Source organism: Anolis sagrei, chromosome X, assembly GCF_037176765.1.
Source record: "Anolis sagrei isolate rAnoSag1 chromosome X, rAnoSag1.mat, whole genome shotgun sequence".
NCBI lineage: Eukaryota > Metazoa > Chordata > Lepidosauria > Squamata > Dactyloidae > Anolis > Anolis sagrei.
In genome coordinates this window covers 28,752,179-28,823,965 of record NC_090034.1, presented here as the reverse complement: position 1 = coordinate 28,823,965, position 71,787 = coordinate 28,752,179, and the positions used below count along the sequence as shown (strand labels likewise).

At 42.9% G+C, this 71,787-nt stretch overlaps 3 protein-coding genes across 7 annotated transcripts in view; 1 reads left to right on the top strand and 2 right to left on the bottom strand.

Moving 5' to 3' along the window:
- The window catches only part of NMRK2 (nicotinamide riboside kinase 2), a 9,454-nt gene extending 3,304 nt beyond the window's left edge, over positions 1 to 6,150 (bottom strand). The window contains exons 1-4 of one of the 2 annotated variants that reach the window (XM_060786175.2): positions 6,005 to 6,150; positions 2,335 to 2,425; positions 1,152 to 1,200; positions 713 to 887 (exon numbers count right to left, since the gene is read on the bottom strand). In XM_060786175.2, the coding sequence (XP_060642158.1) occupies positions 713 to 887; positions 1,152 to 1,200; positions 2,335 to 2,425; positions 6,005 to 6,030 (341 nt within the window). In that variant the 5' untranslated portion in view covers positions 6,031 to 6,150. Of the gene's footprint in view, positions 1 to 712; positions 888 to 1,151; positions 1,201 to 2,334; positions 2,426 to 4,018; positions 4,096 to 6,004 lie in introns of those variants that run through there. The other variant, XM_060786174.2, reaches the window with a different exon arrangement.
- A 9,788-nt stretch (positions 6,151 to 15,938) lies between these two features.
- ATCAY (ATCAY kinesin light chain interacting caytaxin) lies at positions 15,939 to 36,518 on the bottom strand. Of its 4 annotated transcripts, none has more exons than XM_060786176.2 (13): positions 36,062 to 36,518; positions 32,597 to 32,728; positions 26,352 to 26,407; positions 24,508 to 24,732; positions 22,329 to 22,514; positions 21,931 to 22,033; positions 21,692 to 21,823; positions 20,653 to 20,739; positions 20,258 to 20,356; positions 20,084 to 20,119; positions 19,799 to 19,834; positions 19,653 to 19,720; positions 15,939 to 17,865 (listed from the first exon to the last, which is right to left on the bottom strand). In XM_060786176.2, the coding sequence occupies exons 2-13, from the start codon at positions 32,671 to 32,673 to the stop codon at positions 17,804 to 17,806; spliced, it is 1,167 nt and encodes a 388-aa protein (XP_060642159.2). In that variant the 5' UTR covers positions 32,674 to 32,728; positions 36,062 to 36,518; the 3' UTR covers positions 15,939 to 17,803. The 4 variants fall into 4 exon arrangements, with proteins under 4 accessions (XP_060642159.2, XP_060642160.2, XP_060642162.2 ...); XM_060786177.2 differs by having other exon boundaries at positions 36,187 to 36,518; XM_060786178.2 differs by having other exon boundaries at positions 15,940 to 17,865; positions 19,653 to 19,685; positions 36,062 to 36,515.
- A 6,253-nt stretch (positions 36,519 to 42,771) lies between these two features.
- LOC132781751 (radial spoke head protein 3 homolog B-like) lies at positions 42,772 to 67,392 on the top strand. The gene is made up of 9 exons (XM_060786180.2): positions 42,772 to 42,974; positions 46,517 to 46,604; positions 49,812 to 49,953; positions 50,099 to 50,244; positions 50,480 to 50,683; positions 50,986 to 51,148; positions 51,270 to 51,356; positions 51,484 to 51,897; positions 67,194 to 67,392. The coding sequence occupies exons 1-8, from the start codon at positions 42,838 to 42,840 to the stop codon at positions 51,879 to 51,881; spliced, it is 1,365 nt and encodes a 454-aa protein (XP_060642163.2). The 5' UTR covers positions 42,772 to 42,837; the 3' UTR covers positions 51,882 to 51,897; positions 67,194 to 67,392.
- Positions 67,393 to 71,787: the final 4,395 nt, after the last annotated feature.

The following is a 71,787-nucleotide window of genomic DNA, read 5'->3' as shown; positions in this document are numbered from 1 at the left end:
CTTCTCAGAGCTGGAGAAAGAAGAACTTTTCAGAGCTGGGGAAGGAAGAAAGTAGGCCTTCTTCTCAAACATAAAGAAGGGAGAAAGTAGGTCTGCTCAGAGCTGGAGAAAGAAAACGTTTTCAGACACAGAAGGGAGAAAGTAGGCCTGCTTAGAGCTGGAGAAGAGAGAAAGTAGGCCTTCTTCTCAGACATTGAGAAGGAAGAAAGTAGACCTGCTCAGAGCTGGAGCAAGAATACCTTCTAAGAGCTGGAGAAAGGAGAAAGTAGGCCTTCTACTCAGACATGGTGAAGGGAGAAAGTAGGTGTGCTCAGAGCCAGAGAAAGAAGGCCTTCTTCTGAACTGAAGAAGGGAGAAAGTAAGGTTTCCAGAGCTGGAGAAGAGCAAAAGTAGGCCTTCTTCTCAAACATGGAGAATGAAGAAAACAGGTTTGCTCCGATCCTTCTCAGACATGGGGAAGGCAGAAAATAGGCTGGTGAGATATACAGGGTTAGTCAAAATGCATAGGCCAATAAGCCATTCAATTGAATGGCTTATTGGCCTATGCATTTTGACTAACCCTGTATATATGTATTTGCTAATAGATAAAAAGGCTAATTTGCCCGTCATCTATCTCTGCTGTAAGGCAAAGCATCTCAGGGTGTATTCTGTAGTTCTTGGACAATAACTATTTCAGCAAACCAAAATAATAACAACAAAAAGGTGTATCTACCTGAAGTTGTAAAGCAGAAATCCCTCGACAACCAGGATGTGGATGTCGTCCTCGGAGCGGAGTGGCTGGGAGCTGTGTGACACACTCACCCCATGCGACCGTGCAAATTTCACCGGGTTCTCGGCCCAGGCTCGCACGGTGCTCACCATCGCCTCCATATCCAAGGAATCCAGCACTGGTGAGAAGAAAGAGAAGGGAAATATATATACATACATACAAGAAAAAGGTCAATTGAGAAAAATATATAGATATATATGTGAAAAACAAATTGGATGTGAAGTTGTATTAAATGATAAAAATGTGTGTTTTATGGAATTAACAGAAATGTTAACGTTATTATATAATAAAGAAAAAAAACAAGAGTGATAATAAATTAAAATGAAAAGGAATACTTAGGAAAATATACATTACTGCATCCTACAGCGAACACCGCTCTTACCATCCCATTGCTTAAAGCCGTCTTCCCCGACTTGTATTTGATCTTGTGGCTGAAATATAGTGATCAATAAAACATTGCTGCAAGCGCAGAGGGGGAAGCAGTTTGCCTACGATATTTTTCCGCCATCACAACACACACACACACACGATGGAGGCTTTTATCAAATTGTGTGCATCTAAAGAATCCCCATACTCATATGGCGAGTATGGAAGCAACGAGATAACATCATCAACCCACAATTCCCTGACTTGGAATGTTCAAACAAGTCTCCACTTCGATGGAGGAATAAAACACCAACATTGGAATAATCTAATGCTAACTCTAGTCAGAGTATTAATTTGGGGGGCTTCTTTCAAGAAAAAGGGTTGCATTCAATGCCATTTCCCATTGAAAACAGGGATTTAACAATTGATAGTAAGGGCAGAAGCCAACAGAAAAGGCCAATGGTGGCTTAAGCTACAAACCACAATCGAAACAAACCATGGTTTATTGCAATGTGGGAAACACAGCTTGAAAATAATAATAATAATAATAATAATAATAATAATATGCATATATAATAGCAGAATAATAATAATATATCAAATAATAATAATAATCAGTTCCACCCCAGGAGAAAGGCAGGGTATAAAATCATAATATAATAATAATAGGTCTAACCCCAGGAGGAAGGCAGGGTATAAAAACCATAATATAATAATATGCATATATAATAAAGCAATATAATAATAATAATAATAATAATAATAATAATAATAATAATAGATCTCACCCTGGGAGAAAGTCAGGTTATAACAATAATGTAATAATAATAATAATAATAAGCATATATAATAAAATAATAATAATAATAATAATAGGTCCCACCCAGGGAGAAAGAGTAGGGTATAAATGGCTAAATAAAACAAAAGCCAGGATATATAAACTATATAAGTACGATGAGAAGCAGGAGATAAATTGTAGAAATAAATGTATTTATTTATTGCATCCTATTTTATTCATTGTGTCATTATTTTTTCTCTAAGCAAGACAAAATAAAAACCCAGCATCAAACAACCAACAAAACTTTCCCAAGAGAGGCCTTTATATTAATATATAAAATAATAATAATAATAATAATAATATATCTAATAATTAATATGCATGCTTTTTGCATTCAATAAAAGAGAACAAAGAGACGTACCTTGAAGAAGTCGTCCTGGTGGACGACGCAACAGTTTGGAAGGGCTTTGATCAGCCTATTGGTCAAGGTGGTTTTGCCCCCATTGGTCACCCTAAATAATAATTGAAAAATGAAAGTAAATGGTTAAAAAGATACGGGTGGCTGAGAGAGTGGCACCTTCCGAATACAAACTTTATTCAAAATGACTAAAACTATGGCTTAGAAAATGATTGATGTACCCAAGGTCTAGGCTGGGCTCCCATCTCCAATAGATGGATGCAGATATTCTAATGGTTTTCAACTTGGAATCTGTTTTAATGGTTTTTCACTGGGATATGTTTTTAAATACTGTGTTTACATTTAATCCTGTTTAGATGTTTGCATATTGGTATGGTATGCTGATGCTTTTTATGTTAAGTTGCTTTGAGTCTCCTGCAGGAGAGATAAAGCGGGGTATAAAGAAATATAATAAGAATTAATAATCTATATGTATTAATAAAAATATATAATATTAATATAATATATTAATAATTAATAATTATTGATAATATCAATATAATTATATTAATATTATACACACACATTGTAATACCAATAATGGATATGCAGCCACTTTGAGTCTCCTTCGGGAGAGTCAAAGCGGGATATAAATAAATATAATAGATACATAGCCGCTTTGCGTCTCCTGGAGGGCTAATGCAAGATATAAATAACAACAAAAATAATAAACATTTAATATAATAAAAATAATAAATATAAATATAAGGGCGGGCTTTAGCACAGCAGGTTAACTGCCAGCTGCAGTAAATCTTGCCAATCAAAAGGTTGACAGTTCAAAGCCCGGGTTGGGGTGAGCTCCTGACCTTTAGCCCAGCTTCTGCCTACCTAACAGTTTGAAATCAAAATGTGAGTAGATAAATAGGGACTGCTTTACAGTGGGGAGGTATTTAAGGCACTCATAAGATCACTCTTCGTGATCTCATGGACCAGCCCACGCCAGAGCTCCCTGTCGGCCATCACCACCCCCAGCTCCTTCAGAGTCAAGCCAGTCACTTCAAGGATACCATCCATCCATCTTGCCCTTGATCGGCCCCTCTTTTTCCTTCCATTTTCCCAAGGAAGACAGACAACTGTACATAGAGGTATATATAGGAAAAGCCTCTATGTACAGTTGTCTGTCTTGTCAGTGTATAAGGGCACTGAATGTTTGCTGTATATGTGTTCTGTGATCTGCTGAGTCCCCTTCGGGGTGAGAAGGGCGGAATATAAATACTGTAAATAAATAATGTATATAATAATAATAATAATAATAATAATAATAATAATAATATACATAGCCGCTTTGAGTGTCCTTTGGGATAGATAAAATGAGGTATAAATAAATAAAATAATAATATAAATAATAAATAGATAATAATATAAATAAATATAATAATATTAAATATAATGGGGAGGTGCTTGCAACTCATAGAACTAATTCCAAGATAATAAATACAAGATTAAAGCATAAAAAAATGCAAAAGAGGGACAATCAATACAAAGTAAAAGATAATAAATGCAAAATTAATTATAATAAATACAAAAATGCAAATAAATACAATAAAAACAAAGGATAATAAATACAAAAAGGCCAAACACATGGTAAAGTATAATAAATGCAAAAAAAAAAAAGGATAACAAAAGCAAAGTAAATGATAATAAATACCAAGTATGGGATAATAAATGCTTGCTAGTTTCCCTCCCTGCTGGACTTGCCATAGGATAAGTGTTTGAACAGGGGCGTGGAATAACCAAATGAGTTAGCCTCTGATTGGCTAGCGCGGGGGAGGGGGGAGACATTAACTGAGCAGGCTTCCCATAATAGGAAAATCTTAAAAAAAAAGAAAGAGCGGGGGATATTTTTAAATCGCCCGCCAGGCGGACGCGGCTGTGATTGGCTGAACGGCGGGGTGACGTGTCTTGGCGCGCGCGCGCTAGGCGAGGAGGTAAATAGAGCGGGAAAAGAATACAAAATAGAGCAGAAGAAATCTAAAAAAGGGGAATTGAGACAATGTCAAGGATCCTAAAAACAAAAGAAAGAATAATACATACAAAATTAATTATGATAAACAAGGTTTTGGCAGTTTAATAAAGATTTTCTCAAGGTTATTTAAATGATGGAAACCAATTAGGAAAGGACATTCATCACCCAGGAACAAAAATTGTGTCAGGTATTGTAATAATATAATAATAATAATAATAATAATAATAATAACAGCAATTATTTTGATTGATTGATATCCTGCTTTATCTCTCCATACGGAGACTCAAAGTGACTCACAATCCAAAACATGACAACTTAAAAGATACAATAATAAAACAGTATTTCATTATATATTATTATATATTATCAGTAGTAATTATATTTAATATAGTAGTATTACTATATTACAATATTATCATATATTATCTTGTATTATTATTATTAGTATGATATTGTATTTAATTGTAATATTATTATCAATATATATTTTTTCTCATGTCAGGAGCGATTTGAGAAACTGCAAGTTGCTTCAGGTGTGAGAGAATTGGCCGTCTGCAAGGACATTGCCCAGATGTTTTTTTGATGTTTTACCATCCTTGTGGGAGGCTTCTCTCATGTCCCTGCATGGGGAGCTGGTGCTGACAGAGGGTGCTCATCCACGCTCTTCCCGTATTCAAACCTCCAACCTGTTGGTCTTCAGTCCTGCCAGCACAATGGTTTAACCCATTGCGCTACCGAGGGCTCATTATTAATATTATATGTATATACAATATATTATATGATTAGCATAGCACAATATTAGTATACTATAGTACTACATTGTGCTATACCACTATACTGCAATATCATAATTATAATAATATACTATGTTATGTAATGGCCAGTATCAACTGTTCATTGAGTTGCATCATTGATCGTTTGGTAATTTTGCAACAAAATAATAGTAAATAAATAAATAATATTTTTTATTTATTTACATTTTTATTTTATTTTTACATTTTTTTATATTTGGTAATTTTGCAATAACATTTATTACCATCATTTTGCAATAAAATAACTAACTAAATAATATTTATTTATTTTTGCTACATTTTTATTTTATTTTTACATTTTTATATTTCATAATTTGGCAATAAAATAATAGTAAATAAATAATGTATTAATTAATTTATTTACTACCTTTTACATTTTATTTCCACATTTTTTACATTTGGTAATTTTGGAACAAAATTTGTTGCCATACTTCTGCAATAAAACAATACTAAATAAATAAATAACATTTTTTTTATTTACTACATTTCTTATTTTATTTTTACATTATTTTTACATTTTGTAATTTTGCAATAAAAGTTATCGCAATCATTTTGCAATAAAATAATAGTAAATAAATAAATAGCATTTACTTATATATTTACTACATTTTTTACTTCTCTATCTCCATCCCAAAGGGGATTTAGAGTGGCTTCCAGTTTGGCAATCATTCTATGCCACATTGCAACAAAGAAGCATACAAATACACAACACATTAAGCATGAAAATCAGAAAAATATAGCATATCAATACCATTAAATAATTGTTAAAAACATAGCACCAAATCCCGCGCTCATAGTCCAAGCCAATTCTATGAAATAGTTCTATTAAAGCATGGAGAGTAATGCACTCACTCACCCTCCAATTCCAAGGATGAACTTCATCTTTCTTTAGTCTAAAGCTGGAATGCAAAACGAAAGGCTTTCAATGGGAAATGCAGCCCAAGAGTGCAGCCTGCTGCTTTGGCTCGGCTAGTCTTTCATTCAGGAAAAAGGCGGTCTGGCTTGCCTTATATGCAGCCTGGGGCCCCTTTCTCCCCGCCCCAAAGAGCCGGGTGGAAAAGCACTAGATCTCCCTAGAGCACCAAGGGCAAGGGCCACCTGTCCAAAGGACCCCGTGCGCATAGCCCTTCCCTGGTTATAAATAGCCGCCTTTGGCTGGCTTCCCTTTGCCTAAATTAGTCATGGGGGGAAATGTGGACATGTCACCCACCCTTTGCTTTTTTCCTTTCATGCTTTCTGGCTCACGGCTTCCTTCTCTTGTTTCCTGGAGGCAAAAAGCAGAACATCTATTATTTTCTTGATCTCTGCTTCTATTTATTATTATTATTATTATTATTATTATTATTATTACTAATTGTTATTATTATATCCCACTCTTGGTCTCTGGTGCGGTTTATTTTATATTCTTATTCTTATTATATCCCACTCTTGGTCTCTGCTGTGGTTTAGATGATAATAAAAATAATAATAAAATATATAATCATATCATAATTATAATATAATAATAATAATTATATATTTTCTATAATAATAATAAAATATATAAAATAGAATTAGTATAATATGATTATTATAATTGTATATATTCTATTATTCAATAATAAATAATAAATATAAAATGTTATATGATAATTTTAATTATATGCTATTAATCCATAATAATAACAAAATATAATAATAATATAAATATAATATATATTCTATTATTCAATAATAATAATTTTTTATATAAATGATTATAATATAATAATTATCTATTCTATTTTCTAGAATAATGATATCATATATAATATAATATAATATATAATAATTATATTAACTACTGTTAGTATAGAATAATAGAATATATATAAAATAATTGTATATAATAAGACTTGAGCATCCATGGATTTGGGCATCTAAACTGCAGTGTAGACCAAGAGTGGTATATAATCATAATAATCGTAATAATGTACTCTGTTGTACCCCGCCTCAAGTTAGGAGAAGTGGGTAATAAATAAAAATTATTATTATTATTATTATTATTATTATTATTATTATTATTATACTACTACTACTACTACTACTACTACTGTTATATACAATAACCTTATTGGATCAGGCTCACAACTGTTGAGCTGAACGCTCTACCCATTTGCACACTGCTTTACTAGAATTTCAATCCAACCATAGGGACTAACGGTGCACACCATGTGGAAACACAAGATTTCCAATGGGAAATTCCCGCTGGCCGCTTCCCGGACGCACGTTTTGCATTCCTCTGAAAGCAGCACTTAATCCTTCCATTTGTTCCCTTTCGCTTGGTGCAGGTCATACTTATAACACTGGACGCATCACTGGTCACGTTTCTCACAGTCAAGAGCCATAAAACCAGTGACGTTTCCCCCTCTTAAAGATAGGAAACGGGATTTCAACGCTTGCCGGAATTGTCAAAGCCGGGCCTCCTTGTTCAAAGAAATTCGATTTTACAAAGGCAACAGACTCTCATAGAGTTTCAGTAGAGAGGGAACGTTCATCCACAATTCGTCCTATGAGAAAGTACGGTATCGCATGTCACTTCCATGTGTCACTTTTCTAATTGGTTTTAACTGTTTAATACCATTAATAGTTAATTCTATTTGAATATTTGCCTGTTTTTGGAGATTTAAATTGCATTGTATCATTTTTTTCTGGAAGCCACTTTGAGTCTCTTTTTTGGAGAGAAAATGCGGGGTATAAATAATAATAACAATAATAACATATTTCAGAATGTATTAACAATCAAGCATGACTTGGACCTGGATTTGAGTCCATCAAAATAAACACATCAAAATCCAGAAGGTTATGTTTCTGATTTATTATAGACTTGCTTGGGTTGGGTTGAAAAAGTCAATTTTTTGATTGTACAAAATGCATAAAGGTTGTGGGTGAACTGGAACTCACATCATGCTAGATTAACCCCTTGAAATTCCATCAGTGGTTAAAGTTTGTCATGTTGGGCAAGTTTGCTTGCTCTGGATACATCATCAGTGGATTTCAGTGTGCTCTCTGGCAGCAGGGTAAACTACAATCCCACTATGGTGTGTCAGTCACCTCAAACCTCTTCCAGTAGGTTGAGTTAGTCATTTGTGGGCATCACAGTGGTCTGAGGAAGGCAAATCGAGTGGAGATACTGCAAATCCCATCATCCACGGGCCATCCTCTCCTATGCTGCACCAGGATGTAAAGTGGGCCACCTCGGGTCTGTGTGCCAGGTTTGGTCATTTATGGGTGTCGTAGTGATCTCTCAAAGTGAATGAAGGTACTCCAAATCCTATCCTTCATGGCCCATCCTTACCCAAACTGCACCAGGATGTAAAGTGGGTCATGGGGGTTCTATATGGCAAGTTTGGTCCAGGTCCACCATTCATGGGCGTCAAAGTGGTCTGTGTGAGGTGAATCAGGTGGATGTACTGCAAATCCTATCATCCGTGGTCTGTCCTCCCCCAAACTGCACCAGGACATGAGGCGGGTCAGGGGGTTATGTGTGCCAAGTTTGGTCCAGGTCTGTCATTCGTGGGGTTTGTAGTGGCCCGTGGAAGTGGGAGCCAATCAGAAAGCTGCCACAAACTACATATAGATGTAGATTTACATAGATATAGATAGGGCATATTTGGATTCGGCTTCACTGCGATTTGAATACAAACACAAATGGGATTGTTTTCTTACCTTTTATTGTACTTGCACTTTACCTCCAGCACTTATTTTCCAGTATTGCAATATCTCGTTAATGAATTGATTTATACATCTTCCTCCCTTGTTGATTCTGCAATCGCACTTTTATACTCTAAGTTAGGGGTACTCAAACTTTTTAAACAGAGGGCCAGGTCACAGTCCCTCAAACTGTTGGAGGACTGGATTATAATTTGGAAAAAAAAAACATGTATGAATTCCTATGCACACTGCACATATCTTATTCGTAGTGCAAAAACACTTTAAAACAATACAATAATTAAAATGAAGAACAATTTAAACAAATATAAACTTATTAGCATTTCAGTGGGAAGTGTGGGCCTGCTTTTGGCTGATGAGATAGGATTGTTGTGGCTTTCAAGTCATTTCAGAGTTAGGTTGACCCTGAGTGAGGGCCGTATCCAGCCCCCGGGCCTTAGTTTGAGAACCCCTGCTCTAAGTGAAGGGAGAAATCTGGAAGCGCTTGGAGGTTGTGAGGGTGGGGGGAGGGTAAGTTGGGAACTAGGCTAAAATAATAATAATGCATCATCAGCCAGGTCTTGGGACAGGAGGGGAGGAGGGGCCTTTCTCTGGGGGGGGGGGGCACTTTGACGGGGGAGGGGCCTGTATTGAAGTAGTGATGGGGAAAGGGAGATACAGAAAAGGGAGATTTAAACAACTAATTTGACCCAAAATCCACAACAGAACATTGGACTTCCCAAAACGATCTCCTGACATGGTAAATCTGAGTACCCAGGTTGGCACAGCCTCCAGCTTAAGGGTGGTGCTATTGAATGCCAGGTCTGTAAATGGAAAAACCATCACCATCCAAGATTTAATTCTTGATGAGCAAGCAAACCTGGCGTGTATAACTGAGACCTGGCTAGATGAGGCTGGGGTGTGTGTGTGTGTGTGTGTGTGAATCTCTCCCAGCTTTGCCTGCCAGAATTCTCAGTGCAGCACCAGCCGAGATCTGGAGGTCGGGGAGGGGGGGTTGCAGTAGTCTATAGGGATTCTATCTCCTTGGCCAGGTGTTCCATCCTGCAGTCTTCCATGTTCGAATGTGTCCACCAGAGGATTGGAGGCCAGGACAGAATAGGGATTTTGTTAGTGTACCGTCCACTTCAGTCTCCCTACCTGAGCTAGCTGGGGTGGTCTCGAGCCTGGAGTTGGAGTCTTGTTGGCTCATAGAGCTGGAGGACTTCAATGTCCATGTGGAGTCCACCCTATCAGGAGTGGCTCAGGACTTCATGTCTTCCATGGCGACCATGGGGCTGTCCCACTTATATCAGGCCCCACTCACTGTACTGGAGACACATTGGATCTGGTTTTCTGTCAGGGGTGGGAAGAAGGTGGCGGTGTAGAGGAGTTAACCATCTCCCAGTTGCCATGGACTGACCACTTCCTGATCAAGTTTAGACTTACTGCACCCTTTACCCTCTGCAGGGGTGAGGGACACATTAAGATGGTCCGCCCCAGGAGACTTATGGATCTAGATGGATTCCTGATGGCTCTTGGGGATATTCCTGCCTCCTTGGTTGGTGATCCTGTCGATGCTCTTGTCACCACTGGAATAGTGAAATGGCTAGGGCAATAGACTCGATCGCTCCAGAACGTCCCCTCTCGAGTAGCCGAGCTAAACCATCTCCTTGGTTTACTGAGGAGCTGGCAGCAATGAAGCGAATGAAGAGGAGACTAGAGAGTGTGTGACAGAAAGAGCCTAGCGAGTCAAATCAAGCATGGCTGGATGCCTATTTAAAGGCATATGCTGTAGCAATAGAAGCTGCAAGAAAATCTTTCTTTGCAGCCAATATTGCATCTGCGAAGAACCGTCTGGCAGAGCTGTTCCGAGTGGTCAGAGGGCTGTTAAATCCCATCTGCCAAGAGGGGATCCCTGACAACTCGGCAGCCCGCTGTGAAGCATTTGCTCAGTTCTTCGCAGACAAAGTTGCTTTGATCCGTTCTGACTTTGACCCCATATTAACGGCAATCTCTGAGGATGTAACACGAGCAACTGCTTGTCCAATTTGGATGGATTTGTTTCAATCTGTGCAGCTCGAGGATGTGGACAAGATTCTTGGAGAAGCGAGGCTGACCACATGCATCTTAGACTCCTGCCCATCCTGGCTGATAAAGGAAGCCAGAGGGGCTTTGGCAGGGTGGGTGAAGGTGGTGGTTGATGCCTTCTTAAAGGAGGGCAAGTTTCTAGCAAGCCTAAAAGAGGCTGTTATAAAGCCGCTGTTGAAGAAACCATCACTCAACCCCACCCAATTAGACAACTTTCGGCCAGTTTCCAATCTCCCCTTTTTGGGCAAAGTCCTGGAACGTGTGGTGGCCTCGCAACTCTTGGTAGACACTGATTATCTAGATCCAGCACAGTGTGGCTTTAGGCTGGGACATGGCACTGAAACAGCATTGGTCGCCTTAGTGATCTACGCTGGGAACTAGACAGGGGGAGTGTGTCCCTGTTGGTTCTGCTGGACCTCTCAGCAGCCTTCGATACCATCGACCACGGTATCCTTCTGGGACACCTCAGGGATATGGGACTTGGGTGGGACTGCTTTGAAGTGGCTCCAGTCCTTCCTTGAAGGTTTTTCTCAGAAGGTGTTGCTGGGGGACACCTGCTCGTCCTCACAACCATTGACTTGTGGGGTCCCGCAGGGCTCTATTCTGTCCCCCATGTTGTTTAACATTTACATGAAGCCACTGGGAGAGATCATCCGGAGTTTTGGGGTCAGGTGTCATCTGTACGCGGATGATGTTTAGCTCTATCACTTCTTTCCACCTGTTACTAAGGAGGCTGTGCAGGTCCTGAACTGGTGCTTGGCTGCAGTGTTGGCCTGGATGAGGGCGAACAGATTGAAACTTAATCCAGACAAGACAGAGGTACTCCTGGTCAGTTGAAAGGCCGAACAGGGGATAGGGTTACAGCCTGTGTTAGATGGCGTTACACCCCCCTGAAGGCACAGGTTCGCAGTCTGGGAGTGATCCTGGACTCACCGCTGAGCCTGGAACCCCAGGTCTCAGTGGTGGGCGGGAGAGCTATTGCACGATTAAAACTTGTGTGCCAGCTGCGCCTGTTCTTTAGGAAGTCTGACTTGGCCACGGTGGTCCACGCTCTGGTTACATCCAGAATAGACTACTCCAACGCTCTCTACGTGGGGCTGCCTTTGAAAACTTCTCAGAAGCTGCAATTAGTCCAACGGTCAGCAGCCTGGTTGTTAACTGGAGCAGCGTATAAGGAGCACACTACTCCTTTGTTGCGCCAGCTCCACTGGCTACAGATTGGTTTCTGGGCACAATTCAAAGTCCTGGTTTTAACCTTTAAAGCCCTGAATGGTTCTGGCCCAGATTACTTGTCCGAACTTATCTCCTGCTATGAACCATCATGAAGCTTAAAATCGTCAGGAGAGGCCCTGCTCTCGATCCCACCACTCTTGCAAACGCGGTTGGTGAGGACAAGAGACAGGGCCTTCTCGGCAGTGGCCGCCCCATCTGTGGAACTCCTTCCCTAAGGACATCAGGTTGGCTACTTCCCTGCTGTCCTTTAGAAGACAACTGAAGACCTGGCTCTGTGGCCAGGCGTTTGATTAGATGAAAGTGACAATAGGAAAGGAATTTGGGTTGCGACATTGGATTTCCCAGCTTGATTTTTGGTTTACTGGCATTCTAATATCATTGGTAAATGAATTTATTGGCTGATGTGTACGATGTTTTAAGATGTTTTTACTGTTTTACTGTTTTATTGTATTTATATGATGCATATGTTGTAAGCATCGTTGATGCCTTTGTGAGGCCGCCCTGAGCCCTTGTGGGGAGAAGGGCGGGATAGAAGTGTACGAAATAAATAAATAAATAAATAAATATTGTGTCTCATTTGTGGTATCCATCTCATTGTTGGCAATAATATTCCCTTTCGTAAACTGTGTCTTACATTGAACAATTTGACAGTTAAAATACTAACAAAACACCATGTTTGCATTTGTTTCAGAGTAAAACATTTTCCCAAAAGCTCAGGAAAGCAGCGCATTTACAATTCTAAAAAGAACAGACACATCGAAGGTGTTGAGTATTTTTTAATGTAAATAATACTCACGGATGTTCTCGCAAGAAGAAAAAGAATGACAATCATCATATAGAGTTAATGGCATTTTCCTAGAGTTAAACCATCTAGAATACAAACACAAGAAGAAGTACATTTCCCCACAGCTCTACAATGTATGGTTCAGTCAGAAGGAGTTTAAACACCGGGGAAAATGCAGATTTGGTGCCTTCCTTCGGCGATAAGGAAATTCACTTTTGGAGAGAGAGCAGCATGCTATACTGTCGACAAAGAGGAATATACAAAAGAAGCACATGTATGTACATGATCGCTTCTCTGACATAACATACTACATCCAGAAGTAAAAGTCTCTTTGAGAGGAAGTAGCATTGATATGACGCTAGTGGAATTGTACGATCGGCTTTAAACGGATATGGAATTCTTCATTTTGATAAAAGAGTGACCATTGCGACCAAAGTTGTCACAATATGACAACAGCCAACATTTCATAGGTAGGTTAAATATTCATCGTACAAAATCCTGGACTTTGTAGTTTGGGCATGAGAATTCTCCCTATACTTCAAATCCCTGGATTATGTAATATATATATTACAGAATCCCCAGCTGTGCCAGCTTTAGCACAGCAGGTTAATCACCAGCTGCAGCTGCAGTAAATCTTGCCAACCAAAAAGTTGACAGTTCGAAGCCAGGTCAGGGTGAGCTCCTGCCCTTCAGCCCAGCTCTCCTGCCCACTTAGTGGATTGAATAGGAACCTCATTAAGTGGGGAGGTATTTTAGACATGGTTTTTCAGAGGAAAGTTTATGAACAAAAAAAGCTCTTCGGCAAGGAGATGGAACAACAGAGCCCGCACCCCCGCCCCCTGTGGCCAGAACTGAATACAGCTCCAAAAGAAGCCGAATGATGAGGAAAAAAGCCTAAATATACTTCTATTTGTTATCTGTCTTGTCATTGTATAATCAGCATTGAATGTCTGCCATTATGCGTTCCGTGATCCACCCTGAGTCCCCTTTGGGGTGAAAAAGGCGGAAATATGAAATATGTACTGTCAATTATGTGTGTGTGTGTGTGTGTATGGCGATCGATAAAAAAAATCAAAACTCATGACACAATTAGGTTTCATTTCTACATTATTTCTAAAGTGTCGTTAGTGAAAATTTCATGACTATAATCAGAGCAATGAAATTACGTGACTTTTTAGTTGTCGTAATTGCGCACATGGGGAAACTTCAGGGGCTCCTCCCTCCCTCAATTTTACTGCTATCAGCATGAAACTTGCTGTGATTATAGAACATATTTGCCACTGTTAGCCTACCAAGTTTCAGAACGTTTCACTCATCTACGGAGTTTTGGGGAATTTTCAAATTTTTATAAAAAATATTTTTTTGAAAAAGAAACTACGAGAGCTATCGCCTTGAATTTTATACACAATGACACCAGATAACAGGGGATAATTTTACCCAACTTTCAACAATATTCATACATCTACTGATTTTATGGAATTTTTTTTTAAAAAAACCACAACAGTTATCTCATTGAATGTCTCTCATATTAACCAATAAAATTTCATTTAGGGATTTCTTCCCAGCCTAGCACAGAGATTGACTTACAAGTCACTCCTCCTCTTTGCAGATTCAGCCATTCATTGGAACTCTGGTTGGCTGCAAAGGGACAAATCTCTCTCCTTTCCTGATTGGGGCTTCTTGATGCTGAGCAGAATTCTGGGAAATGTAGTTTAAGGTAGGGCCTTTTGAATTCTCTGCCTTCCCAAAGTAAGGTAAAGGTTTTCCCCTGACATTAAGTCCAGTCGTGTTCGACCCTGGGGGTTGGTGCTCATCTCCATTCCTAAGCCGAAGAGCTGGCAGTGTCTGTAGACACTTCCAAGGTCACGTGGCCGGCATAGTTGCATGGAGTGCTGTTACCTTCTCGCAGAAATGGTACCTATTGATCTACTCACATTTGCATGTTTTCGAACTGCTGGGTTGGCAGAAACTGGGCCTAGCAGCGGGAGCTGATGCCGCTCCCTGGGTTCAAACCTGCGACCTTTTGGCAAGCAAGTTCAGCAGCTCAGCAGTTTAATCCACTGTGCTACCGGGGGCTCCAAACTACATTTCCCATAATCCTGTGGTTTCTCCATCTCTTTCCTAGTTCACTCTGCTTGTCCTGCTCTGTTGCCTCCCTCTTCTCATGGCAAGAGGCCACTCCTTTAAAAAGGAAAGGCTGCTTTTTTGGCTTTTCTTTGCTTCCTTCCACTAAAAATGAAACTGACTTTGGGAGGCTTCCAAGGTTTACAAAATGCAGAAAAAGAATTGGGTGAGTTTCAATTATTTTCGGCGCCCGTGTCGGATATCACATTGTAAGTATGGATTCAGCGAATTTTGATCCAACTTACAATGGCTAATGAAAAATTGCAATAGCCCTATATGTATATATGGGACGAGAATGCTATAATTGTGTGGAGTGAAAGGGCCCTGGTCATTGGGTCATTTCCAATCCTTTCTCTCCTCATGTGGGACGGTTTGCATGATTTCTCAGTCATTAATTCAGGATCAATAGCACAGCTGGAGTCTGCTTCCCAAAACACCCAGCAAACCCCTTGCTGTTTTGATATATTCCTTGCCCGAAAGAGGAGGGAATAATAGGGAGAATATGAACATTCGGTGGCAAGATCTACATTTTCAAGACATTTGGTGATGATATCTGAATGCCCTGCTGTGATCTCACAATCACAGGATCCACTGGTTAAACCTGGGGTGATGATTTGTGGATCAACACGAATCTTTAGTTCCCCTTGGTTTCACAAGCAAAGTCACCCTAATTTGGGAGGGTGAAGCTAAGCAAGTACGAGTATGCGAAATGGCATAAATCTAGGTTCTTGTAGGTTTTTTCGGGCTATAGGGCCATGTTCTAGAGGCATTTCTCCTGACGTTTCGCCTGCATCTATGGCAAGCATCCTCAGAGGTAATGAGGTCTCCTCCTTCTTCAGGAGACCTCACTACCTCTGAGGATGCTTGCCATAGATGCAGGCGAAACGTCAGGAGAAATGCCTCTAGAACATGGCCCTATAGCCCCCCAAAAACCTACAAGAACCTAGTGATTCCAGCCATGAAAGCCTTCGACAATACATTGGCATAAATCTGTTCTGTTTTCATTTCAAATTTTGGGTTTCTTCTCCCCATTCTGTTTTCGGGAAGATTCCAGGAGATTAGGAGGGAGCTGTTTGGATTCATCATTTGGGATTCAAAGTTCTGTTTCCATTTCAGGAAGAATCTTACCGGAATTCAAAATGAATACAGAACAGATTTTCGTCATTTCACTCATGCATACAAGAAAGTAGTGTGGGGAAACAAGGTAAGAGTTTCGGGTTCTGCAATGGAAGTCCTGGGTAAGAAGAGTGTCCTCGAAATGCCATTTCCTGTCATCTTATATCCACTGTCTTTCGAAGCGGAGTTCAAAGTCATCCAAAAGTCCTGTCTTCTCCTGTGTTGTGGGATATCATTTCTCCTTCCATGAACAGACTTGAAAGGTATACTGGGGAGGTGTGAAAAGTTGGGTCATGGATGGGAGAGGGTTCCCCAAAGCCATTTTAATTCATGAACTGTAGCATTGTTGTTTCATAAGTTGTTATTCCATGCTCTGACTTCATGCGGACCCACTCTGCCTCGTGTTTTCTTGGCCAGAATTATTATCTTGAGGAGGTGCACCTGTGCCGGTCTAAGAGAATATGACTTGCCAAGGTCCCAGCATCGGTGGTTTCCTATCCAAGTCTTAACTTAACCCTCTCAGCTTCCAAAATCAAATGGGATTGAGTGCCTTGGGGGTCTTAAGCCTCCACCCCAAGACAATTCACACTCATTTTGCTCACACTTTCACCGACTTCTCTGCCGTGGTGTAATCTTTCCAAGGAGTGGAATGAGCAAGCCAACTGTCACATGTGGTTCTCCCAATCATCCACCCCAACCAAAACAGACACAAGGAAATCCTGTCCGTTCTTGTAATTTGGGCTCTTGTGCCCTTTTGCAGGGTTGACTGCGTCTGTCCGATCTGGTTACTCTGAAGGAAGGCTTGAAGTCAACTTCCCTCTCCAAATCCCACTTCAGAAAAAAAAATTGAACGTGCGTTTTAATTGTGAAAGGCATGGGGTCAGATTCCCTGCTCGGTGGTTGCATCCCATGTTCCTAAACCAAATGGTTTAACGTCTCTTGGGCTGAGCACTTTGAGAAAAGAGCAGGACACACACATGTGATATATTTTTCAAAATGTGCATTCTGTTCCTCGTCTTGCCATTGGATATATTTGTACTTCCCAACTTCGTGTTCTTGCATTCGTATAAATCTTCCATTCTTTCTCCTTTTCTTCTTTGCGCTTGCTAAAAGAGATATGGATGCTGTTTTTCAAGAGTTAGAAGCTTGAGTTGTAGCCTTGGAGATATAAAGCCCGGAAATGATTGTCCAGGGTCTTGAAGCATCATCATGGCTCCCTCCCTGAAGATATGTGTATTTCTTTTTGTTGACAATTGAGAAAGGGACATTTGTTAGGATCCTCTAGAAATTTGAGCAGTTTTGGAGAGAGACGCCATCCTTAGGAAGGCAAAATCTTTCCTATCTTCTGCCCCCTTGCCCTTGAGTAGGACCCTCATGTTAGAATGAGCAAAGGGGCAAAAGGTGGACAAATGTGCCATCTCTGTTGAAGAATGGCGATGTCTTTCACCATCCTGTATCACAGTGAAGAGTGAGCGCTGTGACGTAAAAACAAAGCCCCAAGATGTCAACGTTGGGACTGTCTGTATAGAGAGCCGAGACGCCAAAGCTTCTAAAAATGCCTGTCAGTTTTCTGGGACGCCTGTGTTGACTTTGTGAGGATGAGATGGTCACAGGAGGTCTTCCGCACACCAGAAAGGGTATTTACAAGTGGTCGGGATGCACAGGAACTGTCTCTCCATCCGCCAATCTCTCTTCACGACATTCTGAAAGAAGAGAAAACAACAGGGAATTGTGAATACCTGGAGAAGACAGGTTGTACATTTCATAAAGTATGTATTATCATGGATGGATACACACAACAAGACTCCAAATTTATCCCATTTAGCTTTCGATCCCAAGATTGGGTCCTCTCCCAGATCAGTCGCCATCACGAGATTTGCTATTGGTTATTCTGGCATGGAATGGCACAGAGAGGATCACAGAACGGAAGAGGAAGGAAAGCCCAGAAGCAGATCCAGATCAGATTTTAAAATAGGGAAGGAGAAAGGGTACTTTGGAATACACACACTAGCTTGGGTACTTGGCGTTGCCGGGGTTATTTGAAATAGTCAGTTTTTAATTGTACAAAATGCATGAGGTTGTGTGTGAATTACAGCTCACATCATGCCAGGTTAACCCTGAAAAACTCCATCAGTGAAGTTTGTTATGTTGGGCAAGTTTGTTCTAGATGCATCATTGTGGAGGTTCAGTGTGCTCTCTGGTAAATTACAATTCCCACTATGGTGAGTCAGTCTCCTCAAACCTTTCCAGTAGGTTGGGTTAGTAATGGGGGTTCTGTGTGCCAAGTTCGGTCCAGGTCGGTCATCAGTGGAGGTCACAATTTCTCTAGCTGTGGGTGAACTACAACTTCCAGAAAGGAAGATCAGTTCCCCCAACCCCCCTCCCCCTTAGCAAATTTCAGCATATCAAGTATGCCTGCCAAGTATGGGCCAGATCCATCGGTGTTTGGGTTCACAGTGCTCTCTTGGTGAACTACAACTTCCCCAAATCAAGGTGAATTTCCCCCAAAGACCTCCAGTATTTTTGCTGGTCATGAGGGCTCTGTGTGCCGAGTTAGTTTCAGGTCCATTGTTGGTGGAGTTCAGAGTGCAGTTCTTAGATCGCAGGTCAACTACATCCCAGTACCTACAACTCCAATAAATCATGGTGAATTCTCCCCAAAACCTCTCTAGTATGTCAGTTGCTGATCAATCCCTCTGTTTGCTGTGTGCCATAGAAAAGAATGGGAAAGGGTTAAGGGAGAGACAGTGGTTGGGGTCATGCAAATTCCACATCAATGGAGAGAGTCAGAAACACTGGGATGTCTGTGGTGGAGGAAACACAGAAAATCTAGGATGAAATGGTCCCTGTATGGAAGCCTTCACTTGGGTGGTGGGCATGATTGAGTTTGTGGAGGACTTTGGCAGGGCTTTTGTACATGTTCATGGTGCTCACGATGACCTGCAATGTCATTGGAGGGAGGGCCATTGGTGTCTCCTGAGTGGTGGGAGTTATATTTTTTTGTGGAGGCAGAAGTTTGTCTATGTAAGTGGACACCCCAGCCACACACACACACACATTTTCATTTTTGTTATGGATACACTAGAAAAACAATATAATTTGAAATATATAGTAATCGAGGTATGGAAAGAGGAATTAAATCATAATGAGAAGGACATCAACAATTGGATAAGTAAAGGTTTCGCGTGGGTGTCCCCCCCCCCCTTCCCCGTTTCTTAATATCTGTTTGAATATACAAACCTAATGAATTAGATACGACAAACAAACTACAAATGAAGTTTTGCACAACCCTACTAAGAATACACATCAGACCAGAATAGTATGAGTAAATAGACAAAAAAAAAACCCTTTTTATTTTTCCTTTTTTTCTGTAACGGGAATGTGTAATGTCATACTCTACTTATATAATCTAATAATTTTAAATGAAATTTGCCCCTGCATTTAGTCTTTCAAATGCTTTAATTTTATTACATGAAAAAAGGGATCCAACCTTGTTTCGTGCTCCTCTGCCGGCAGCGCAGGCCTGGATGGGAAGAGGACACAAATAAAGGGAAACAGCTAAAGGGTTGTTGTTTGCTTGTGTCAACTGGGCAATTTGTAACACTGAAACAGAACGGAAAAGGAGAAAGGGCTTACCTCTCTCTCTCCGCCACCTCCTGTTTCTCTTCCGCCCTGTAAGAACAAATAATATTGTAAATAAATAAATAAATAAACGGCTTGCTAAAATATCCTGTTCTGGAAGGAGCATAGTCCATATTTAAAATATTGGTAGTCCATATTTAAAATATTAATTATCTGCCATCCCACTTTCTCCCCTTTTCCTCATCTTACTTTCTTCAACCTAAATTCAAAATGACAAAATAATTTCCAGCGAGTGCAACAAGGCTTCTGGCCGAGTCTTGCAAAGTCCTTTAGTCTTACCTTTCTTTTCTGGCTCTGTTCCGCTCCTCTTCGAACCTTTGTATTAATAGGAAAGAAAGACATTGATTATTATTATTATTATTATTATTATTATTATTATTATTATTAATGCCTTGGAGGAGAAGAAAACTTTATCGGTGAAGACCATGACAAAATCCAGGAGTTGACACTTACTGTAGAATGCAGTCTGGGATCTGGACGTGCTCCATAGGGATGTTATGGGCTAGCTCTTCCAAGGTGTGGACATACTGGATTTTATTGATGAATTTCACACTGTGGAGATACAAACACACATCTCTGAAAACCCTGGAGACTTTTCTAAGATGCTGCAATGATTATTTAGTCCTGATAGGGATTAAACAGTACTCAAAATCAGCTCAACAACTTCCCCCTTTTTCTTGGTCCAAAAGAGTAGTTCTTCCAAGCTTCGTTCGAGCTCAAGACTGCACTGCCTCCTGCCATAATGTAGATCCTTTCTCAAAAAGAGATTTATATTGTTTACCACAGGTTTTGCGTGTTCTACAAGGAGATGCACAAGCCAGACACCTTCTCTTTCCATCATCGCTCACCTGATGAATGGTCGCGAGATGGCCAGGACTGTCCGGATGAACCAGGAGGGATGGACGATGATCAAGGCCTTCAGGTTTTTCCGTAATCTGTCAAAAAAAGAGAGGCCAACACGGGGCCAAGAGGGTAGTTTGTGACACAAACCCAGAAAAAGGTGAAAGATGATAGATATATAAGAAAATCAGCATATGTTGTCTACCTATCTTTCTATCTATCTGTCTGTCTGTCTGACTAGCCATCCATCCATTCATCTAACTAGCCATCCATTCATCTGTCCATCCATCCATCCATCCATCCATCCATCCAGTCGTCTATCCAGCCATCCATCCATCCATTCATTCATCTATCAATCCAGCCATTCATTCTTCTATCAATCTATCCATCCATCCATTCATTTATCCATCCATCTATCCATCCACCGATCTGCCCATTCATTTGTCCATCCATCCATCTATCCATCAATCATCTTCCACCTTTTTTCAACTCTAGGACACAAGATGGCTCTCAAAACTGATCAGAAACAGCCTTGGATTCATCAAATACCAGCTTGGTGGAACTGTAACCATTTATCTGCTTCTTTACTTTTAGAGTATTCATTCCCCAGGTTTTATACCTCCAAACCTACAATCTCCTGGATTTATAACTGCAAACCTACAACTCAAGTTGCTTATGCTTGAAAAAAGGTCCATATCTCCTTTAGCAAGTGAAAGAAAGGAGAGGAAAATAAATGGAAGCTTTATACGAACGCAAAGACACAAAGTTAGGAAGAACAAATATATCCAATGGCAAGATGAGGAATAGAATGGACATTTTATAAAATATATTGCATTTGTGTGTCCTGCTTTTTTCTCAAAGCTTTCAGCCCAAGTGACATGAGCATTGCCATGAATGTTCTTCAGAAAAGGAGAGCTTGCTATTTTGGTGCCGTTGAATTTAAGAACACAGAGAGGATGCGGCAACTGAGTGGGGAATCTGACCCCATGCCTTTCAAGATTACAGCTGATACTCAAAATCAAGTTATGAGATGGACCCATTTCTCACCTCCTGTCAATCATCTGGTAGCATTTTTTCAGCCAGCCAATGCCTGGCATCCTCCGGCGTGGGGTGGCCCCATTCAGGTAGACAATCATGTAGTCTTCTGCTACCAGAAGCTCAAGGCTACTGATCACGTAGCTGTTGGGAGGAAGGTGGAAGGAGGAAAGAGGGTGAGAGGAAAGTCATGCAAGTGGAGCATTCAATGTTTTCTCCTCCTTGGAAGACAAGGGGAAAAAGTTACTCACAGGAAGAGGTTCTCCATGATGTAATGGTAGTCAGGGAGGCCGCTGTCAGGCAGGTAGCAGGCGGCAAAGACAATGATGGCATTGAGGCCTTCGCCATAATAACCTGGCAGAAAAGAGGCAAATAGATGTGTGAGATGGGGAGAATATTTACAAATATTTGAGAAAGGATCAAAAAGCATATTGATTGAGTATTGAGGAACCTTGATAAGAAGAATCCCAGAGTGGCAAGAATGCCCAATATGTTAATTCTGTGTAAAATACGTTTTTTTTTGCACATCGTATCTTGTGTTCTATTCTGCACAGGAAATTCTGCATTTGTAGTTGTGTGACACCCCCTCCCCCCATGACCATTCTTGATAGACGGTCCAAGATCCACATCTGTGGCTCCCTTTCCTCACCTCCGTGGGTCACCACTTTCATGTACGGCTTGATCATCTGCAGGTCAATGCGGTGTTCCTGCTCACCGATGATGACAGTCCTCCACAGGCGACCGTTGCTGGTGCTGCCGTCCTCCGCAGCCCCATCCCCAAATAAGTCTGCACTATCACCAGGCATGTTTTTGGCGGTCGCCACAGGAGTATCGTCTGAAAAACAAAGCATTGTCAGACTGGGTTGGCTACATCAGCTACTGCAACCACCCCACCAGGTAGGCACGTCATTTAGAACTCCCAAAATACTGCCTCCGTAACATTGCTTTTGTACAGAATGTGCAAGGCAAGCAGATCATCCAGCCCAATATCAGCAAAGCCCTTATCTGCAAACTTGCTTATTTGCAGAGTGGAAAAAATACAGTTCAGCTCCTGGACCGTATCCTTTTTATTAGATGCCGGAACTTTCAGTTTCATTCAAATATTTGAAGTCTTTTATTTTTGGTACAGGCTATACAGTCATCAGGATATTCACGATCTCATCACGGTGATACGGAATGGAGATCACGATGCAAGAGCCAAGGTGCAAGATGGAAGAGGGGCGAGCTCATGGATCTCCACACCTTAAACAAGTCAACACTGTTTCAATGTGGATTTCGCAAATACAAGTCATGCCAGACTTATCTCTCTTTTCAATAGAGTTACAAGCTTAGTAGATGCAGGGAATGCTGTGGATGGAGCGTATCTTGATTTCAGTAAGGCCTTCAACAAAGCAAACCATGACCTTCTTGCAAGCAAACTAGTCCAATGTAGACTAGGCAATGCTACTATTGGGTGGATCTGTTGTTGGTTAAGCAACCTAATCCAAAGGGTGCTTCTCCTCAATGGTTCCTCTTTTTCCTCCTGGAAAGAAGTGACAAGTGGAGTGCCATGAAGCGGGTTTGGTCCTGGGCCCAGTGTTGTTCAAGATCTTTATTAATGACTTGGATGAAGGTTTAGAGGGCATGCTGACCAAGTTTGCAGATGACACCAAATTAGGACAGATAGCTAATACTCCAGAGGACAGGATCAGAATTCAAAATGACTTCAACAGATTAAAGAGCTGATTGACCAAAACTAACAAAATGAATTTCAACAAGGACAAATGTAAGATACTACACTTTGGCAGAAAAAATTAATTGCAAAGATACAGGATGGGTGATGCCTGGCTGCACAATAGTCAATGTGAGACATATCTTGGAGTCTTTGTGGACAACAAGTTGAAAATGAGCCAAGAGTGAGATGCAGCAGCTCAAAAAGCCAATGGGATTTTGGATTGCATCAAATGGAGTCTAGTGTCTAAATGGAGGAAGTCATGGTGCCTTTGTATTCTGCTTTGGTTAGACCTTTTTACCTGGAATACTGTATCCAATTTTGGACACCACAGTCTGAAAGAGATATTGGCAAGTTGGAAGGCGTTCAGAGGAGGGCGACTAAAATGATCAAAGGTCTGAAGACCATGAATCCCTATGGGGAGCATCTTAAAGAACTGGGTATGTTTAGCCAACAGAAGAGAAGTTTAAGAAGAGACATGATAGCCATGTATAAATATGTGGAAGGGTGTCATAAGGAAGAGGAAGCAGGCTTGTTTTCAATTGATTCAATGGAGCCATGGTTCAAATGACAGGAAAAGAGATTCCACCTGAACATTAGGAAGAACCTCCTTATTATAAGAAGGACTGTTCAGCAATGGATTCTCTACAGGTGAAAGCTCCTTCCTTGGAGGCTTTTAAACAGAGGCTCAATGGCCATCTGTCAGGGGTACTTTGATTGTGTTTTTCCTGCATGGCAGGGGGTTGAACTAGATGGCCCATGTGGTCTCTTCCAACTCTATTATTCTATGATTCTATGATTCTACCCATCATGCCCAGGGACAAAGCATATGACATAGAACTTGTCATTCTTGTCACATGGGCGTGACACAGCTTCTTTAGCCAGCCCCACCACTTACTTAATACGTCAGTGGCTTCTAGTGACCACATGTTCTGGAAAGAAGTATTTTTCATACACACATTTAAACTCATGGAGTTACATTCAACACATTTCTTGCTAACACAGCAATATCTAACTGACAAGGGAAAGGACCATCCACTTCAAGTCAACAAAGTATTTTGAGGGCTCCTCTATATGGGACATATGTACCCAGATGGCTGATGACCCTTTTGCTTACCCTCCCATTCCAGTTCGTTCCCATTCCCAAGGAACTCGAGGGAGTCGGTCTCATCAGGGGTCTCAATATCGTCGACATTGATGTCCAGGTCGTCGGGAGTATCAAGGAAATCATCTGACAGGAGTGAGCCCTCGCTCTGATCCAATGATATGTTGATTTCGGGGGCCACCAGTGTCTTCCGTTTATGATGTGCCCCGTTACTAAAATTTAATGTGTTTGGAGGAGCTGCGGGTGGAGAAAAAGGGGAAAAAAAGGAAATGGATCAGTGCTGTATGGGGAAAAGTTGTGTTTCTTCAGTGAGCATTTCTTTATGGAAATATCTTACTCCAGCTCTAGCATTTTATTTATTTATTTATTTACAGTATTTATATTCTGCCCTTCTCACCCCGAAGGGGACTCAGAGCGGATCACAGAACACATACGCGGCAAACATTCAATGCTGTTATACAATGACAAGACATACAGTTGTACATAGATAGAGGTGTATATAGGCTTTTCCCATCTTCAGCAACTTGGAGGCTGTGCTCGGTTCTTGCCATGGGTATAGGGGGCGGGGAGGCTCTCACTCCAGCTTTCACTGCTGAAGAATTTTTGTCTGTTAACTTTCCTCCTTGATTGAATTACCGGCATTTTTCTGGCATTTCCTTTTGGGTGTCTAAATACCTCCCTGCTTTTAAAGCGGTACCTATTTATCTACCCACAATTGCTGTTTTCACTCTCCTAGGTTGGCAGAAGCTGAGTTGAAGGCCAGGAGCTCACCCTGACCTGGGCTTTGAACTGCCAACCTTCTGATTAGCAAGACTTACTGCAGATGGTGGTTAACCTGCGGTGCTAAAGCCCGGTCCATACTAATACCAGATGGCTGTGTAGAAAAGTTGTTTGGCTTATGAGGGAGCAGATGGGCAATGGGAACAAATGGGAGGCATCACAAAGAACGGAATAATTGAGGTCACACCATATACAGTGATACCATGACTTAAGAGTGACCAAGCTCTTAACTCAAAATGCTCTTTTGAGAGGTTTGAGGGGACTGACTCACCATAGTGGGAGTTGTAGTTTACCCTACAGCCAGAGAGTATACTGAACCGTACTGATGATGCATCTAGAGCAAACTTGCCCAACGTAACAAACTTTAAGGACCGATGGAGTTTCTCGGGGTTAACCTGGCATGATGTGAATTGTAGTTCACCCACAACCTTATATATTTTGTACAATTAAAACCCGACTTTCCAAATAACATGGGCAACGCCAGATACCCAAGCTAGTGGAACAATAAAAATGAAAGAGCAACTTAAATATGTTAGAAGCACAAAGCTGTGGCAAGGAAGCCCAAAGCACAAAGTGAAGATGCAGAAGCATCACTTCCTTCTTCTTCCTGTCCTCCTTTCAGCCTCCCTCCCTCTCTTGTTATCTCTCTCTCTCCCTTCAAGAAGCTAAACATACAGGGAATAAAAACCACACAAAATTAACTAGCCCAAAGTTCCTCCAAGCGGACAAGAGCACAGAAGACAGTGATCTTCCAAAGCGGACAAGAGCACGAGGCATGGAGGCTGCTCCCTTGAAGCTCTGGATTCTGGAGCTTGCTCTTAACTCAAAACATGGCTCTCATGTCAAAGCAAAACACAGGCTGAGTGACAGCTCTTAATTCAAAGCACCCACTCTTAAGTCAAGGTTCTACAGTATCAAATTGGTATTAGAGCAATCATATTGGCTGAACATGGCAGAACATAGTCTTCTCTTTTGACCGGTAGTTTGGACATATCATGAGAAGATCAGATTCATTGGAAAAGATAACAACAAGACATTACTGGCAGAAATATACGTTTTCCAATACCATTACTCACAGAGTGTCTCATTTGGGCCACCTAAGGAGTCCATTCCTGCCTCTTCTGGGAGCGGCCTGCAGATTTGAAATGGAAGAGAAACAGATAGCTAAAACACAATTCCTCGCAAATAAAACACCAAATATTAGAAGATGTGAGTGTATCCTACATATGTGTGTATATCCCTTTTATTTTATAATACTGCATATATAATTACTTGGATTACCAGATAATCCCCCTGGATTCTCAACCGCCAATCAGCTTGTGCGTTACGAAATACACTTGCTCAGCTCAGAGGCAGCTCCAGGAAGGGAAGTGCAAATAATACAGTAAAACAGCTTCAGTTCTCTCCCCTTTACAGGTATTTAATGAGGAAGGGGCTGCTTCATTTTCATATTTACACATCTTGGAAGTTAAAATTCAGATATTAACCCAAAGCCCAGGCTAGAGCAATGACGCTCTTAGCTCATTGTTCTTGTTGCTCAGGAAAATGCGATTGCAGCTGGCAAAGCTCCCCTCTCTATGTATGTATGTATGTGTGTGTGTGTGTGTGTGTGTGTGTGTATAGGCTTATATATGCGTAAAGTGTGTGTATGTATATATATGTTTCTGTGTGGATATATAAGTATGTGTTGTGATGGAATCTTCGAGGAGTGATACTACTGGGAGCCTTGCAACAGTATTTGTATATATGTATGTGTGTGTGCATATGTATATATAAAGTATGTGAGTATATATATATGTGTGTGTGTATATATATATATACATGAAGTGTGTGAGTGTATGCATAATGTGTATATATCTATATCTATATCTATACGAAGTGTGTAGGTATATGTGTATCTCTGTGTGTATATTTATGTGCGTGCATATATGTAAATGTATATGTGTGTGTGTGTATATATATATATATATATATATATAGTAAACAAATCCAAAGAGGTTCTCTCCTTACCGCTATTCCTGGTCTTCAGATATGGCTCATTCAAGAATCTTCCACCTTTTCCTTTTTAAATAAGTTTCTCAGAGGTTTTGTCTATGTGTGTGTGTGTGTGTGTATGTTACAAAGCTCTCGTTCCCTGCTTCTTTCTCTCCCTCTTCTGAACGGCATCAATTTGGCACCATTTTGGACGTGGCAGACGGATCCTCTGACAGCTTTCCGGCCGTCTCTTTCTGAGCATGCTCCCTGCATCCGCCCTCTGAGCATCACTCCCTTTGGACCCAGAGATCGAGATAGAGCATCCCAACTCGTTTATCCCAAACAGCTGCCGGGATAAACCCAGGGGTTGAAAGAGGAAGATGATGATAGGAACACACAACTGTCTCTATTTTCTGCTTCCGAAAAAGAACAAGAGAAAAACCTTCTCTTTCCCTGATTACATAATCCTGCCTCCCCAGGGGCAGCTTGCCAATTTAATCACACTTTATTGACTCAGAAGGGATCCATGGTTAGGCCTCGCTGGCATGGAAATTGGCCGCTTCGCTCTTTTTGTTTTCATGGGGGGCAATGGGTATAAACAGGAGCTTTTCTTCGCACAAATACATGTACCGGAAATGTACATGGCTTGGCACCAAATCAGAATGTGCAACCTATTTCTATCATCATCATCATCATCATCATCATCATCACCACCACCACCACCATTCTCAATCTTGAATCAGTTACTTAAGGAAGTATGTAATTATTATTGTTATTATGATGGTGGTAGTGGTGATGATAATGATTTCCAACTAGGTCGTTTCTCCTGATCTAATCCTCCCAGTTGTGACACTTCGGAACAAAATTAAGCCAAAGGTATATACCATAAGGCATAGTCCAACAGGCCATGGTTTTGAATTTTCACACCAGAAATGTATATAGCTTGTATGAACACCTCCCAAACAGAGGGTGCCTCCAGGCAACAGAAACCAGCCTACCTTTATGCGGAGAACCTCACTGATTGCAGCTTCATGGCTACTTAATGCTATTTAAGCTTGCTCATTGCAACATTCACACTTGCTTCAAACAGACACGTGTCCTTTCTCCCACCCTGGACATTATTCCACAGGGATATATACACTTCACTTGCCTCACAACCTTTATTCAGATGCCCTCACTGATTGACTTTGCAGTTTCATGGCTACTCAATGCTATTCAGGCCTGCTCACTGCAACTTTCACACTTGCTTTACGCAGACAAGGGTTCTTTTCCCCACCCTGGATATTATTCTATGGTAAATATATACACTCCACGTGCTGCACTACTTCTATGCAGATACCCTCACTGATTGACTTTACAAACTCCATAGCTACTCAACGCTATTCAAGCTTGTTCATTGCAACATTTACAGTTGCTTTAAACAGAAAAGAGTTCTTTCTCCCACTCTGGACATTATTCCACAGATATATATATATATATACACTCCACTTGCCTCACTGCCAACAGAACCTCTGAAGATGTCATTAGCCACAGATGCAGGTGAAATGTCAGGAGAGAATGTTGCTGGAACATGGCCATACAGTCTAAAAAACTCACAGCAACCCAGTAATTCTGGTCATGAAACCCTTTGACAACACAGTACTCATTATATTCATTTCACTCCTTATGTAGCGGACGGTGGTAGTTTATGTGTTTCCTTTTAAAAAAATGAAATTTGCAAAATTTGTTGCGTAGGGCCATTGGAAACTATGAGGAAATGTCATAAAGGGGAAATGAAATGGGAGAGAAGTGATCTGCTTGCAGAGTGCCACGAGAGACTCGCTCCTCGGCCCTTGGAGTCCATGCTCCAGAGTACGACAGAGCCCTTGTGTTCCAAGGACAATGGGTGCTCTGTCTCAGCCCAGCTGCCAGAGCAAAAGGCAGATGGGTCGTCTCCCTTCTTCCTCTCCACTAAATCAGCATGTCTATCAAAACCACATCTGCAGCCAAGGGATCTAATAAGTGAGTCTTTGACTCTGGTTTTTGACCCGGGTTTGGTTTCTGACATCTCAAAAGTACAGGAAGACACTTGTTGCATCTGCACCACACCAAAAAGTTAGTTTTAGTTAGCTGTAACAGCCTCCAAGAAGGGACAGCTTGACCCAGCATAGAACTTCAGAAGAATTGTTTTGCTAAAGACTTCAAAGCTCAGCATAGGGTGAGGTAGTTTGGGAGTGAAATGGTCGACACAGCAAGGCCATAAATCTCATATGCCATGGGAATAAATGAGGAGGCTAATTAGATAGCAATGACATAATGGGTTTCAACATGTGCCAGCAATGAAGATGATATTATGGCCTTATGGCGCATACTCACAGAAAGGGGAAAGTTTTCTCTAGAAATGAAAGTATAAATAATACTATGAAATAATATGATACTTCATCTTGTTGACGGGAATCATAGAATCATAGAATCAAAGAGTTGGAAGAGACCTCATGGGCCATCCAGTCCAACCCCCTGCCTAAAAGCAGGAATATTGCATTTAAATCACCCCTGACAAATGGCCATCCAGCCTCTGCTTAAAAGCTTCCAAAGAAGGAGCCTCCACCACACTCCGGGGCAGAGAGTTCCACTGCTGAACGGCTCTCACAGTCAGGAAGTTCTTCCTAATGTTCAGATGGAATCTCCTCTCTTGTAGTTTGAAGCCATTGTTCCGCGTCCTAGTCTCCAAGGAAGCAGAAAACAAGCTTGCTCCCTCCTCCCTGTGGCTTCCTCTCACATATTTATACATGGCTATCATATCTCCTCTCAGCCTTCTCTTCTTCAGGCTAAACATGCCCAGTTCCCTAAGCCGCTCCTCATAGGGCTTGTTCTCCAGACCCTTGATCATTTTAGTCTGGACACATTCCAGCTTGTCAATATCCCTCTTGAATTGTGGTGCCCAGAATTGGACACAATATTCCAGATGTGGTCTAACCAAAGCAGAATAGAGGGGTAGCATTACTTCCTTAGATCTAGACACTATGCTCCTATTGATGCAGGCCAAAATCCCATTGGCTTTTTTTGCCGCCACATCACATTGATGTGGCGGCAAAAGCTTCCCATTGGAGTGGGAATAATATATGGGACAGATGGCAAGCTATTTAACCTCAGCAGACTGAAAGCCAAAACCAAGGTCACAACAATATCTGTTATAGAAACCGAATATTCCGATGATAACGTAGTCTGTGTGCATTCAGAAGAAGACCTACAAGCCACTTATACACCTTTGCAGAAGGATACAAGAAGCTCGGCTTTTCATTGAACATCAAGAAAACCAAAGTGCTCTTCTAGCAGTCACCAGCAAATCCTTCTGCAGTGCCAGAAATACAGCTTAATGCTGTAACATTAGAAAATGTTACAATTTCTGCTCTCTTAGCAGCCACCTCTCCACAAAAGTCAACATTGACACTGAAATACAACATTGCCTGAGCTCTGCTAGTGCAGCATTCTTCCGAATGAAGCAGAGTGTTTGAGGATCGAGACTTCCATAGGAATACCAAGGTGCTTATTTATAAAGCTATTGTCCTCCCAACCCTGCTGTACTCCTGCAAAACGTGGACTGTCTACATGTCCTGGAATTCCATCAGCATTACCTCAGAAAAATGCTGCAAATCTCTTGGGAAGACAGGCGGACAAATATCAGCATGCTTGAAGAAGAAAAGGCCACCAGCATTAAAGCAATGCTCCTACAACATCAACTCAGCTGGACTGAAGGCAACATTGTCTGCATGCCCACATATCACCATCTCCCAAAGCAGTTACTCTAGTCCGAACTCAAGAACGGAAAATGGAATGTTGGTGAGCAGGAAAAGAGAGTGAAAGATGGGCTGAAAGCAGTGGCATAGACACTGAGAACTGGGAAGCCCTGGTCCTTGAGCGCTCTATAGCTGGAAGTCAGCTGTGACCAGCAGTACTATGGAATTTGTAGATACTAAAATGGAGGGCAAAAGGGAGAAATGTGCTAAGAGGAAGAAGATGTGTTAAGCCAGCCCTGAGTGGGACTGCCTTCCACCTGGAAACCGAAGTCCTTACTGTGGAAGAACATGCGGATCAAGAATAGGGCTCCACAGTCACCTACGTACCCACTGCCAAGACACTGCACTTGGAAGGCCATCATACTTGGACAATGAAGGATTGTCTAAGTATGTAAAGTAAGGACTGAGGAGTAGGTGTGATGCTTCCTTTGTTTGTAAAGCTCACCAAGTGCTTATCTGATCAAATAAACTCACTAAACAGAAATCTCCCGTCCAGTGACTGACCTCCACACACTAAAAAAACTCTCACACAGGTGTCTTCCAAGAAAAATAAAAACAAAATAACAAAAGTCCCATGGTGATCAGCGAGTGGTGATGGGGGAAGGATTGTGAAATCTGGAAGCCCCTAGTTGCAGACTGGCACATGGGTGGTGGATACAGACTCCATCATTCTACCTCAAGGTCTGAGGCAGTTGAGTAGTTCGGCAGCTGTATCCATGACTGAGCAGCCCTTTTGAGGTTCCACTCTGCTCACCCCACACGGGGAAGGGGCTAGAAAAGGTGCCCTAAACATAGTCTGCATCTCTTATCCCTGACCGAGCTGCCGTGTCCAGTGGGGTCACTACCCTGCGGCCAAAAATGAGAAACGAACTTTGGAACATGGAATGTATGGACGCTGATTGGCAACACTGACAATGAATGCCCCGAATGCAGAACTGCTATCATTGCAAGGGAGCTGGGACGCTTTAACATCAACATAGCAGCACTTCAGGAGACTTGGCAGGAGAGGGACAGCTGAAGGAAGAAAAAGGAGGCTACATCTTCTTCTGGAAGGGACTGCCTGAAGAAGAACAAAGAATGCACAGAGTTGGCTTTGCTATCAGAAATGACCTGGTGAAGCATCATTTCTGACCGAATCACCCATTGGCATCAACGAACGACTCTCAACCCTCCAAATTAACCTCGCCAAAAACCAACATGCAACCATCGTAAGTTCCTACGCACCAATGCTAGATGCTGATGAAGACATCAAGGAAAAAAAATACTGTCAGCTGGACACCATCCTATCGGAGATACCTAAGGATCATCCTCCTGGGGGACTGTAATGCAAGAGTTGGACAAGACTTCGACCTGTGGCCAGGGACCATAGGAAAAGACGGGCTTGGAAACAGCAACTGTGCGGAACACAACCTTGTCATCAACAACACGCGCTTCTGCCAGAAAAACAACCTCAAGGCATCATGGAAGCACCCCCGATACTAGAGATCATTACAGCTGTCCAGCAGATGGGAAACAGATCTGGGTCATTTCACCCCCACAAAAATAGCACCCCGTTTGACTGCAAAACCAACCTTGGGAAGTCCTCATCCTGCCACTCTTCCTTCACGTCCACGTTCTCCATCCGCAGCGTGGCTTCAGTAGTCCCCATCACGTTGGGAACAGATTGGCTCAGTCCGGAAGTGCCTCAGTTGAGCTCCTTCCACCTGAGGAGACAACATCTCTGCGTTAACATCTCTGCGTTATCATTCCTATTATTTGGATTTATATTCTTCTCAAGGAGGCCTACAATATTAATTCAAGCAGAATATGAAATGCACTGTGAACTAATTCAACCGGAGAAGTCAGAACTTGAAGAGCCAACCTGGACACAGAATATTATTTGAGAACACAGAGCCCTTGCTTGTTTGAAGCAAGTGTGAATGTTGCAATGAGCAAGCTTGAATATCATTAAGTAGCCATGAAGCTGCAAAGTCAATCAGTGAGATCATCTGCATAGAGGTAATAAATGCTTCATTGGGCCAGGGGAAATTCCTGTCCTACCTTAAGCAGGCAGTGGTAAAACCTCTACTAAAGAAGATCTCCCTTGACCCAACTATATGTGACAACTACAGACCCATTTCCAACCTCCCTTTTCTGGGCAAGGTTCTGGAGTGGGTAGTTGCCTCACAGCTTCAGGGATTCCTCGATGACACCAATTTTCGAGATCGTTCACAGTCTGGCTTTCGACCTGGGCACAGTACCGAGATGGCTTTGGTCACCTTGCTGGATGACCTCCGTAGGGAAGTGGACAGGGGGAGTGTGACCCTGCTCGTTCTCATGGATATCTCAGCGGCTTTTGATACCATCGACCATGGCATCCTTCTAGGGAGACTCGGTGAGATGGGACTTGGGGGCACGGTTTTACTGTGGCTCTGGTCCTTCCTGGAGGGTCGTTCCCAGTCGGTGAAGCTGTGGGAGTCCTGTTCGGACTCCTGGCCATTGACCTGTGGCGTCCCGCAAGGGTCTATTCTGTCCCCCATGCTATTTAACATCAATTTAACATTTAACATCTATATGAAACCGCTGGGAGAGGTCATCTGGAGTTTTGGAGTACAGTGCCATCTCTACGCAGATGACACTTAACTCCATTACTCATTTCCACCAGATTCCAAGGAAGCCCCGTGGATACTGGACCAGTGCCTGCCTAAACGGTTTGGGGCCTGCCTACCTTCGTGACCATATCTCTCTCCATGAACCAGCCCGAGCTCTTTGATCTTCGGGGGAGGCTCTCCTTTCGCCCCTACCAGTGTCACAGGCTTGTCTTGTGGGTACAAGGGAGAGCGCCTTCTCCTCTGTGGCCCCCCAACTCTGGAACTCATTGCCCGGAGAGATTAGGAAAGCCCCTACCTTAGAAAGCTTTAAAAAGAATCTCAAGACCTGGCTCTGCCATTGTGCTTTTGGAGAGTAGCAATACAACCTTATGCTATTGCTCCCCTCAACACTTTTGTCCTTTGGAGTACACCTCCCCCTTGTACGAAGGCTTGTTTACCACCCCATTTCTCTATGAGTTCTTCCTTGCAAATAATCTGCTCCTTTTATCTCACCCTGAGTTTTTAATCATTTTATTGTACATGCGGCCCGCTCACTGTTACTGTGATTGTTCATTGCATTCTTATGTTTTGTGTTAATTGGTTATTGTATTCATCATGTTTTTGTATTTTACTGTGTTGCTGCTTGCATTTCGGTTTTTATTTTATAGCCATGAAGTTTGCACAGCCAATCAGTGAGTGTCTCTGCATTGAGGTAGTGAAGCAAGTGGAGTGTGTGTGTATATATATCCCTGTGGAATGATGTCCAGGATGGGAGAAAGAACCTTTGTCTGTTTGAAGCAAGTGTGGATGTTGCCATTAGCAAGCTTGAAAAGCATTGAGTAGCCATGAAGTTTGCGCAGTCAATCAGTGATGGTCTCTGCATAGAGGTAGCCTGGCTGTTGTTGCCATCGTGTCAGACTACACAGAGATGCCACTTAAATCCACAAGTACATGAAAAATTTCAAGGTACAGTCAATCAGTGAGAGTATCTCCATAGAGGTAGCCTCGCCTCTACTGCCTGGAAGAACCCTCTGTTTGGGAGGTGTTCACCGGCCCTTGGTTGCTTATTGTCTGGAGTTCTCCTATTTCTGAGATTACCAGGATTAAAAAAACACCAGAATCTAAACAGTAAATAAGGAACACCACTCAGAAACAGGAAAACTCCAAGCAGCAAACACCTCCCAAACAGTTAGTGCCCCCAGGCAACAGAGGCCAGGCAGAGACCTTCACTGATTGACTTTGCAGTTGCAAGGCTACTCAATGCTATCCAATCTTGCTAATTGCAACATCCACACTTGCTTCAAACAGACACAGGTTCTTTCTCCCACCCTGGATATTAGGGTAAATATATACACTCCACTTACTTCACTACCTCTGTGCAGAGACCCTCAATGATTGACTTTGGAGCTTCATGGCTGCTTGATGCTATCCAAGCTGGCTCATTTCAACATTCACACTTGCTTTAAACAGACAAGGGTTCTTTCTCCCACTCTGGACATTATTTCACAGGGATATAAATACACTCCACTTGCTTCACTATATGCAGAGACCTTCACTAATTGACTTTGGAACTTCATGGCTACTCAATACTATTCAAGCTTGCTCATTGCAACATCCACACTTGTTTCAAACAGACAAGAGTTTTTCTCCCACCATGGATGTTATTCCACACACACACACACACACACACACACACACACACACACGCTTCAGTAACAACAGATTCTCTGAGGATGCTTGCTACAGATGCTGGCGAAAAATCAGGAGAGAATGCTGCTGAACATGGCCATACAGCCCAAAAATCTCACAGCAACCTAATTTGATTTATTTGTTGCTGCAACCTGCAGAGACTCTCAAGACAGCAAAGGAGAGCAAATACATAGAGGCCTGTGCCATTAGCCACAGATGCAGGAGAAAGGTTAGCAGAGAATGCTACTGGAACATGGACATATAGCCTGAAAAACTCACAGCATCCTAATGATTCTGGCCAGGAAAGCGTTTGATAACACAATAAATCAAACCGTCACAAGCAATTACTTTTCTAGCTGTGCTGCAGTTTGATACCCCTTCACCCTCGCCTTCCTTCTCCATGCAATCTGGAGATGAGGTCTGGTGCTCAGATCCAGCATTTCTTTAGATAATGCTGAACCAGGAGGTCTGGCTCAATGGTGCTCAAATGGGTGGCATCAAATGCTACCATGTTGGCGTTGCTGGACAAACCAGGCCTCGCTCTCATTCTCCGCTATGCCTCCTCAAAGCAGAGCACGGAAGCAGATTTAATTGATAACAGATGCGTACCAAATTGGGAGTGATGGGTACCAAAGCACTGTTCATTTGGAAAATGCTCTCTCATCGCTGCATCTTGTTTGGCTAGAGATTCTCCCCTCCCGCAATAGCAGTGTGTCCAAAATCCAAAATATGTTATCACCATTATGCCGTTCTGACTGTCAACGCCTCATGACTCACCCCGCCTGCAAGTCCCAGCTAAATTCCGATGGCATTTCCATCCCAGATTCTTAATCTGTCAAAACCGGGCTCCGCCAGTTCAATGCTGCACGCAAGCTGGCCTCCATTTGGACACAGCCACACACCTTGTGTCAAAAGGGGGGAAATATCCGTCTCCGTCCGGCGTCTCAAATGCACTTAATTGCACTCCTTTTGTGCTCAGAGGGAAAAGAAAAAAGGGAGGCGCCTGGAAAAGGAAGGAGGGAGAGAAAGAGATGCCAGAGAGATGCAATGGAGCTGTTTGCGGAGGAGAGATGCTCTCAGTGCGCCACCGGCATCAGCATCATCAGCATCATCATCCGGTCCAGGAAACGGATGGAGGGAATATTCAGTGCACTGCGTTGTGCGCTGCATCCCTTTGGAAAGGCTTTCATCTGCTTCTCCTCCTCCCATATTCTGTGCCACCAATGTGTTCTGATGCGCAAGCACCTGATCCTCCATAATAGAAATGGATGGCTAGAAGGGTAGCTTTGCTTCTCAGTGGGATTAAGGGGAAGATGCTGGCCTACCCAGACAGATGAGGATGATATTAATATGATTAGTAATGTTTATTTATTTATTACATAGTGAAATAAATCTATAAAATTAAATCACAGTTAAAAAGTAGCTACAAAAGCCCATATTAAAATATACACACATTAAAATTATTATTATTATTATTATTATTATTATTATTATTATTATTTAGTATTTATTACCCGCCTCTCCTTTTGGCTCAAGGCTGGGCACAACATAGTGAAATATATCTATAAATGACATAAGAAAACATAGTTAAAATGAAAACCCAAAAGCCTAGACTATTATTATGAATAATAATAATATTTGATACACAAGATTAGTACATAGCAAACAAGATCACTGTGCTGGGTTTTGTATTTGATCACACGTCAGACACTTCCCAAGTATCTAGGACTGTGAGATGTATTGGCGGATAATGCGTGCAGATCCGAATAGGGTGGCCTTTTGCAGCTGACAGATGGTAATTTTGTCAGCACTGATTGTTTTTAAGTGCAGGCCAAAGTTTTTAGGCACTGCACCCGATCAGCATTGGAACCACCTTTACTGGCTTGTGCCAGAGTCTTTGCAGTTCTATCTTTAAATCCTCATATTGTGTCAGCTTTATTATTATTATTATTATTATTATTATTATTATTCTGACACAAAAACACAGTATATCACAGCAAACGAGATATGCATGCTGGATTTCATATCACAAAATCACAAGTCGAACACTTCCCAAGCGTTTAGGACTGTGTGATGTATTTTTCAAAGATGCACACAGATCCAAGTAAGGTGGCCTTTTGCAGTTGATAGATCGTGATTTTATCAATGTTTATTGTTTCCAAATGCTGGTTGAGATCTTTTGGCACGGCACCCAGTATGCCGATGACCACTGGGACCACCTGTACTGGTTTATGCCAGAACCTTTGCAGTTTGATTTTGAGGTCCTGATAACGTCTGAGTTTTTCCTGTTGTTTTTCATCAATTCAACTGTCACCCGGTATGGCGACATCAATAATCCAAAGTTTTTTCTTTTCCACAATCGTGAGGTCTGGTGTATTGTATTCCAAAACTTTGTCAGTTTGGATTCAAAAGTCCCACAGTATTGTTATATGTTCATTTTCCACTACCTTTGCAGGTTTATGATGCCACCAGTTCTTTACTACTGGCAGGTGGTACTTGTGACATAAGTTCCAGTGAATCATTTGGGCCACAGAGTTGTGCCTCTGTTTGTAGTCCATCTTTGTGATTTTCTTGCAGCAGCTGAGGATATGATCAATGGTTTCACCAGCTTCCTTCTGGTTGCTTCTGGTCACTTCTGGAGTAAGAGAATCAGCCGTCTACGAAGACGTTGCCCAGGGGACGCTTGGATGTCTTGCAACCCTGCAAGGAGGCTTCTCTCATGTCTCCTTGTTATGCCATCTTTATAAAGTTCTGGAGACACTTATTTTGCATAGAATTATGGAAAAAATAGACCCCTGTCTGATTCCACAGCAAGCCGGTTTCAGGAAAGGCAAAAGCTGCACATCGCAAGTGCTGAACCTGACTCAGCACATAGAAGATGGCTTTGAAAGGTAGCAGATCACAGGAGCTGTCTTCATAGACCTGTCAGCGGCTTATTATACTGTGAACCACCGCCTCCTCCTGAGAAAAATGTATAATATCACAAAGGACTACCATCTCACCCGCCTCATACGAAACCTGCTACAAAACAGGAGCTTCTTTGTTGAGTTCCAGGGCCAGAGAAGCAGATGGTGGAAACAGAAGAACAGCCTGTCTCAGGGGAGCATGCTTGCTCCATCCATGTTGAACATTTACAGAAATGACCAGCCACTGCCAGAAGGGACAGAGAGTTTCATCTATGCTGATGATCGTGCCATTACCGCTCAAGCAGGGAGCTTGGAGATGGTTGAACAGAAGCTCTCCGAAGCTCTAGGTGCTCTTACTGCCTATTACAGGGAAAACCAGCTGATCCCTAATCCATCTAAAACACAGACATGTGCTTTTCACCTTAAGAACAGACAAGCATCCCGACCTCTGAGGATTACCTGGGAAGGAATCCCACTTTAGCACTGCAGCACATCCAAATACCTGGACCATGGGCGCTAGAAACAATATCATACGAAAGCTGACTGGCACAACCTGGGGATCACAACCAGACACAGTGAAGACATCTGCCCTTGCACTTTGCTACTCTGCTGCTGAGTACGCATGCTCAGTGTGGAATACATCTCACCACGCTAAAACAGTGAATGTGGCTCTTAATGAGATATACCGCATTATCACGGGGTGTCTGCGCCCTACACCACTGGAGAAATTACACTGTTTAGCTGGTATTGCACCACCTGACATCCGCTGGGAAGTAGCAACCAATAGTGAAAGGACCAAGGCAGTGACATCTCCAGCTCATCCCCTATTTGGGTATCATCCAGCACGTCAACGACTTAAATCAAGAAATAATTTTCTAAGATCTACAGAGACACTCGCTGGAACACCTCAGCAAGCGAGAGTCCAAAAGTGGCAGGCTCAAACCCAGAACCTCAATCAATGGCTAATACCAAATGAGAGACTCCTCCCTGGGCACACAGAAAACTGGGCGACTTGGAAGGCACTGAACAGACTACACTCTGGCACTACGAGATGCAGAACCAACCTTAAGAAATGGGGCTACAAAGTGGAATCCACGACATGTGAGTGTGGAGAAGAGCAAACTACAGACCATCTGCTGCAATGCAACCTGAGCCCTGCTACATACAGAAAGGAGGACCTTCTTATAGTAACACCAGAGGCAACTCAAGTGGCCAGCTACTGGTCAAAGGACATTTGCTTGCAAACTTTGTGCTTTTTTTGTTTGTTTGTTAAAAAATGCAATACAACTGTTTGGTTTGCTCCTGACACAATAAATAAATAAATAAATAAATAAATAACCAGCTTCTATAATAATAATAATAATAATAATAATAATAATAATAATAATAATAAATGTATTACCCACCTCTTCTTTTGGCTCAAGGTGTGATATATAAAATTAAACCACAGTTAAAACACAAACATAAAATCCTATGTGTTGTCGAATGCTTTCATGGCCGGAATCACTGTGAAGTCGATAGGAACTTTAGGAGGGTCTTCCCCAGGAGGAGGGACCCTGAGACCCCACCAAAGAGGGATCGCTACTTTGGCGAGCTAGAAGAAGCCTGATTTCAGCAATTTTTATTTCTTTAAAAATTCAAAATAAATCTCACCAAAGTTGAAGAAGCAGCACCGAGGTGTTTTATTAGCGATTCAGCTGAAAAGGATGCAATGTAGCAATCATTCGCCTACAAAGCATGTGGTTACAGAGATCAGAGACATTTTTATAGCAAAAACAGGCTCAGAAGTTTCAAAATTCCCGCCCTCTGCTCGGCTCGCAGGGGATTGGCTGATGCGATAACAGCTGGGAGGAGGCCCGGCCGCCCGCCCTGCGCCAGAGCCAATCACAGAGCTCCTCCGCTATGCAGGAACCAATAGGAGAGCTCCTACCATCTCAGCGCTCTGGTGAATCAGGAGAAGGGAGGCGGGACGAAGAAGAAACAATGGGTTTGTGAGTGGATTAATAGATTTCATGCCCTGGGGTTCTTGAGTCCGAGAGATCCGGCCTGCGAAAGATGCCCAGTCTATTGTCTTTTGATGGGTCTGTTGATTGCTTTATCCGAGCTTTCCTGTCGCCATCAGATATGACACAATGAAGAGACTGGGGTGAATGTCAGTTGTGACAGTTGAAAGAACATGGCAATTTTGGGGGAAAGACTGTTTGACGGTCTTTTGTCCCCGATGGGAAGTGATCAAAAGTTTGCCAGATGAACCTGTTGGTTTGGCGGCCCAACTCCGAGACCAAACAAAAGGCTCTTTATGTTATGGTTCCATGCACAAGTATTGAGATAAGGATTCTTTTGTTATCGCTGATTGCCTTCTCAGAACAGCTGGTGGCTTCCTTGTTGATTTTTCCCCAAAGGGAGGGGGAAAAGGGAAGTGAGCTTGAAGCCAGGGCAGAAATGAGGGAAAATACATGAAGAAATATAGGAATCACAAGAAATTCATATCAACCATCCCCTCCCTCCCCCCACCCGCCAGAGAAATTGATTAAAATAATAATTTCAGAAAAAACATGTGTCCATAGTTCATAATGGGAAGAGTTCATAAATGTGTGTGTCCTTGGAAGGGAATGAAAAAGGTCAAGGGAAGGCCACTAGCACAAAGGAAAAAATATATATGGTTGAGGTTGCAGGAACCATATGCTTATAATTCATTACAGGAAAGGTCCATATAAAAGTATGTTTTTGAAAGGGAAACAAAAGGGTCCATGGGGAATGATTAAAAGCATGACAGTCATGAGGAAGGGTCCAAAAGATTCCACCGAGCCAATCAGGGAGTCCTGCAGCGTTGAGGTTGAGATTTGTCCTTGGCCCTTGGAAAACTGTAACCCTTTCCAAGGGCTGGAGCCCAGGGACCAATCTGTTTCCTGAAAGCCTCATGGGGTCCTTGTTGTTGTTAGTGTCTTGGCAAATTGACAAAGACTTAACCCCTTTTGTGCAGTCTAGTACCCTTGCCCTTTGCAGAACTATAAGTTACCATCCCTTATTTGGGGGGGGGGGGCATGCTCGACTTTAACTGAGTTGCTGTGAGTTTTCTGGGCTGTGTGACCATGTTCCAGAAGCATTATCTCATGATGTTTTGCCCACATCTATGGCAGGCATTCTCAGAGGTTGTGAAGTCTGTTGGAAACTGGGCAAGTGAGGTTTATATATCTGTGGAATGCTGTCCAGGGTGGGAGAAAGACCCCTTCTGTAACATGGCCAGACAGCCTGGAAAACTCACAGCAACCCAATAAAAGCCTACATTAGAATGTTTACATATTGCTTGGAAAAAATCAATAATAATAATAATAATAATAATAATAATAATAATAATAATAATTCCCACCTTTCTGCAGCTTAAATTTTTTTGAGGACGGCCTCTTGGTCTTCACCCATTTCTTGTTGTTGTTGTTGTTGTTGTTGTTGTTGTTGTTGTTATAGAATCATAGAATCATAGAGTTGGAAAAGACCTCATGGGCCATCCAGTCCAACCCCCTGCCTAAAAGCAGGAATATTGCATTCAAAGCACTCCTGACAGACGGCCATCCAGCCTCTGTTTAAAAGCTTCCAAAGAAGGAGCCTCCACCACACTCCACGGCAGAGAATTCCACTGCTGAATGGCTCTCACAAGAAGTTCTTCCTAATGTTCAGATGGAATCTCCTTTCTTGTAGTTTGAAGCCATTGTTCTGTGTCCTAGTCTCCAAGGAAGCAGAAAACAAGCTTGCTCCCACCTCCCTGTGACTTCCTCTCATATATTTATACATGGCTATCATATCTCCTCTCAGCCTTCTCTTCTTCAGTTTAAACATGCCCAGCTCTTTAAGCCGCTCTTCATAGGGCTTGTTCTCCAGACCCTTTATCATTTTAGTTGTACTCCTCTGGACACATTCCAACTTGTCAATACCTCTCTTCAATTGTGGTGCCCAGAACTGGACACAATATTCCAGGTGTGGTCTAACCAAGACAGAATAGAGGGGTAGCATTACTTCCATGGATCTAGACACTATGCTCCTATTGATGCAGGCCAAAATCCCATTGGCTTTTTTGGTCGCCACATCACATTGTTGTTATTACTATTATTATTATTGTTATTGTTATTATTATTATACAACAACAACAACAACAACAATTCCTGCCGCTCCTTGCAGCTCCAATGTTCTTAAGGGTGGCCTCTTGGTCTCCACCCATAAATAATAATAATTTAATACTACTAATAATAATTTAATGATAATAATAATAATAATAATAATAATAATAATAATTCCCACCTCTCCTTGCACCTCCAATATTTTTGAAGGTGGCCTCTTGGTCTCCACTCATAAAATAATAATAATAATAATAATAATAATAATAATAATAATAAAGTTTATTATGCATATTTATACCCTGCTTTTTCCTCTCCATAAAGGACACATTCTAATTTATTTGCCATTCTAATAATGATCCAGCCACTCCTTGAATAAAGGCCTGTTTATACCCTGTAAGCCCTGGATCTGTTAACTTTGGCAACGATCTCCCCAGCAACCGCCTCTGTTGCCTGGCAACGGTTGCCAAGGGTGATTGTTCTACCTGGTTACAGTGGTCAAGGAGGCCTGTGTGAAGGCAGGCAGCTCAGGTCTGCCATGGCCTCCACTTCGGTGATCCTCTCTCCGGAGGACACTGCGGCCGGACCCTCAGCTACTTACTCCTATTACAGCCGGCCCCGGGCCTTGGCCGCCCGGAAGAGGTACCGATCGTCCTTGGATGCCAATGAGACACAGTGAGTACTAGACGTCCTCTCTTTGACACAAGTGGCACATCAACTTTGCAAAAGTATACAGTTAATTGTATTCCCTTTTATACTACCCGCCTTTCAAGACAATACAAACATGGGTCAAAACAGGGCAAAAACGTACCCAAATCTTCGAAATGTTAAAAGTTCGCACTCAGTTAAAAGTGAGTGACCACCACAAATACGGTAGGCTTTCGATTAAGCACAACTCCAGCAGCCAGAATGCTCAAGCAACTGGCAAAATTAAAATATATTTTTAGTGGGAATATCTTTTTTTTAAGCTTGTCTTTACCCATCTCCCTTGGCTTTGAATGCCTGTGTTTCTGTATTAATAGAATCAGAATAATATAATAATAATGCATTAAAATAATATAATAAAAATGTCATATAAATAATATGATTCAAGAAATATTTAATTAACTAATAATTCAAATGTTTATTTATGTAAATATTTAATTAAATATTATTTAATCAATATTTACATCGGGAGTCCTCAAACTAAGGCCCGGGGGCTGGATACGACCCTCCAAGGTCATTTACCCGGCCCTTGCTCAGAGTCAACCTAAGTCTGAAACAACTTGAAAGCACACAACAACAACAACAATCCTATCTCGTCAGCCAAAAGCAGGCCCACACTTCTCATTGAAATACTAATAAGTTAAAATTGTTCTTCATTTTAATTATTGTATTGTTTTAAAGTGTTTTTGCACTACAAATAAGATATGTGTAATGTGCATACGGATTCATTCATGTTTTTTTTCAAATTGTAATCCTGCCCTCCAGCAGTTTGAGGGTCTGTGACTTGGCCCTCTGTTTAAAAAGTTTTTTGGCCCCTGGTTTAAATGTTTATTTAAACAATTAGTCAGATATTTATTAATTTTAATACTTTATTTATTTATTTATTTAAATATTATTTAAATATTTATTTAAGTATTAGTTAAATGTTTAGTCAAATATTATTGAAATATTGACTGAAATAATTATTCAAATATTTATTTTTAAAGATTTTTTGAATATTTAATTAAATATTATTTAATGAATATTTAAATGTTTAAATATTAAACATTAAATATTAAATGTTTAATTTAACCAATTATTCAGATATTTATTTATTTAAATATTATTTACATAGGTTGTTGTAGGCTTTTCTGGGCTATATGGCCATGTTCTGGAGGCAATTTTTCTCCTGACGTTTCGCCTGCATCTATGGCAAGCATCCTCAGAGGTAATGAGGTCTGTTGGAACTGGAAAAAATGGGTTTATATATCTGTGGAATGACCAGGGTGAGACAAAGGACTTTTGTTTGCTGGGGCTAGTTGTGAATGTTTCAGCTGATGACACCTTCACTATTTGGAGCCATGGAGAAGAAGAACTCAACAGGTTCCTGGAACATCTGAACAGCATCCACCCAAACATCCAGTTCACCATGGAAAAAGAAAATGAAGGAAGACTGCCTTTTCTAGATGTCCTAGTCATCCGCAAACCAGATCAACAATTGGGTCACACCGTTTACAGAAAACCCACACACACGGATAGATATCTACATAAAAACTCCAACCATCACCCAAGTCAAAAAAGAAGCACCATTAAAGCCTTGGCAGACCGTGCAAAAAGAATCTGTGAACCCCACCTTCTCCAAGATGAACTGAACCACCTCAACTGGGCTCTCCAGTCCAATGGATACTCCACTTCAGAAATCAGAAGAGCTGCAAAACCGAGAACAAACCACGAGAGTAAAGATGAAGATCCTCCCAGAGGAAAAGTGTTCTTGCCATACATCAAGGGAACCACTGACCGCATAGGGAAACTGATGAGGAAACACAACATACAAACCACTTACAGACCCACCAAGAAAATCCAACAAATGCTACGTTCAGCAAAGGACAAGAGGGATCCACTCACCTCTGCAGGAGTCTACCGTGTACCATGCAGCTGTGGACAAGTCTACATAGGGACCACCAAACGCAGCGCCCAGACACGCATCAAGGAACATGAAAGGCACTGCAAACTACTCCAACCAGAGAAAACAGCCATAGCAGAGCACCTGATGAACCAACCTGGACACAGCATATTATCTGAGAACACAGAAGTGCTGGACCACTCTCACAACCACCATGTCAGACTACACAGAGAAGCCATTGAAATCCACAAGCATGTGGACAATTTCAACAGAAAGGAAGAAACCATGAAAATGAACAAAATCTGGCTACCAGTATTAAAAAACTCAAAAATTACAGCAGCAAAACAACAGAGGGGAAACAAACAGGCACATTAAATCACTCTCAACAAAAGATTCCTCCCAGGCGCTTCCAAGCCATTGAATGCAAATCAAGGTGATCAGCTGAAACATTCACAGCTAGCCCCAGCAAACAAAAGTCCTTTGTCTCACCTGGGTCATTCCACAGATATATAAACCCATTTTTCCCAGTTCCAACAGACCTCATTACCTCTGAGGATGCTTGCCATAGATGCAGGCGAAACGTCAGGAGAAAAATTGCCTCCAGAACATGGCCATATAGCCCGGAAAAACCTACAACAACCCATGGATTCCGGCCATGAACTCCTTCGACAATATATTACAACAAATTACTAAATTACATAGATAAACAGCACCCCCATATAGATAGATAGATAGATAGATAGATAGATAGATAGATAGAAATATATGCAAACTTATACCAGACACAGGTACAGAATTGACATATATTTATTTATTTATTTATTTATTTATTTATTTGGTATGCTTGTATACCGCCAATATCTCAGCCTGTGCGGCGACTCATTGCGGTTTACAACATGTTAAAATATACAATGTTAAAAAATACAATTCACTTAAGCAAATAAAAATTAGGATTAAGAATACATATAAAAAACATACACAGTATTGGGCCACCAATACAGATCGGGACATCTCATAGTTAAAATCGTTATATAGCAATAATAGAAAGCAAATCCAAACTTGTGATTGAAAGTTGACTGGGTCGGTCATTCTAGAGTCAATATCAAGTCAATACAGAGTTGATGGTATAGTCGACCATAGCATTAGTTTTGCCTATTTTGAATAGTCACTCACAAGCTCCCTGCTTGAGTGGTGATGACACAATCGTCAGCATAGATGAAACTCTGTGTCCCTTCTGGCAGTGGTTTTTAATGTATATATTTTTATATGTATGTCTGCTTATGCAGCATTGAATTGTTGCCTATTGTAAGCCTCTCTGAGTCCCCTTTGGGGTGAGAAGGCCGGGGTATAAATATAGAAAATACATAAATAAACCAGGAACTACATTTATCCGGCATCTCTACCAATCCCTACAGTTGCCTCAGTTAACTGAGTGTCTTGTAAATATATATATGCATAGACTCTCAGTTAACTGGCACCCATGGGGATTAAATGTACTCAAGAGGGGTGTCCATTTTGAAAGCTGATGTTCAGTTCAAAGCTGAAAAGTTTCTATGGATGATCAATGGGAGCAGAAACATCAACTGCTGCGAATGGTATACTTAATCATATTATTTTATGTGCCACGCAGGGAGGAGGAACCGATCCACTATGCCAACCTCATGTACGAACGGAGAGTCGTTCGGGGGAACACATATGCGCTCCACATCTTGCCTTGGGTGAGTTGATTCTTCTCCCATCAAGTCAAACAATTAATAATAATAATAATAATAATAATAATAATTTAAAGATAGAACTGCAAAGACTCCGGCACAAGCCAATAAGGTGGTCCCAGTGGTGATCAGCACACTGAGTACAGTGCCCAAAGACCTTGGCCTGCACTTAAAAACAATCAGCGTTGACAAAATTACCATCTGTCAATTGCAAAAGGCCACTGTACTTGGATCTGCACATATTCACTAATACATCACACAGTCCTAGACACTTAGGAAGCCTGATGTCCGATCAAATACAAAAGCCAGTACAGTGATCTTGTTTGCTGTGTACTAATCTTGTTGTATATCAAATATAATAATAATAATAATAATAATAATAATAATAATAATCTTTATATATACCCCGTCCCCTCTCCCTGGAGAGACTTGGGCGGCTTACAACCATTCATGGATACAGAAAATAATATAAACAATAAACAAAAACAACAGTAAACAATTATCACTCCATAAAATTAAAATTATATAGTAATAAAACATTAATAAATTACAGTTTAAAAGCTATTTGCCATCTAAAAACAATTTAAATATAAACATGGTTTAAACTAGTCTGTTCCTGTTGTCAGAATCCAGCATGATGTGCAAGTAGTCATTCAAGGCCTGTCTGATAATTAAATTGTAGCCATTACCAAAAGCTTGTTTAAATAGCCAGGTTTTTAACTCCTTCCTGAATGTTGAAAGAGTAGGTGCTTGTCTTATTTTCCTGGGGAGAGCATTCCAGAGTTGGGGGGCCACTACCGAAAAGGCCCTCTCCCTCGTCCCCACCAGTCTCGCTTGTGAGAAGGGTGGGATTGAGAGGAGGGCCTTCCCAGCAGACCTTTAGTTCCATGCAGGTTCACAGGGAGAGATGTTGAAAGTCACGTAAACAGACAGGACCTGAGCCATATAGGGCTTTGTAGGTAATAACCTGCACCTTGAATTGGGCCCGGAAGCAAATTAGCAGCCAACTGAGCTGTTTTAAAAGGGGGGGGGGGTCGTATGTCCCCTGGCTGCCAACCTTTGCACTAACTGCAGTTTCCGAGCTGTCTTCAAAGGTAGCCCCACATAGAGTGCATTGTAGTAGTCCATTCGAGATGTAACTAAGGCGTGGACCACTGTGGCCAAGTGTGGCTTTTCGAAGTACAAAGGCCCGCCCGGCTAGCGGACCTGTGGTGGTATGTAACTCTGTTGAGCACAGGTTTCCCCTAGACCCCGGTCGGCCTTGCAACTGACCAGGAGGACTTCTGTCTTGTCTGGATGAAGCTTCAGTTTGTTGGCCCTTGTCTAGTCCATTATAGCTGCCAGACATCGGTCCAGGATCCGGGGAGCTTCCTTAAAATTCTGTGGAAAAGAGTAATAAGAGTTTTGTGTCATCTGCATAGTGATGGCACTCAACTCCAAAACTTCGGATGATCTCACCCAGTGGTTTCATATAGATATTGAAAAGCATGGGGGAGAGAATCGAATCTTGTGGGACCCCACAGGTCAATGGCCAGTGTGCTGTCACACGCTGGGCCTGTGCATAAGACTGTAGACAGGACATAAATTCCGTGTGCCCAACGGGACACCGGGGCTGCCTCAGATTAAAGGCCTTTGGATTTCCTTACAACAGAGTCTTTAGATTGCTTAAAGTAAGTCCAACAAAGTTCTTTATTGATGAAAACAAACAGGTACTTTAAAGCTTTCTTAACAGTCTACTGGTTCTTGCAATCTTGTTCACTAGGAACAGGCACTATCTTCATAACTGTATACTAGCTAATGGGGAAATCCTTAACTTCTAATCTGGGCAGTCTGTACTTGCCTCTGTTGGCGTGGAGCCCCTGCACCCAGTACCAACTGCGTCTGGCTTCTGCGAGCAACCCTTACCAAGCAGAGCTTTGTAGACTTCCAGGGGAAAAGAAGGAGTTCAGGTTTCAGTGATGGCTGGCTGAAGTCCTTCAGCAAAGGAGGTGTAAGGCTGTATGATCCTCAGCCAAGCTATGGGCTGTATAACCCCGGCCAAGCTGTGGCTGTATAACCCCGGCCAAGCTGTAGAAGACGAAGCTTTCTACAGGAGCTCTTGGTTTTATGTCCTGTGCGAAAGGCTTCTCTGTGAGAACTGACTCAAAAAGGCTCCTATTCCCTTCAAAACTCAAAAAGGGGAACCTAACGATAATTGACAGGTGGCTTGTCCTATGATTGCAAACTATAACAGGAAGCCACCCTGCTGCAAAATCCCAAGCCTGGGATTGCAAACAAGCATTTAATGCAAAGCAAACAAAATTGGAGCTCCTGGTACAGCTGTACCAACACAGCCAGGGATCCAAGAGCTCCACCATCTGGGTACAGCCCTCCAGGAAGGACCTTAGCCACTGCAGAGGAGCACCCCCAAGACCCATTCTGGAGAGCCAACCCAGAAGGATACCATGGTCGGTGGTATCGAAAGCCACTGAGAGATCCAAGAAAACCACTAGGGACACACTCCCCCTGTCTAGCTCTCTGCAGAAGTCATCCAGCAAGGCGACCAAAGCAGTCTCAGTTCTGTAACTTGCCCTGAAAATCAATATCATCAATTTTTATTGGTGTTTAACAGAACAAGGGGTGCAAGAGGGTTGGGTTTGGCCCTTCTCTTCTGCCACAGTCTCCTCTCGCTCGTGTCTGATCTTCCTTATTAATGTCAGTATTGTGAAAAGGAGGCATCTCCAAACTTCCAGGTGCCGGGATTCAAAAAGTCCTTCCCCTCCTTTCCCTCTTGTGACTCCCAAAACGTCCGTTTTGGAGCACACGTTTTATCTTGTTCTCCATCTGTGCTGCTCCATCAATAAATAAAGCTGTAACCTTCAATTTCAGCTCAGCAGAGCAGCTAATTGCTTTATTTACACACAGCATATATAAAAGGGTTATTTACAGCACGAGGTATGAAGATTTATACCTCTCTTATCAGTAGTTCCAACCTCTGGTTATTACATTAGCTTGACCAGAAGATCTCTGCTCTAGGATTTTATCTCTATATTTTAACCCCTTTCAGTGCTAAAAGAATTAATTTCTTTCTAGTACACATATAATGAACAACTAAGACATGTTGACATCTTGACTATCTATTATTTACTCTTTGACCATATATGTCAATCTGAGAAATGCGTTAATGATAATAATATCAATGTGTTCTGGTTTTTTGCCTCCTTTTCTTCCCAGACGGGTGAACCCGACCCACTTGAGCTTCAACGGCGGCGAGAGGCCCACCGGAAAGCTCTGGCCCGGAAGCGTGCCAAGGAGCAGCTCCGAACGCGGACACCTGATCCGGTGGAGGGTCGGCGCCATGTTGATGTCCAAACAGGTCAGCATGGGCTTCAGACGTGTCCCTTCATGACAATTATTGAATACTATGGGGGCACATTAGCCCTCCTGAAGACCCCAGGGAGCTGGAACCTCACAAAGCTTCAAACCCAGAGACAGCCAGAACACCGTGATCTGTGTTTCAGAGCTGTACCTGGAAGAACTCGCCGACCGCATCATTGAGGTGGACGTTGAGTGCCAGACGGACGCGTTCCTGGATAGGCCGGCCACGCCGCTGTTCATTCCCGCCAAGACCGGCAGAGATGTGGCTACGCAGATATGGGAAGGAGATGTATGACTTAAATGATTTGATTCCCGCTTTTCTCTCATGTGGGACTCATGGTGGCTTTGCTGAGGGCCTTCAAGTCATTTTTGACTTATGGTGACTGGAAGGTGACCCTATCATGGAGTTTTCTTGGCCACGATTGGTTTAGATGGGGTTTGAATCATAGGTTAAACCTCAAAGCACTATTTGAAAGCAGCAAACATATTTTCCACTCACTTCCTCCTCTGCCCCAATCCCACAGCTTTTCGATTTCGACATCGAGGTCCGCCCAATGCTGGAGGTCCTGGTGGGTAAAACAATCGAGCAGGCCTTGCTGGAGGTCATGGAGGAGGAGGAGCTGGCCAACATGCGGGCACATCAGTATGCCTACCTGGAGTTGCGCTGTGCCGAACTTGCCGAGGTCCAGCGCCTTGAGGAGCAGGAACGGCGGCACCGGGAGGAGAAAGTAAGTAAGGAGATGGGACAAACAAGATCCAAGGGGTATTAGGGGTTATCTCTTCCAACTTTTATCATTCTATGAAAACCTATTAGTGGTCAAATCAGAGCCCAAATTAGGCACTGTTCTATCATTTGCTTACTTTCTCTCTTTCTCCCACAGCGAACCCCTCCTGTCTCTTTTTGTTGGTCCATCATTCATTTTTTAATGCTTGGACACTCTCAATCTCTTTACCAATATCTCCCTCTTCTGTTGTACCCCTTCTTTTTGTGTTGAGTCAGAGCCAACACCTTTTGCTTCTTCTTGCACAGGAACGCCGCCGGCAGCAGCAGATGCAAATTCTGCAGAAGGAGAAGGAGACCTCGGAAAGGATTGCCGCCCGGGCCTTTGCTCAGCGGTACCTGTCTGACCTCATTCCTTCTGTTTTTGGGAGTTTGAGAAACAGCGGATACTTCTTTGACCCTGTGGAAAGAGGTACGTGAGAGGCACAGTTGATTTGCTATACAGCCCTCATTTCCATCACTGGCTTCTAGTGCTGGAGGGCCGTGGCTATGTTACTATTAAGTACTAACAACCTGATTCTTGCATTGTGCAGATATCGAGACCGGTTTCTTCCCTTGGGTGATGGAGAAGGTTGAAGAAACCCTGGAGAAGAAAGTCCTGGGCAGGATACTGGCTGACAGTAAGTTCAATTCTGGCTTCTTGGGTGGAGGTTGTTTTGAATGGGACCAAGCTTGGGAGGGACTGCTTGTTGGAGCTGGTTGTCCTTCCAGTTCCAGGGGACTCAAGCCAATGTTTTCTTCCTGCAGCCTTACTTCGCAACGTGATGCAGCTGCGGCTGGACTCCTTCGAACAGAAGGTGTTACTCATTCCTCGCGAACCAGAGGTCATCCCACCACCTGAACCAGATGTGGAGCCCAAACCGGAAGTGGAGCCCAAACCATCGGGGGAAGTGGTCATAGCTGAACCCGTGGCTGAGCAGGAAGCTTTAGGCCAGTCGGATACTGCCGGTCAGCTAGAATCCTCAGATCAGACAGAAGTTCCCAGTCAGCCAGAACCTTCAGACCAGGCGGAAGCTTCCGGACTCCCAGAGGCTGCAGGCGAGGCGGAGATCGCAGTTGGACCGGATGCTATTGAGCAATCGGATGTCCAGGATCAGCGCAAAGTTGAAGCAGAGACGGAAATTAAAGAACCTGAACCGCAATGATGGCCAAATTAATCAGGTCAGAGACAAGAAGGATGTAATAATAATAATAATAATAATAATAATAATAATAACAATAATAACAACTTTATTTATATTCCACTCTTTCTCCCTGAGGGGACTCAGGGCAGATTACAGAACACATATACAGCAAACATTCAATCACATTATACAATTAACAAGGACAGAGGCAAAGGCTTTTCCATTTCCAGCATCGTTTCCATTTCCAGCATCTAGAGGCTGTGTTCGACTCTGGCCACAGGGCGTGTGTTTGTGCTGTTGCTCCATCTTCCATGCTGGGGAGCTTTGTTGTCCTTAGACATCCTCCCGTTCGAATCACCTTATGGACGCCTTTTATTATGGACACCTTTTATTAGCAGCTTGGGAGTTCTCCTGGACTCATCACTGAGTCTGGAACCCCAGGTTTCCAGACCAGGGGAGCTTTTACACAACTAAAGCTTGTGCGCTAGTTGGCCCCTAACTTGGGAAGTCACATTTAGTCATGGTAGTCCATGCTCTGGTTACATCCTGTATAAACTACTGCAACGTGCACTGCGTGGGGTTGCCTTTGAAGACTGTTCAGAAGCATCAATTGGTCCAACGGGCAGCAGCCAGATTACTTACTGGAGTGGGGTACACGGAGCATACAACTCCCTTGCTGCATCAGCTCTGCTAGCTGCCAGTCTACTACCAAGCAATAAAATGGTTTTATTTGTTAGCATTGAATCCTTGCTGTGAACCGTCCTGAGTCCCTCTGTGGAGGTTAGAAAAGAATGGTATATAACAGTTTTAAATAATAAATAAATAAATAAATTCAAAGTGCTGGTTTTAGCCTATAAATCCTTAAACGGTTCCGGCCCAGGTTATCTCCCTCTATGAACTGTCTTGAAGGTTAAGATCATCTGGGGAGGCCCTGCTTTCAGTTCCTCTTCCGTCATAAGTGTGGTTAGCAGGGACGAGACAGAGGGCCTTCTCAGTAGTGGCTCCTTGGTCCTGGAACTCCCGCCGCAGCAAGATTAAATCAGCACCCTCCCTCCTGACCTTTAGAAAGAGAACAAATATATGGTTGTGGGATCAAGCCTTTGACTAATAACAAAGAATAATTAAGGAACATGTGCAATGACAATTGGGAATGACTATGGTATTTGATTGCTGGATCATGGGATTTTAATGTTTATACTAGGATGATTTTATGCCTGTCTGAATATTTAAATTTTATGTATGTCTTATGTTTAATGGTTTTAATTGATTTTAAGTTCATAGTTATATGTAGTAATTAGTTATTATGATTTGTATACTGTATGTTGGCATTTAATTTTGCCATTAGTATGTTGTAAACAGCCTTGAGTCCCCCCAGGGGTGACAAAGGCGGTAAATATCAATACATCAATTAATTAATTAATATTACCTCCTTGCTTTAAAGCGGTACCTATTTATCTACTTACATTTCTGTTTCTGATCTGCTAGGTGGGCAGGGAACTGGGGCTAATGATGGGTGCTCACCCCGACCTGGGTTTGAACTGCCAACCTTTCGATCGGCAGGATTTTCTGCAGCTTAGCGATTTAACCCACTGTGCTAAACCTGGTCCCATAGATTAATCATGATCCAAAACTTTGGCCCTCCCTTATTGGAATCTAGAATGTCTACCATCTTTGCTATCCTTCCTTGGCGAGGTAGTTGAACTGGGTTTCAAGAACCAACATTGTTTTTAGTGGTCTCAGTTTTTAAAAAAACGAGATAAAAACCCACACATCTTTCTCTCTGCAGATGATGATCAAATCCCAGGAGAAAGTTGTACCATATTACTGTTGATCTGAACCATTCTTGAAAATATTCTTTGATTGAAGATAAGGCAGCTTTTTCATTGAAAGAGAGGAATTCTTACGCATCGCCACATTCCTTGCTTTTTCTCACTCAGTTTCTCCGTATTTGGTCAAATCACTACACACATTTTTAAAATAAAAAATTCCACTCCTCTTTCCTCTGCTGCTATTGCTTTTCTGTCCATGAGGTGTCACTGATGCCAAAAGGGAAAATATGAACAATTTAAAGCTTAGCCCAATTTTTCCTTTTTCTGGGGTAAAACTATCCCTGGCACCTTAAGATATCTCTGTAATACTTCCCGTATTGTCTCCTTTATAGCAGTTCCAAAACTCACGTTTTCCATGAATTTTATTACATCTTGACTTCTCTTGGCCTAATAATGGAACAGGCTATACAGTGACCACATTTTATTTATTATTAACCTTTGAGGATGAGTGTTTTATTCGTTTTTCATTTATTTCGTGTCAAAAGCCTTGCATAAATAAACAAGTATAAAAACTGCTAAAATAGAAGGAGCACAAGTGGCTAAATAATTTAAAACCAAAAACAGGCAACCGTGACCGCATTACCTGTAACTTTAAGCAGTTCTTCCTCTGTGCATGAGGCAGGGCATAGTGGGCAAGCATGCAGATGCGGAGTTGTATTGTCGAAGGATTTCATGGCTGGAATCACTGGGTTGTTGCAGGTTTTTCGGGCTGTATGAACATGTTCTAGAAGCATTCTCTCCTGACGTTTTGCCTGCATCTGTGGCAAGCATCCTCAGAGGTTGTGAGGCTGCGGAGTTGCGGAGTTGTTTGTTCTGTTCCACAGTTGCATCAGGTGGACGATTCTTCTAGGCCGTGCCATTTTGCCAGGTTGTCTTTTGATCTGTCCACTCCACTTCTGAGTTTGTTCAGGGACTTCCAAATTGCCCATTCTTGGTTTGCCCCTGGAGGAAAACCCTCTTGGGAGGCCATCCAGTTGGGATTGCCTGCTTTTGCTGCCCAGAGGGATACTCTTACTGTTGCTGGGGGAACATTCAGAGGAGTGGTGGTTCTCATGAAGCTTTTCCTTGATGTGAGTCTACTGAGAGGAGGCGGATAGACATGCAATGGATGGCTCACACAATGTTCGACCTTATTTCTCTCGCCATTGGCTGAAACTTCCCGTCGCACATCATGGGGGGCAATGCCAGCTAGCTTATAAAGTCTATCAGCAGGTGTAGGTTAGGGACATCCTGTGATTATTCTACATGTTTCATTCAGTGCTATATTCACTTGCTTCGTGTGGGCAGACTTGTGCCAAACAGGGCAGGCATACTCAGCAGTTGAATAAGACAAGGCCTGGGCTGATGTTCTTATCAATTTTGGGTTTGCTCCCCATGTGCTGCCAGTAAGTTTCCGCAGGATGTTCTTGCATGGAGCTACTTTGTGCTTGGTGTTTGCACAGTGTTTCCTAAATGTTAGTGTTCGATCTAAGGTGATACTGAGAAATTTAGGATGGAAACAGTGTTCAAGCTCTTGGCCTTCCCAGGTAACTTTCAATTTTCTGCTGGCTTCACAGCTACGTAGGTGAAAAGACACCCTTGTGTCTTGGCAGGGTTAGGCTTCAGGTAGTTGTCTTTGAAATAGCTGGAGAGCTCTTTCGAGAACCAATTCGGAAATTGGTTCTTGACTGTTTCAAAGTCTTTTTGCTTATGTTGTTAGGCCAAGGTCATCAGCGTATATAAAGCTCTTTGTGGGTGATAGCTGTGGCTGATCGTTAGTAAAAATGTTAAACAAGATCGGTGCAAGAATGCTGCCTTGAGGTGGAACATTCTTTTGCCTCCTCTGTCTCCTTCTTTTGAAACTTTTAAGCAGAGGCTGGATGGCCATCTATCAGGAGTGCTTTGAATGGGATTTTCCTGCTTCTTGGAAGGGGGTTGGACTGGATGGCCCACAAGGTCTCTTCCAACTCTATGATTCTATAATCTGTCTGGAGTATTTGGATTGGTTATTTCTTAAAACAGGAATAGGGTTGAACTGGCTGGCCCTTGGAATCCCTTTTAACTGGATCCATGAAAAGAAGTGGATTTAAACATGCTCCGTGCTTCTGATGCCTCAAGAGGTTTAGTGCACAACGTTAAGATCCCATTGAAAGAAGTGGATTTAAATACACTCCTTCCTTCTGATGCCTCAAGAGGTTTAGTGCACAACATTAAGATCCCATTGAAAGGAGTGGATTTAAATACACTCCTTTCTTCTGATGCCTCAAGAGGTTTAGCGCACATTGTTAAGATCCCATTGAAAGAACTGGATTTAAATACACTCCTTCCTTCTGATGCCTCAAGAGGTTTAGTGCACAACGTTAAAATCCAATTTAAAGGAGTGGATTTAAATACACTCCTTCCTTCTGATGCCTCAAGAGGTTTAGTGCACAATGTTAAGATCCCATTGAAAGGAGTGGAATTATATACACTCCTTCCTTCTGATGCCTCAAGAGGTTTAGTGCACAATGTTAAGATCCCATTGAAAGGAGTGGAATTATATACACTCCTTCCTTCTGATGCCTCAAGAGGTTTAGTGCACAATGTTAAGATCCCATTGAAAGGAGTGGAATTATATACACTCCTTCCTTCTGATGCCTCAAGAGGTTTAGTGCACAATGTTAAGATCCCATTGAAAGGAGTGGATTTAAATACACTCATTCCTTCTGATGCCTCAAGAGGTTTAGTGCACAATGTTAAGATCCCATTGAAAGGAGTGGAATTATATACACTCCTTCCTTCTGATGCCTCAAGAGGTTTAGTGCACAATGTTAAGATCCCATTGAAAGGAGTGGAATTATATACACTCCTTCCTTCTGATGCTTCAAGAGGTTTATTGCATAACGTTAAGATCCCATTGAAAGGAGTGGATTTAAATACACTCCTTCCTTCTGATGCCTCAAGAGGTTTAGTGCACAACGTTAAGATCCCATTGAAAGGAGTGGATTTAAATACACTCCTTCCTTCTGATGCCTCAAGAGGTTTAGTGCACAACATTAAGATCGCATTGAAAGGAGTGGAATTATATACACTCCTTCCTTCTGATGCCTCAAGAGGTTTAGTGCACATTGTTAAGATCCCATTGAAAGGAGTGGAATTATATACACTCCTTCCTTCTGATGCCTCAAGAGGTTTAGTGCACAACGTTAAGATCCCATTGAAAGGAGTGGATTTAAATACACTCCTTCCTTCTGATGCCTCAAGAGGTTTAGTGCACAACATTAAGATCGCATTGAAAGGAGTGGAACTATATATACACTCCTTCCTTCTGATGCCTCAAGAGGTTTAGTGCACATTGTTAAGATCCCATTGAAAGGAGTGGAATTATATACACTCCTTCCTTCTGATGCCTCAAGAGGTTTAGTGCACAATGTTAAGATCCCATTGAAAGGAGTGGATTTAAATACACTCCTTCCTTCTGATGCCTCAAGAGGTTTAGTGCACAACGTTAAGATCCCATTGAAAGGAGTGGAATTATATACACTCCTTCCTTCTGATGCTTCAAGAGGTTTATTGCATAACGTTAAGATCCCATTGAAAGGAGTGGATTTAAATACACTCCTTCCTTCTGATGCCTCAAGAGGTTTAGTGCACAACGTTAAGATCCCATTGAAAGGAGTGGATTTAAATACACTCCTTCCTTCTGATGCCTCAAGAGGTTTAGTGCACAACATTAAGATCGCATTGAAAGGAGTGGAATTATATACACTCCTTCCTTCTGATGCCTCAAGAGGTTTAGTGCACATTGTTAAGATCCCATTGAAAGGAGTGGAATTATATACACTCCTTCCTTCTGATGCCTCAAGAGGTTTAGTGCACAACGTTAAGATCCCATTGAAAGGAGTGGATTTAAATACACTCCTTCCTTCTGATGCCTCAAGAGGTTTAGTGCACAACATTAAGATCGCATTGAAAGGAGTGGAACTATATATACACTCCTTCCTTCTGATGCCTCAAGAGGTTTAGTGCACATTGTTAAGATCCCATTGAAAGGAGTGGAATTATATACACTCCTTCCTTCTGATGCCTCAAGAGGTTTAGTGCACAATGTTAAGATCCCATTGAAAGGAGTGGATTTAAATACACTCCTTCCTTCTGATGCCTCAAGAGGTTTAGTGCACAACGTTAAGATCCCATTGAAAGGAGTGGATTTAAATACACTCCTTCCTTCTGATGCCTCAAGAGGTTTAGTGCACAACGTTAAGATCCCATTGAAAGGAGTGGATTTAAATACACTCCTTCCTTTTGATGCCTCAAGAGGTTTAGTGCACAATGTTAAAATCCCATAGAAAGAAGTGGATTTAAATACAACACGGTTTAAATCGAACACGGTTTGTTGCCCTTCTAAGGGCATATGCCGCGGCAATAAAAGCGGCAAAGAAATCTTTCTTTGCGGCCAATATTGCGTCCGCAAAGAACCATCCGGCTAAGTTGTTTCGAGTTGTCAGAGGTCTATTAAATCCCACCCTTCTGGATGGGAACCCTGACAACTCGACGGCCCGCTGTGAAGCATTTGCTCGGTTCTTTGCGGACAAAGTCGCTTTGATCTGTTCCGGCCTGGATACCATGTTAACGGCGGTCTCTGAGGATGTAACACGAGCACCTGCTTCTCCGATGTGGACAAGATACTTGGAGGAATGAGGGCAACCACATGCATCCTAGACCCCTGCCCATCCTGGCTTCTAAAGGAGGCCAGAGGGGGATTGGCCAAGTGGGTGAAGGTGGTGGTTAATGCCTCCCTTCGGGAAGGCAAAATTCCTGTTGCATCCCAGTTCAAGAAACAAGACCATAAGATCAAATCCACCACTCTGGACTGTAGGAAAAGCAATCCTTGTTTATTGATGAAAAATTGGTTACAAAAGAAAGGTAAATGCAGAGTAAAAAAAGCCACAGAAAAACACAGTAGTCAATAGGATCTCTGAACTTGAGCAAAACTTCAAAAGCCACAAAACAATAACCAGGAGTCTGTTAGCCTTTTACTAACCATGAACTTGGAAACTACAAGCCTCTGGGATTACTGGCCATGGAACACAGGAATTCTGCCAAGACCAGCCACAGTGCCGAAAGTTGCTTGACCTAAAGAAGCACCCGGCAGGGATGCTCTTAAACCAAAGAAGCTATTCTTAGAAACGCCCCTTGACTTTTCTGTTTGGGACTCTTTCTGCTGAAGACGCTGTGACCTTTGTACAGACTGGGAAACAAATCTATCTCTCACTATCTGTTCTCTTCGGACCTCATTATCAAGCCCAGGTGGGGAGATATCACGGCTAACTTCCAAAACATTCTCTTCTAACTGTTGGGTTTCGTTTTCATTCCCACTGACCTCTGCATCAACAACACATTCCACACTGTCAGAGTCAGGGAGAGCTTGCTCAGTTTGAAAAACTATCAGAGAATCCTGTTCACACAGATCAGGATCAGACTGAACCCCAACACTATCCCCCCCCAAGCCCCCCCCGAGGCCTGCCCCGAGGCCGGGGTTTCGCAGGGTAAGCTCGATGAAAGCGAACAACAAGGTCAGGAGCATGTAAATCACAAGCATCAACCCAGGATCTCTCCTCAGGCCCGTACCCAGTCCAATCCACCAAATATTGCAATCTGCGGTGTCGGAAACGAGAATCTAAAATGTCTTGGACCTCAAACTCCTCTTCCCCCTCCCGAAGGACCGGTGGAGGTGGCGGTCCCTTCCCCGGATCGGGGCGTACCCCATCCACCGGTCGGAGCAAAGACCGGTGAAACACAGGGTGAATACGCATGTCCCGGGGAAGTTGTAACTTGAATGTCACAGGGTTGATCTGAGCCACCACACGATAGGGACCCACAAACCGAGCATCAAGCTTCCGGCAAGGCCTTTGAAGGAGGAGATGTTTGGTAGACAGACACACCCGTCCACCTACCTGAATCTCTGGCCCTTCCTGCCGGTGTTGATCCGCAACGCGTTTGTAATCCAATTTGGCTTGGTCTAACTATGTCTTTAGAACTTCTTGCACCGCAGTTAACTCCTGAAGCCAATCCGCTGCAGCAGGAACGTTCCCCGCCTCTATTACCTTCGGGTAAAAACGGGGGTGAAAGCCGTAATTGGCAAAGAACAGAGCTTCTTGAGTGGAACTCTGGGTCGCGTTGTTATAGGAGAACTCCGCCAGCGAAAGCAAGGACGAGCAATTGTCCTGTTGGTAATTGACATAGCATCGTAAATATTGTTCCAGAGTAGCATTGGTCCTCTCCGTTTGGCCATCCGTCTGGGGGTGATGCGCAGTCGACATCCGGGCATCAATGCCCAACAGCTGTTGAACATCCTTTCAAAACCGGGAGGTAAATTGTGCTCCCCGGTCGGTAACAAGACTCTTAGGCAACCCGTGCAGGCGGAAAACATGGTGTAGAAACAGATCCGCTGTCTCTCTCGCTGATGGCAAGCCAGTACAAGGGATGAAATGTGCCATCTTGGTGAATAAGTCCACTACCACTAGGATCGTGGTATTTCCATTGGATTTTGGCAAATCCGTGATGAAGTCCGCTGAGATGATTTCCCATGGTCTGGTGGGGGTGGGCATTGGTTGCAGCAACCCGGCCGGTTTGCCCACTTGATGCTTTGCTCGTTGACATACTGGACAGGTAGCCACATATTTCTCAACGTCCCGACGTGTCTTTGGCCACCAGAAGTCCCGCAAAATCAATTGTAGAGTCTTGAATAGGCCAAAGTGTCCTGCTGGACGACTGTCATGACATAGCTTAAGAATCTCTTCCCTCTCAGGTCCCAAGGATACATATACCTGAGAACGGCGACAGAGGAGTCCTTCTTTGACATGGAATGGAAACTGTACTCCTTGTACCAGTTGTTCCTGAACCCACAAATCTTGATCTTGACGGGTTCGAATGCGTTCCGGTAGGGAAGCTGCGTCTGGACTCCCAGTCCCCGCCATCCTCAAATCCGAAGGGCCTGCTTGATTGTCCTTCTCGGCCACAGTGGTGAATGCAAAGTTCTCGGGACGCAACAGGGGCGACTCCGAAGTTTCCTCTCGACCTCTTGTATATTCCGGTTTTCTCGACAAAGCATCCGCTTGCTTCGTTTGCGTCGGAGTTACATAACGGATCCGGAAGTGGAAACGTTCGATAAAGAGTGCCCAACGCTGCTGTCGTTGATTGAGTTTCCGCGCCGTCTTGAGGTGTTCAAGATTACGGTGATCCGTGTGTACTTCCACGGGGTGACGTGCCCCTTCCAGCCAATGCCTCCAGTTCTCAAATGCCATCTTGATGGCCAATAATTCTTTTTCCCAAATGGTATAATTCTTCTCCGGCATGGTTAGTTGTCTGGAATAGTATGCGCAGGGCATCAGATCCTCTCCTACTGGCTGCAGTAACACAGCCCCAATGGCCACATCTGAAGCATCCGCTTGGACCACAAATGGCGTTTGAGGGTCTGGATGTTGGAGGATCGGTTGAGAGGTGAACAGTTGTTTCAGCTTCTGGAACCCGATCTCCGCTGCCCTCGTCCATTGAAACGGGGTTTTTCCCCGCAGGCACTGGGTGATCAGGTCTGCCCAAAGAGCAAAATCAGGGATAAACTTCCGGTAGTAGTTGGCAAAACCCATGAATCTTTGAATGTCCTTTTTAGTAGTAGGAGCTTTCCATCCTACCACTGCCTTGACTTTGGCAGGGTCCATGGCAATTCCTTGAGGTGAGATTCGATAACCTAAAAAGTCCACTTCGGTCAGGTCAAAAGCACATTTCTCCAACTTGGCATATAATCCATGGTCGCGCAACCGCTGTAGCACGGCCCGCACATGTTGATTGTGAAGTTGTTGATTTGGGGAGAAAATCAAAAAATCATCAAAATAGACCACTAGGAAGCGGTCTAAAAAGTCGCGGAACATGTCGTTCACGAAGTGCTGAAATGTGGCGGGAGCGTTACAGAGCCCGAAGGGCATTACGAGGAATTCGTAGGATCCTAGACGTGTCTGGAACGCGGTCTTCCACTCGTCACCCTCCCGAATCCGGACCAAGTTGTAAGCTCCCCGAAGGTTGAGCTTGGTGTAGACTTGTGCCCCACGCGGTCTGTCCAACAACTCAGGGATAAGCAGGAGCGGGTAACGGTTTCGGATGGTAATCTCGTTCAGTGCCCGGTAGTCATTACACAAGCGCAGCTCCCCTGATTTTTTCTTGACAAACAAAACGGGAGCTCCAGATGGAGATTGTGAGGGCCGGATGAACCCCTTCCGCAAATTAGAATCCAAAAAATCCCGGAGAGCCGTCATCTCTGGCTCCGAGAGAGAGTACAATCGGCCCCGTGGGATGGGGGCCCCAGGCATCAAGTCGATGGTGCAGTCATATGGCCTATGTGGTGGTAACTTCTCAGCCTCTTTCTCACTGAACACATCCCAAAAATCTGAATATTTTTTTGGCAGACTCACAAGGGTTTCGAGTTCTTCAGCCTGACATACTTGAGCCACCAAACAATTTCGGTGACAATATTCCGAAGCAAATTGTAATTCCCGGCGTCCCCAGGAAATCTGAGGGTCATGCAGTGTCAGCCAAGCTACGCCCAACACAATAGGGAAATGTGGAACCTTGATCACTAGAAAGGAAATATCCTCCACATGCTCTCGAACCCACATCCTTGTGGGAACTGTCCATTGACTCACTGGCCCCGATTTCAAAGGCCGGCCGTCTATGGTCTGCACCACCTTCAGATCCTTCAGATCCCAATAGTCCAACCCCAAAGAGTCTGCGTAATCCCAGTCAATAAAGTTGTTAGTCACACCCGAGTCTACCATGGCATGGACTAACATGGGACCCTTCTTGGCCGACCAGAGAGTGACCAGTAACAAGAATAACACCCCAGTTTGAGGCTCAGAGGGAGAAGCATCGACCGAGCCGGTGAGCCTGTCTAAGCCCGGTCGAAGTCTTCCCCCGCCGGTTGTGGAGGAACGGCCTCCCGCTCCAGCAACTCCGCGGATGCCAACGCCGCCCTCTGCACTGGCCTCCTCTTTGCTGGACACCCCCGTGAAAAATGCCCTGCTGCCCCGCAGTACCAGCATAGGTTCAACCGCTGGCACCTGGCTTTCTCCCCAACTGCATCGGCTCCTCTTCATCCACGCTTACCGTGGGCGGAACTGGCCGGCCAAGTGCCCTAAGTCCAGGGGTTGGGACACCCTTCGGGACCGGCCGTTCAGACGCCCCACGGCTCCACTGCTGCCTCATGTGCAGGTTACCCTCCAACCGAAGACTCAAAGTGATAAGCCCATCCAGGGTGGTGGGAAGGTCTGCAACCCACAACACTTCCCCTTGAAGTTCGGGGATCAACCCTTCCAAAAACTGCCCACGCAAAGCTGCATCATTCCAGCCCACTTGAGGGGCCAAAGCCTTGAATTCCACGATGTAATGAGCCAAAGGCTTGTCCCTTTGTTGCAGTCTACGCATCTTGCGATCCGCCAACTCCTGGGTCACCTGGCCACCCCAAGTGCGCTGAAGGTAATCCAAGAAGGCTTGGGCGGAGTTCACTTCAGGAGCGTTGGCATCCAGGAGAGTGGTAGCCCAAAGAGCCACAGGTCCTTCCAAAAGACTGAAATTAAAATCTACTTTGTTTTCCTCTGTGGGAAATTCAGCCTCCCTGGCTGCCAAAAAGGAAAGACATTGTCTTTTGAAAACTCGAACGGTAGAGGCCTCCCCATTAAACTTGGCTGGCAGGGCTAACGTTGGATGACGCCCAGCCCTGGCTCGGAGATCAGTCAGCTCCTGTTGTTGGGTGGTGTATAAAGTCTGCAATGCTTGAAAGTCTGCAAGGGTGGGGGCCTGAGCTGGTGCTGCAGGATTGGACATCTTTAAAAATAAAATCCTTGGCTCAGCAAGAGAAAAAACGATCCCAAAAACAACCAAACTTTAGCAAAAAATAATCCTGGTGGGTAAAAATCAAATGGATTTTTTTTGAGGTCAAGCAAACTGGTGCATCCCAGTTCAAGAAACAAGACCATAAGATTAAATCCACCACTCTGGACTGTAGGAAAAGCAATCCTTGTTTATTGATGAAAAATTGGTTACAAAAGAAAGGTAAATGCAGAGTAAAAAAGCCACAGAAAAACACAGTAGTCAATAGGATCTCTGAACTTGAGCAAAACTTCAAAAGCCACAAAACAATAACCAGGAGTCTGTTAGCCTTTTACTAACCATGAACTTGGAAACTACAGGCCTCTGGGATTACTGGCCATGGAACACAGGAATTCTGCCAAGACCAGCCACAGTCCCGAACGTTGCTTGACCTAAATAGCAGGGATGCTATTAACCCAAAGAAGCTATTCTTAGAAACGCCCCTTGACATTTCTGTTTGGGACTCTTTCTGCTGAAGACGCTGTGACCTTCGTACAGACTGGGAAACAAATCTATCTCTCACTATCTGTTCTCTTCGGACCTCATTATCAAGCCCAGGTGGGGAGATATCACGGCTAACTTCCAAAACATTCTCTTCTAACTGTTGGGTTTCGTTTTCATTCCCACTGACCTCTGCATCAACAACACATTCCACACTGTTAGAGTCAGGGAGAGCTTGCTCAGTTTGAAAAACTATCAGAGAATCCTGTTCACACAGATCAGGATCAGACTGAACCCCAACAATTCCAGCCAGCTTAAAACAAGCTGTAATAAAACTGCTGTTGAAAAAACCATCACTGGACCCCACTCAATTCGTCAACTATCGGCCTGTTTCCAATCTCCCCTTTTTGGGCAAAGTCCTGGAACGTGTGGTGGCCTCACAACTCCAGGTATTCTTGGTAGACATGGATTATCTGGATCCGGCACAGTCTGGCTTTAGGCTGGGACATGGTACCGAGACAGCCTTGGTCGCCTTAGTGGATGATCTCCGCCGGGAGCTAGACAGGGGGAGTGTGTCCCTGTTGGTTCTGCTGGACCTCTCAGCGGCCTTCGATACCGTCGACCACGGTATCCTTCTGAGACGCCTCGCGGGAATGGGCCTTGGTGGCACTGTTCTGCAGTGGCTCAGGTCCTTCCTAGAGGATCGTACCCAGAAGGTGTTGCTGGGGGACAACTGCTCGTCCTCACAACCATTGTCTTGTAGGGTCCCGCAGGGTTCAATACTGTCCCCCATGTTGTTTAACATCTACATGAAGCGGCTGGGAGAGATCATCCAGAGTTTCGGGGTGCGGTGTTATCTGTACGCAGATGATGTCCAACTCTGTCACTCCTTCCCACCTATTACTAAGGAGGCTGTTCAGGTCCTGAACCGGTGCTTGGCCGCTGTGTCGGACTGGATGAGGGCTAACAAATTGAAACTGAATCCAGACAAGACAGAGGCACTCCTGGTCAGTCGAAAGGCCGAACAGGGCATAGGGTTACAGCCTGTGTTAGACGGGGTTACACTCCCCCTGAAGATGCAGGTTCGCAGCTTGGGTGTGACCCTGGATTCATCGCTAAGCCTGGAACCTCAGGTCTCGGGGGTATCCAGGGGAGCATTTGCACAATTAAAACTTGTGCGTCAGCTGCGCCCGTACCTTGGGAAGTCTGACTTGGCCACGGTAGTCCACGCTCTGGTTACATCCCGCATAGATTACTGTAACGCGCTCTACGTGGGGTTGCCCTTGAAGACTGCCCGGAAGCTTCAGATGGTCCAGCGCTCAGCAGCCAGGTTTTTAACGGGAGCGGCACTCAGGGAGCATACCACTCCTCTGTTGAGCCAGCTCCACTGGCTGCCAATCTGCTACCGGGCACAATTCAAGGTGCTGGCGTTAGCCTATAAAGCCCTAAACGGTTCCGGCCCTACTTACCTCTCTAAATGCATCTCCCCCTATGAACCGACTAGGACATTAAGATTGTCCGGGGAGGCCCTGCTCTAGGTCCCACCTGCATCACAGGCGCAGTTGGCGGGGACGAGGGACAGGGCCTTCTTGGTGGTGGCCCCTCGGCTATGGAATGCCTTACCTGTAGACATCAGACAGGCCCCTTCGTTGTTGGCGTTCCGGAGGAAGGTTAAGACTTGGCTCTACGAACAAGCATTTGGCTAAACAGTGAACTGAACACAGGAAGACGGTAAAATTGAACATAGGAATTGGTACAAGGATTATGAGAACGGATTCTGATTTGTTATTGAGGCGTTATGATATGATAATGATTGTTTGATTTTGTCTGTTGTGTATGATGTATTTGAATTGCTTAGGATATTGTTGTGATAACCTGTATTGTGTAAACCGCATTGAGTCGCCTAATTACGCTGAAAAATGCGGTATAGAAATAAAGCAAATAATAAATAAAATAAATAAATAAATAAATAAATCCTTCTGATGCCTCAAGAGGTTTAGTGCACAACGTTAAGATCCCATTGAAAGGAGTGGATTTAAATACACTCTTTCCTTCTGATGCCTCAAGAGGTTTAGTGCACAATGTTAAGATCCCACTGAAAAAACTGGATTTAAATACACTCCTTCCTTTTGATGCCTCAAGAGGTTTAGTGCACATTGTTAAGATCCCACTGAAAAAACTGGATTTAAATACACTCCTTCCTTTTGATGCCTCAAGAGGTTTAGTGCACATTGTTAAGATCCCACTGAAAAAACTGGATTTAAATACACTCCTTCCTTCTGATGCCTCAAGAGGTTTAGTGCATAACGTTAAGATCCCATTGAAAGAACTGGATTTAAATACACTCCTTCCTTCTGATGCCTCAAAAGGTTTAGTGCACATTGTTAAGATCCCATTGAAAGGCGTGGATTTAAATACACTCCTTCCTTATGATGCCTCAAGAGGTTTAGTGCACAACATTAAGATGCCATTGAAAGGAGTGGATTTAAATACACTCCTGCCTTCTGATGCCAGCTTCTGGTGCGAAGTTTAATGCACAACAGCCTGAGGCTTTTGGGGACTAGCATTTTAATAGACATTAAATTTGCCAACCTGCTCTTCTTCCTCCTGGATTGACTCTGTCTTTAAACTGGCAAACTTATTCTCTCAGTGTGCTGCAGAGCCCACGCCCATGTGCAGCTTTCTGCAGCTTCGTGCTCTCTCACTGAGAGCCACAAGCGCTTGCGCAAGCGCATGCGCAGGCGCAGTATTTCCCAGGCAACTTCAGCTGCCGTGTCGGCGCCTCTGGGTTCAAGCGCCCTACGCATTCGCGTAATCCGCTTACCGGGTTGGGCCACCTCTGCTTGAAACTCCACATAGAAGCTGCAATTTTCTAGGCGAGTCTGAACAGTTTTTTGAAATCATAGTCCCGGGTAATATGGTAGATTTCATGCAGCATTTTCCTATGTTGCACTGTGTCATAGGCTGCCGTAAGATCCACAAAAACTGTTCCCATTGGGCAACATTTCTCATAGCTTTCCTCAATAAATTAAGTCAGATTAAGAATGTGATCTTATTAATTAAGAAACACATTAACATTTTATTAGTAAAAAAAGCATTCATGTCCTCGTAAGATGTTAATATTTTTCTAGGTTAGAAAATCAGGGCTGTTTAACAATTGACATTTTCCTTGTATCTTTTCCAGGGAGTTTAACCAAGAAGATTGTTGACACATTGATGGAGATTTGAGGGGGGAAAAGAAAATTGAATCTAGTTTAGTCATAGCGGGCAAGTAATAAATCGAAAGCTACGGTTTTTCCAAATGCATCCAAGGTCTATGCTCTTATTTTTAAAAAACATTCCAACTGTTCTCTGTAACAACTGTATAAAATGTAAGTTTTTTTTTTAAAAAAGCATCAATTCTGAGTTAGAATTTGATCACTGTCCATTTTTATTTGCATTCTATTCAAATCATTGGGATCTCATTAGGATGCCTTTGATTTGAGTGAGACAAACCCCGGATCGTTTCGCCTTCTTTCCATGCAGTTAAGTGAATCCTTGTTGAAAATATTCTATTTTTATTGTATGTTATGTTCCCTCTCTCTGTGTTTGCAGTTTTATATACATATATAGTGCGTTTATCTATTTCCAGATGAATGGCCAGAGTACAAGAATAGTCTTAAAGTAAGTAGTTAAACTGGGTTCTGTTTGCAGTTTGTCTGCTGGAATGGTTTATATGTCTAACTGTAACTTTAACTCTCTCTCTATATATATATATCTATATCTATATCTATATATAATTATTTAGAATTTTATACATATGGTTCTTTAAGCTGATCGGAAATTTTTACGTGAAATTGCATTTTATTGAAGTGTTGTTAAATAGAGTTGGACATGTTCTGTTTCTGGTTTACTTTCCAGTTTTCTGTGTATAAATGTAAATTTAATTATAGCTACATACATTTATAGTTGCATAGATATGGATTTATTTAGTTGAATCGGAACTTTTAGGAGGAAATGTCACTGATTGAGAAGTCCGATTTTTATTCGTGACGTCAGCAAAATGGGAAATTCGTTCTGAATATTTCACATTTTTTATTTAAGTGCAGCTTGCCTTTCTTCCTGGTTTTGGTGATGGAAACTTTTGTTTCCTAACTTGTCCCAAATTTGATGCAATGTAGGAAAAACACAGAGGATTCAGGTATAGCAGATTTCCCTGTATGCGGAAAGTGTTGAAGATTGTATCCTGTGACCTTGTGAAAATTTAAAATGGGGGATTAATTGCAGAAATACGAGTCTGCACCACTTTGACATTACGAATCTTTTGAAGTTACTGTAAGATGTATTGCCATTCATTTTGTGTCTGATTTTATGCTCTCTTGGTTCTGAAAAAGCGCATCCGACTGAAGAATATGAGCTTGTTTCTCTCCAATCCACATTTTGAATGCTCCTTTATGCATATGTATATCTGTATATATTATATATAGATATATTCCTTTCATAATGGAGGATACCAATGTGTGATCCTTGAGAAACAGGACGTAGCCCAATTCCAGTGGAGATGACTCTTACCAGTTTTGTGCTTTCCAGATGTACCGACTGACTGATTCTGTTGTTAAATCTGTCCTTTTTCTACCTGAATATAGCACTATGTTTGTAACTGATAATAAAGAAAATACCAAAAATACGTTGTTAAATGTTTCTTCTGTTGTGCTCCCAGCCTGGAAACACCTATGACACACAAGAGTCGAGGAATATAAGCCAACTGAATATAAGCCAACAGGTGATAACTAGGCAATAATCCAAATATCTCATAAATTTCCAGAAGTGACAAAGTCCAAGAACAGCCAGAAATCATAGATACAGCTTAAGTTCACAATCCAGTAGGTATAACTAGTTACACTTTAACAGTAGTATATGAACGGGAACATAGAAAACTTCCAGGATATATTAAATCCAAAACCAAAGCTTGATATGAACCGGGAATAAGAGAACTCAGGCTTAGCTTCTCTCTCTAACACAGCATTGCCTGAACAGACCTTAAGGTAAACAACTTGTTGTCTAATAGGCACCCATGAAATCATTCTGTTTCCCATGAATTTCCTTCACCACTTTCCCATGTAATCTCTCTGAACGAACCTATTTTCGGCTCTGATTTGTAAACAAAGACTTTTGTTGATCTCCGTAGCTACAGGTGGGCTCTCATGGGAACCCTCCTTATCACTCAGCTCTTCACTCAATTCCTTATTTGCTGTTGCTAATACTGACTCCCCTGAATGCCCTTGAGGCCCTGTACTTTCCGAGCCAATTTTCTCACAGAGAAGAACAATCATTTCCCAGACTTGATTTCCCATTACTTTGTGCCACAGGAAATTCACAATCCTCTCTAAAGTATCAGTTAAAACACCAGCCTCTAGTTGATCAACAATATCTTCCTACTTCATCATCGAGGAAGGCAAAATCAACAGGGAAAAACAGTTCTAACCATAGTTTATTAGGAATGTGCTGTTCTGTACAGATCATTTTCAATGAGCAAAGGATACAGATTGAGCTGATTTATTGCCCCGCTCATGTAACTGTAAAGAGTTACGTAATTTGGCTTTATAGCCAACAGCGTTTGGGGGACTACGTGTCCCCCCCCCCCAACATGAGGAACTGTATTAAGGGGTCGCGGCATTAGGAAGGTTGAAAACCACTGCTATATGGTCCTTCTCCAAATGGCACCAGAAAGTGACATCATGCCACATCCTGTCACTATTCTGAGAGAGAATGAAAAAGAAAATGTGTTTTGCAGGCATGTGGAGTTCTCGCTGCCTGCAGGGCTGGAATGGGTGTATTCCCATGCGCTTTCACATCGCCGGAGTCTTTCCTGCATGAAAATACTTAAATTATAACAAAATATTGGGCCACTTTTAATAATAATAACAAACTTTATTTGTATCGCACCACCATCTCCCCGGGAGGACTCAGGGAATCTCACAGGATGCAATCAATTGCGCAACATAATACAAATGAAACAAAATACAAAAAAGGTAAAATTAATAACAATTAAATTAACCCCATTACACAGAAAACAGTGATAAACCCCTATCAATTAAAGATACAAAAAACCCAACAGGCTATAAAATGGCAGCCATGTACAATACCTGTCCTCATAAAGTGCAACAGTGACCACTCACTAAGTCCTCAAATATAGTGATCAAAATCTCTAAACATGGTCAAAAGCTTGTGTAAAAAGCCATGTTTTCAGGTGTTTCCAAAAAACCTGGGGGTGGGGGCTACCCTAATCTCTAATCCCAACCCAAACCATGACAAATGCGGCTGGTGGGGACGAGAGACAGGGCCTTCTCAGTCTTCAGTTGTGGAACTCCCTCCCTAGTGACATCAGATCAGCCCCCTCCTTCCTTGCCTTCAGAAGAAGAGTTAAAAACGTGGCTCTGGGAACAGGCTTTCAAAAAATAGGTCATTGCAGTAATTTTAATGTGGAATATGTGCAATTGATTATGGAATGGCCTTAGATGTTGATCCTTGGTTAGCTTATTTTTAAAATGAATGTATTTTAATAATGTTTATTGTGCTAGTGATTTTAATCTAAATGATTTTAAGTGAATATTGTATGTTTTGAGGCACTGTCTATGTGCTGTTGCGCGCTGGGCTCCTATAAAAGACTATAAACAGGACTTAATTTCTGTGAGCCCAACGGGACGCCGGGGTTGCCTCAGAGAGAGGTTTTTTGGGATTTTCCTGAAAAGATGGGCTTCAAAGTCTTTAAAGATGCAACAAAATGTTTATTACTGAACAAATAACAAGGCTTTAACGATTGGATTCAAGGTTTTCTTAATAAACTGTTGGCTTTCTCGATCTTGCCCCCAAGGGCAGGCAACTGTTCCTTCCCTGTTGGGAAAATCCCCAACCTCTACGCTGGGCAATCTGTCTTCTCTTCTGTTGGCATGGGGCCCCTACACCCGGTCCAATCTGCTTTATGGTTACCGCGAAGGGCCCTTACCGAACAGAGACCTTTGCAGAACTTCCAGGAGGAGGAAGATGTTCACTTCCCAGTGATGGCTGGCTGAAGCGCTGTGGGACTGGATCCCTAGCAAGAGAGCTGAGAGGCTGTAAGTTCCTCAGCAAACTGTAAAGTCCCCAGCAAAAGCTGTGCTGAGACTGTATATCCCTAGCCAAGCTATGGGGCTATTTCTCCCCGGCCAAGCTGTAAATGACAAAGCCTTTTACAGGAGGTCCTGGTTTAAGTCCTGTAAGGAAGGCTTCTCTGTGTGGACTGACCTAAAATGGTTCCTATTCCCTCCAAAACCCAAAAAGGGGGAGGAACTAGGGAACCTAATGATAATTGACAGGTCATTGACCCAATAACTGCAAAGTAAGGAAAGCCATCTAACTGCAAATGCATAGAACTTTAAAAAACATGCAACACTCAACAAATAGCAAGATAATAGCAAGATAAACTGGAGCTCCTGGTACGGCTGTACCAGAGCTGTCTAGGTGCCATTTGTAAGCTGCCTTTAGTCCCCCTCAGGGCAGAGAAAGGCGGGATATAAATAAGATAAATAAATAAATAAATAAATAAAATTTGCAAAGGCCTGCCTGAAGAGACATGTGTTCAGCTCATTGTGAAAACATGGCAATGTGGGGGCCTAATATCCCTGGGGAGAGCATTCCAAAGCTGGGGGGGGGGGGGTCACCACCGAAAAGGCCCTCTCTCTTGTCCCCACCAACCGGGCTTGAGATGGAGGTAGGACTGAGAGGAGGGCCTCCCTGGCAGATCTCAGGACCTGCGTTAC

Coding starts and splice junctions, on each gene's coding strand:
- ATCAY (XM_060786176.2), bottom strand. CDS start 32,673: ATGGGGACTACTGAAGCCACGCTGCGGATGGAGAACGTGGACGTGAAG. Junction 22,034..22,328: donor GAAAGTGGTGACCCACGGAG/GTGAGGAAAGGG, acceptor CTTTTCTGCCAG/GTTATTATGGCGAAGGCCTC. Junction 19,835..20,083: donor AACAGAGCCAGAAAAGAAAG/GTAAGACTAAAG, acceptor TTGTTCTTACAG/GGCGGAAGAGAAACAGGAGG.
- LOC132781751 (XM_060786180.2), top strand. CDS start 42,838: ATGGCCTCCACTTCGGTGATCCTCTCTCCGGAGGACACTGCGGCCGGA. Junction 49,954..50,098: donor CCATGTTGATGTCCAAACAG/GTCAGCATGGGC, acceptor TCTGTGTTTCAG/AGCTGTACCTGGAAGAACTC. Junction 51,149..51,269: donor CTTTGACCCTGTGGAAAGAG/GTACGTGAGAGG, acceptor TGCATTGTGCAG/ATATCGAGACCGGTTTCTTC.